Source organism: Aegilops tauschii, chromosome 5, assembly GCF_002575655.3.
Source record: "Aegilops tauschii subsp. strangulata cultivar AL8/78 chromosome 5, Aet v6.0, whole genome shotgun sequence".
Classification (NCBI taxonomy): domain Eukaryota; kingdom Viridiplantae; phylum Streptophyta; class Magnoliopsida; order Poales; family Poaceae; genus Aegilops; species Aegilops tauschii.
In genome coordinates, this window is record NC_053039.3 from 555816225 (window position 1) to 555888313 (window position 72089).

The following is a 72089-nucleotide window of genomic DNA, read 5'->3' on the forward strand; positions in this document are numbered from 1 at the left end:
AAGTTCGAATGAAAGAAACATGTTCTGTTTATTTTAGTTTTTGGTGAATGCCGAAGCACAAAATAATTAACTACGAAGCTTCACTAAATTATGAACGAAGCAAGAAAATGGGATGTAACTACATGCAAAAACAAGGAAGCATATACGACACTTATCGAAGCATGATTCTTGTATACAGAGAAAACAATATAGGAAGCAAAGAAGCATGCATTATTAGGAGTCAATTTTAAACATGGAAACTTAGGTGATTATAGGGAGTCAAATCTGAACCTTGAGTTATTATCGGAAGCATTGGTTGGAAGCATTCGTGATCACATGATAACATGAAGTAAAAAATATGCTTCCATGCATCAGTCAGAATGCTTCCGTGATATAAAAATTAAAGTTGCCATATGTAAAGAAATACAGTACGTCCTAAAAGATCAGGGCTAATTGCTAGATCCTAGAAGAATGTTTATTGTGCGATGGAACGAGGAAGCATCATGTCTATACGGAAACACACATGATAAGGGACCTCATATATGGAAACAACAATGTGAATAAAGGGGGGCGTTTGATTTGGAAACTGTCAAGGATGTGATCGCACATGATTAGGGAGGGAAGCAACGTGAATCAAGGAAATTCGCTTTAGGAACTACCCACTAGTAGAAATCAGGGCTTTGGTTCGGGCCTGGCCAGCACATTAGTCCCGGTTCAGTCACGAACCGGGACCCATGGGGGCATTCGTCCCGGTTCGTGAGCTCAGGGGGCTGGCCGGGGCCTCGTGGAAATTGGTCCCGGTTCGTATGGACCAATCTGTCCCGGTTCTAGGCACGAACCAGGACCAATGGGCCTCGCTCCTGGCCCACAACCATTGGTCCCGGTTCGTGGCTCGAACCAGGAGAGAAGGCTGGGCTTTAGTCCCGGTTTCAGCCACGAACCGGGACAAACGAGTTGCCCATATATACCCCATCGCCACAGCAGAGCACTCCACTGTGCTCTGTTTTTTCTGGCCGGCGAGGGGAGGGCATTTGGGTGCTCTATCCCACCTCCTATGCACATGAGGTGTTCGATGAAATGTCTGAGCCACACTAGTTAATCTTTCTCCTCTCGAAACTCGACCTCCGAGCTCCATTTTCCCTGAGATTTGTCTAGGTTTAGCGGTCCGTCACGTCCCATCCCCGTCTTCACCGCCGTTGATCTCCCGCGCCGATCTCGTCGCCGGCATCACCATGGTGAGCCTCTTGTTCTTATCTTCTTTCTGAAAGAAAACAATTCTTACTTCAGATACCTACTTGTCTAATTTTCTTACTTTTATTATTCCTTGTTATTATATAGTGCGATGGTTTTGGTATCCGACCCCGTCGGCCCTCGTCCTGTCTATGATTCGGATATGGTATATATTATCTTTTTATAACTATTTGGTTCATTTATTGTTTATGACAATTATGCCGACCAACGTGACATAGATTTTATTTATCTAGGAGGTGGTTGAACCGGAAATTCCAACTGACCCTATTGTCGAGAGGTTAAATTTAGTTGAAGAAGAAAACAATTACTTGAAGGAAAAAATAAAAAAATTAAGGAGGAGAAGATGATATTGGAGTTGCATGTTGCGGATGTCGTCGATGATCACAACATCAAGATGGATGCAATGCGGTTGAAGATTAGAAAGATTAGAAAATATGTCATTCATACCGAGGCTTGGTATCATTATGTCGTTGGATCAATTGTTAAAAAGAATGCCAAAGACACCGAGGTCAACTTGCTCAAATCGTTGGTAATAAATCAAAACAAAGATAAAATGCTCTTTCCTTACAACTTCAAGTGAGTGTTACTGTCTTGTGCATATTCGGTTTCCCTAATTACTCGAGGTTATTGTAATATAATTAATTGATGAGTTATGCATGCGTGCGCAGCTTCCACTATATTCTCCTGGAGATTAAACTTGAGCAGGGAGTAGTAATCGTCTTAGACTCGAGACGAAAAGATCCCGAGACATATGCGGACATGACTAAAATTCTCAACAAGTAAGTTCAATCGATCATTATCGCACCATATCTGCAACTTTTTGTTCATTTCGTGATATCTCAAGTAATAATTATTTTCTTTGTCTTGCAAGGTTTGGCAAAAATTCACCGCAGAAGCTCCGGGACTGCCGAGGGAGCTGCGATATACATACCCGAAAGTAAGTACTACTAGCTAGCTACTCCCGCGCATCTCCCGTTGATTCTAGCTACTTTCATCAATGCCATTTATAATGCTTTATTATCAGTTTGATTGACCTCTATTTCTCGTAAAGTGCTTGTGGCAGGAACAAGGGAATGATTACTGTGGATACTACGTGTGCGAGTTCATCTACAATGCGACTTGCAAAGAAAAGCGGGGCTACTCTAAAAGACAATATGAAGTGTGTAAGCAATAATATTCACAATTTCATTTTATTACACCATCATTTCTGTTGAGTTTCATTCATATATATGTATTAACCCCCTTCTTCAAATTAGACGCGGCAGATGCGGAATGAACTCCTACCAGAAGATCGCATGAAAGCAATTCAAGAGGAATTGGCGGGATTCTTTCTTGACCACGTCATTAATAAAGCCGGAGAATACCATGTTGAAGCTGAGTTCTTATATAATTAGGGGAGATTATATTGTAAGAGATCTTAATATTGTATATATGTAGCCAGTAGCGTCAGATAGATAATACGAAAACTTGTTGTTCGACCAATCTCTCGGAGAAGGAGAGGTCGATCACTTCTCTGGGTATGCATGACGAACTTCTGTACTTAATGGTTTCCTTCATTTTCTTATTAGCTAGCGTGTCGAGGGTCTCTCTATACGTACAGTACGTAGCGTCGACCAAGCACGGAGATAAGAGAGGACACTTCTTTCTATTAATTAATTAGCTACCTAACACAATATATGAAACACCTTAATTAACCATACAAAACCCCCAAATACTCCCCCCCCCCTTCAGAAAATAAACAAAAACCCTAGCCCCTCATCAGCTGACGCGTGGATGCCTTTTGGTCCCGGTTGGTGCCACCAACCGGGACCAAAGGCCCTCCTGCTTGGGCTCGCAGCACCAGCCATGTGGAGGCCCATCTGTTCCGGTTCGTGTAAGAACCGGGACTAAAGGCATTGGGCTTTAGTAACGACCCTTTAGTCCCGGTTCGAGAACCGGGACAAATGGGCCTTACGAACTGGGACAATAGGCCCTTTTTCTACTAGTGACCAATGGAATGTTGCTGTTGGAGGGATGCATCTAACGCTCAAGAAGGTTTCATCCAACGGCCACGCGCTGGTCTGATGGGAAGCTAGGGACTGATCCCTAGTGGTTCCCTTATTATAAAAGGAGTGGTCATTCTCTATGAAAGTATTTATGAAATGCATACAAAATAATTGGTGATATTTATGATTACCTTTGAGAAGCCATATTACAAACTCAATTGGGATTTTTTCAAACAAACTATGTGTATCAAAGGTCTTTCATGGATTTGCTGTAGGTGGATTAATGATTCTATCAAAGGGGGTAGCATTAGCATGAGAGCGACTGCTAACATCTGGAACTATTTTCAGATGCATAAGATTTTTAACTAATGCAACGTTTTGGTTTTTGTTATAAAAAATATTTTATCTGCCCCCAAAAAGTATTCAACAATATGTGTCCATTAAATTTCTGTTTCTCTTTTCTAACAAAAGAGTGAGTTGGAATTCGGACTTCCACCACGTAATACACAATTTTTTTCGGGTGGACAACTTTTTTTCTGACCTTCCTGTGATACACAAACTTTCTTTAAAAACGTCTTAAAGTACACAAGTCTATCAGAATATGAATTATATTGCCTCCTTCCGAAAATACTTGTCGGAGGAATGGATGCATCTAGCCGTATTCTACTTCTAGATACATCCATATTTATCCATTTCTCTGATCCGAAAGGAGGGAGTAGTTTAGAGAAAGACTGAGCGCCCCTCCGAAGTCAGACACCCAAATTATAGAAACCCGACGTGTCTGCTATAAATTTCAAGCTACAAGGCAAAACAAAGTGACGGCAAAAAACAGAAAATTGATTGTTACACACATTGTATCATCGCGCAATTGAAAATGATTTTTTCCTCTCAATTGTTGCATACCTTGAGTACCAAAAATTGGTTGGGTGATTAGAAGTGTGGTTGTACCTCGGCCTTTTAGGGAGGAAATCCGGATCTGGATTATTAAAAAGAATATTCTATTAGTGGAAGGCGGTGCGTCCCATTGATGATTTCATCAGTCCTGAATGAAGCTCTTTAAATCTAGTCTTTAGTAGACAATGTGTTGTGTTCTGAGGTGATATAGTGCTCTCGCATGTGTGTTTATGTCCTTACCTTACACTTGGTGTTTCTAAAAAATAAGATATATTTTCATAGCCTAAATTTGTACTTCGATTATAATATCAATCATTCTTATTCCCTAAGGTTTTAAAACATTCTACATTTCGTACCTTGCTCCACAGCACACACGGGGAAAGATAATATCAGACACCAGTTTCACAAATACGGCTGCCCAATTAACAACTAAATAGTAAATGTTAAATTAGTGAAAATATAATTATTCCAATAAAATAGTAAAGAGTCTAGAAAATTTTAAAACCAGTAAAAACAAAAATATTCTGGAAGTTACTAAAGGGCTTTTATGTAAATTTTATCTTAAGCAATGTGTCTTTCTTGTCGGACTTTTGTCGATTCTTGTTGCAGTTTGTGCTGCGTCCTAGCTTGATGATAAAGCGGCATCCCCACGAGCTAAGCAGCAAGAAGTCACACTTACTGGTTTGTTAAATGTGAATTTTGATGCATATTGGTGTTTCATTTTCAACGTTGTCACTAAGAGCGAGAAATATCTCTTTGTCTCTCGGGTAGAAAGCATACCAGGGCTCGTGTGATGGACAATCCGGCGTTTGAAATGTCGGGTAAGGGGCTTATGTCGTCGGACTAGAAATATATATTTTCCTTTCTTTGTAGTCCATGCACTAGACCACTCTCAATCTATACACACTCCTGCTTTAATCAACCTTTGTTTCTATTTGAGCGCGGTTATTTGATGGGTTTGTTCACATGGTACAAAAATATGGTGGGTTGAGCAACAAGGATCCACCCCTATGTAAATTTGGCTAAATAAAGTTTGCAGAACTCGTCAATTGTTTAGAGGATGGACGCAAAAAAAACTAGCGGGTAAATAAGGAGAGGAAGTGTATTTTGCATATTATCGCAGAACTGGATAACCAATTTAATATAGTCCATTTAAATTATGGTGAAGTTACACTAAGGCGAGATTCAAGCGGATTGTTGGCCAAGCTTGTTCATGAGGAGGAGACTTATTCTAAACTTAGACATTTACATGAAGGGAAATATTTGGCATTATCATATTATTGGTAAGGTCATATGTTCAAAATAAAAAAAATGTATGAAGTACTATAAAAACTTTTGTGGGCACAATTGCAACTAGATGATATCCCTCGAGTGTAATCCGAGAAAGACGAGCTGATCTCCACATTATCTATTGAAAAGGAAGATAAAGAATGGTCTTCCAATGGAGCAAAACAAAGCGACTAGCTCAGATGGCTTCCATAGTGAGTTCTAACGCGTGTTTTGGGAAGTTATTAAGGATGATGTGATGGTTCTGTTAACTAATTTTCATCGAGTGTTGTTGCCTCTTTTCTTCCATAATTGTGGAGTTATCACATTTCTACCAGAGAGGTCTAACACAACGTACATTAAACAATAGTGCCACATATCCTTTTTCAGTGTCAGATTAAAAATATCTATGAAGGTAGCTACGAATAGGGTTGTTATGGTCACTGAGAGGATCATCCAACCTACTCAACTGATATTTATGCCGGTAGGAAAATTATAAAAGGGGTGGTCATTCTCTATGAAAGTATTCATGAAATGCATACAAAATAATTGGTGATATTTATGATTGCCTTTGAGAAGCCATATTACAAACTCAACTGGGATTCTGTCAAACAAACTATGTGTACCAAAGGTCTTTCATGGATTTGCTGCAGGTGGATTAATGATTCTATCAAAAGGGGTAGCATTAGCATGAGAGTGACTGCCAATATCTGGAAATATTTTCAGATGCATAAGGGTTTGCATCAATATGATCCTATATCCCTACTCATGTTTAATATTGTGGTGGATATGTTGGCCATATCCTTGGAGTGAGCTAAGGAAGACGGTCAGATCTTAGGGGTTACCCAATATTTAATGGATGGTGGCCTCTCAATTTTAGTATGTTGATGACACTATACACCTTCTGTAGAACGACATAGAGAATGCGAGAAACCTAGACCTGGCACTGTGTGCATTCAAATAATTATCATGTTTACACTTTGTTTCCAAAAAAACACATTATTATTATTTTGAGGGAGGGGTAAGGTGATGGAGGACCCTAGACACTCAACTTTTTTTGCTTGCGATGTTGGAATCTTCCCTTTTCTCTGTCTGGGCACTCTTACGGAACAATGATGGAAAAATGGATGGAAGAGAGAACATAAATGAAACTAATTGTCAGCATATCAGGAATCTACACTATTGCAATTTTTGAGTTCCCGAGTGCCCGGAAAACTTGTCGAAAGTCGATTCTGACTCGAAAATGAGTTTGTCGAGTGTAGTTCTCGACTAAGAGTACAAGGCCCGAACCCTCCAGGAAAAGCCTACTTTACTGAGAGCCGTCCATTGGGGACACCACAAACCGTTTGCTAAGACCTAGGTGGGGTACTCGGCACAAAAAAAGGCACTTGACGAGCCGGACGGAGACGACGGCTGCCACCTGCCAATACCCTTTACCGAGAGCCTGGCATAGGGAATCAGTGAACTTGGACGTCCAGGAGCGAGGCACATGATGTCCATTGTTTTCCTAGACATTGTCTTCGCCGAGACCTGACACAAAGATTCTTGGAAAAAAACATGCACGAGGGACCGATGCGTGCAATGTGATATTTTCCGGGATAGTCGGCCTTGTACTCGGCAAAATGTCTCGTATGGGTGGCCAACACGTGTTGTGCTAGCTTCGCTGAGATTCATATTCTGGCACACGGCAAAGGGTCAAAGTATTTGTCGAATACGTTCCACTTACCTCGGAAAACTTTTTGTCGTGTTCTTCACCTTCTCCGAGTGCCGTGCTCGGCAAAGGTATGTCCAAAATAATCCCAGGTTCTCTTCTTTGCTAAGATCCCTGGTACACATCTCGGAAAGAGTCCACCGGGACACTAGGTTGCACCACATGGCTCTTTTACCGAGTTCGGCACTCGGAAAAATATATATGTGGGATATTATCTGTGTATGTGATTTGTTATAGGGCTAACCAAAAAAAATATGAAAAGAACTTATGCTTTCCCAAAATGCACACATAAGAAACTATGTGTAACGTCCAACATGTAGTCCTAGCCCGAACGAAGACTTAGTGGCCTCGCTAAGGATAGGAGCGCATATTAGAGACACTCCAACATGTGACTAATATCATGCACGCAAGTGTCACATGTCGGTAACATGGTGGACATCACAACAAATACAACATAACCTGAAGAGATGAGAATACAAGGGGTAAGTTGACTTACACTCCACAACAAAGGAAGGTAACAACATAAGTATCATGATCCATCAATATATATCAATCATCATACAATAAGACAGGATCCGGGTAACACATATCCAAGGAGAAGTAGAAAAGAAACGTAAGGATAACATATATTGTTGCATCTCCCTCACAGAAAACAATTTCGTTGTATCAAGGAGCATGCCAACCAGATACACGCGTAAATAACTCACCAGAGCTGAAATGTCCATTGCAATTCACGGAAGGATACGCCGAGAAAATGTTGGACAATTTCGTGGATCAACCTCGAATTGTGTGTGCCAGTGTAATAGTCATTTTTTTAAGCATCGGCGAGCATTTGAACATCATTGTTAGGAAATCATGCTCATGATCCTCTCCAGTGAAGCCAATGATTTCCACTTCTTCAAGACATGTATAGAAGACACTTTGGCTTCTCCAATTCCTGGGCTTATGACAAGGAGAATTTCCATGGCATCCTTTTCTTGCCTAAAGCAAATGATGAGCATGGCAATGCATTAATTAATTATACCGTGCTAGCTTCTTGGTTGAGACCTTATCTAACAACCGTCTTGAGAAATTGTATGTATGAAAAATCTATAAGCATGGTTATGAATTACCTTCTGTGTCGTGCCAAGGATGACCATAAGCTTTTTTTCATAGCGGCGCAAACCCGATGCATTCAAAGGAGTCGTAACACAAGTGCTCCATAAACGTGGCACGCCCATTCAAATTTAAGCTGCAACACAGATAATTTGGTAACAGGAAGTTTCTCCATCTCTTGTGCAAAGTTCAACTGGCCATCGAAATGATTCTGCCATAAAATTGGGCAGGATATCATGCATAGAACTAACTAAAATCTGAAGAATAAATCTGACAGTAGTTTCAGCAGGACATAAGACACGGTACGTACTCCGGCATACAGGTGCAAGTGAAGAACATGTTCCCCGTTGTCTATGCCGCTCTTCTTTATTGTCTCCACGTTCATGTTCCGTAGACGCCATGAACCAAATGCAAGAAGAAACTTTGTATACCAGCGCTGTCACTTGACCTTCTGTAGCACTGGCGCCGAGATGGACACACGAGTGTCCATGCCGGCACCAACGACCATCTGCAGTTGCTTAAGCATGGGAGTTACAATGTCAATGTCATGGCATTCCATATGGTTATCCATATACACCTTAAGTCTCTGCAGCGATGCCGAGTGAACCGTGATGTTGACCCTAGCTAAGTCGATCTCTAGCACACGTAGGCGCGGGCAGCGGGTGACGAAGGTGCCAACGTCGATGGTGCTCCAGCGCCCTAGTAGGGTCAACCTCTCGAGCGCCAGGAACCCGCCTGTCGTCGACAGTGATGTGAAGCATACGATTTGCAAATCCATCTCAATCGACATGGCATGGGGGAAGCAGGGAAGGGCTGCATTGATGACACTGTCTGCACTGTACATTGTATTGAAATAGTATCCCTCAAAGTCGTCGGTCACAACGAGGTCCTGCGGCGATAGCCTCGTCGCGGTGCGGTGAGGAGAAGTGAAGCAAGCAGCGTCAATGCGGTCTCTCCAAGGAATATTGATGCCAAGGAGGGACAACGTGAGGCCAACCGGTGCCGCCCCTTCGAGCGAAGCAAGCGCCATCCTGCTGAAGGTGACAGTAAGCACGCGCAGGCATGGGCATCGGTTAAGCAAGGTGCCAGGGTTGGCGGTGTTACCTGAAAGGGACAACCTCTCGAGTGCGAGGTACTTTCCTGTTGGAGGCAGCGTGAGTTGCTGCGACTCGAGGTAAGTCATGCTGAGCACGCGCATGCGCTAGCAGAGGTTGAGCAAAGAACTAAGGCCATCGATTTCTCCGACGAGGGATAGACGATCAAGCGTGAGGAACACGCTGTTCGGTAGCAGAATGATGGAGATGGCGTGCTTGCCCAGGGAGTTGAGACTGAGCACGTGCAGGTGGGGGCAGCGGCTGAGCACTACGCCAAGATTTATGATGTGGCCAGCAAGGGATAACCTGTGGAGAGAGGTGAACTCACCACCAGCAAACGGCGGTGCGACGTCCACATTGAAGACACGTGATTCCAGCTCGATGGAGGTGGTGCAGTCGAAACAGAGCAGCTTGATGCAGTCTCCCTACTCAAACTCATACATGTTACCGAAGAGGAGGTGAAGACTAGCTCCCTCGGCGAGACCCGCGCAGCAACGAGCTGGCAAGGTCAGCACTGTAGCTCGTTTGAAGACGAATGTCTAGCGTGGACATGGTTGTAGTCGTGGAAGCAGCGAAGTGGACGAGTATAGCTTGGATCATGTCGGGCTCGAGATTGTCGAAGGTGAGATCTGTGAGACCGGTCTAGGGCCGCGCCACCGACGAGAGAGGAGGCCGGTCTGCATGGCGGCGCGGACACAGCGTAGGCATGTGAGGATCAAGAGAAGCATCTCGTCCGGGAGGGCGCTAATGAGATCCATGGCCCGGGAGCGAGGTTCATGTGGCCGCGGCGACGAGCGCCAGCGGCGATGTCCAGATCACAACTTCATCGAATATACGTGAAGGCGAAACCCTGCAACTTCATTTGGGAGAAGGAACAAAATAAACCCTGCCTCAACTCACCCGCGTCACCCAGGCCAGCCCATGTGGTATAGCTCACACGGACCATGTCTTGGTGGACATAAAGCCCGTGATAACTATGATTGTGGTTACTAAAAAAAAACTATGATCTACTCCTTGCGTCTCAAAATAAGTGTCTCAATTTTAGTACAAATTTTGTGACGAAGGGAGTATGTAACAGCCTAAGATCTTCTTCTTCAACAGTTCGTGGTGGAATCGGATGCTAAGCAGATTATCAGCGACATTACACAGGGTAACTAAGGGAAACACGCGGCGATCATTAGAGAGATAAAAGCCCGTAGTATTTCCTTCTCTTGTAACTTTACTTTTGAAGGTTGAGATAGCAATGTAGAAGCTCCTAGTTTAGCCAGATTTTCTTTGAATTTACCTCCTGTGCGTCATGTGTGGTTTGGACAACCACATGACGAAAACATTATCCCACATTCTGTGGTCTATGATCGATAAAGATACTGTCAAGGAGAATTTCTTTCCCCTTTCCCAAGGCGACTAGCAAAAAGCCTTCTTCCCCTTCATCTTTGCCGGCGAGCCTGTGGATTCACCTCCCCTCCCACTGCCGCTCCGGCGACCAGTGGCGGGGAGGAGATTCCTGGTGCCTCGGCTCCGGCTTGTAGAAAGGTAGAGTTTTAGTCCTTGTAGGCACGACATTTGGACGGATGGCAGCACTCCTTCTTCGAGTAAGTCTTCCGGGCTCCGATCCTCCTCAAGTTTGTCCGTTCGGATGTATTGGATGGAGCTCCGGCGTAGATTCCTGACGGCTCCTTGGGGCGGCGAGATTAAGGTTTCTCATCATGCGTACACGATGGCGATATTTGGTGTTAGGTTCTTCAGATCGATTCAAGGATTCAACGACGACGACCGCGGCTCTGGAGCGCTGCTCCTTAGTGGCACGCGCAAGAAGACTTCCCTGCTATCATCGACAAGGTCAGGCTGGCTCCGGTATGGGAGTGGCAACAGTGGCGCGATACTGACTCGTTCTGGTGGCGGCAATCGTCTTTCGGTGGTCCATGGACCTCGATGTAATGTTATTATGGTTGAGGCGCTTTGTATTTCCAACAAATTTTTATAATAGATTTGATCTTTTTCGCAAAAAAAATCAATAAAGATTAGGCCTTACCCCTAAAAAACAGCGTGTCTACCCCTAAAAAAGAGGGGCATGTCCACCCTCCGCAAAATATTGAACAATATGTGATATTATATTTATGTTTTCTTTTCTAAACAAAATAGTGAGTTAGATTTTGGATCTCACCATATAATACACAAATATCTTATCATTTTTAATATTTAAAAATGTTTTAATATACATAGGGGCACCTCTAACCCTTCCCTAATTCTACAACTCGCTAATTTTCTCCCAAAACTTAGTTAATTTTTTTGGGGCTAACCCGCCTCAAAATTGAACGCCCCAAAATAAGAAGTGTGCACAAACATGGCATTTCAAACTTCAATTGAAACTAGATTAGACCACATAGTGCTTAATAGTTCGGATTTGTTTTGGGAGTATCATAGTACTGAAATTAAGCAAGCTACAACTTAACTAGAGCTAAAAATAGGCTAATTGGAGTTTACAAAAGGTATGACTGGTCTAATTTTTGTCGAAGGAGAGGTAGATTACTAGTGCCTTGCCTGAGCCAGAAATATGGGTGTCGTGGGTGCCCCTCAGCATCTTAATCATTGTCGTCATCGTCGCTATAGGGCTCAACGAATATCGCATCACAGTAAAGCTCGGTAATGACTAAGGTATGGCAGAGTGAGCACGATCTCGCGCTCATCTACCATAGACTCCTTGATGGGGGTGGTTCTCCGCCACCGCTTGTGGGTTGGCTAGGAGGACGGTGCTCGGCGGCGAGCTGACTTTGACAGCGCAGTACTCCTCTTCCTCCCATTGTTGGAGGGGCACCATGACGTAGCCCTCCACCTCCTTGTTGGCCTAATGCATCTCCGGCTCTCCCTCCTCCTCATACTCCTCTGATGAGGAGCTCCAATAGGTGCGCACGGCACCGATTGTGTTGACCTCCGCTACGATTTCTGCTTGGCACACAACAAAGAGGATCACTAGTACCATCGAATGCGTGCAGACCATGGACAGAGCAACGGGTCGGGGAGTTCACGTGGCTGACAGGGTGCTTGGTGGTGGCAATGGACGGGGTGGCATGCGCACAGCCGGTCCTGAGGGGCAAGGGGATGACCGCCCCAGGCTCCCCAAATCTAGCCCCCTCCCAAGTACATAATTAGCCTAAGGATTCTCCTAGAAAAAAAGCAACCTACATTGGCCAAGTTGCAGAAAGCTACCTCTGTATATCAGTCATGTTGGCGAATAGATCAGCCCAACAGGGGCGACAATGGATCGGGTAGAGCGCTAACTGTTGCGCCATTATTTTAGGTGCAAGGAAGGAGAGATAAGGTTTACGTAGAGTTTGGCAGGCTGCTCAAATGTGGTCCGGAGAGGGAAGTTTTGAGGAGGAAGGGCATCCCCAATGCAAACCCTCAAAATGTCGGCAAATGCCCAGGCCGAGGTGTCTGAAGTTCAGACGTAGTTTTCCATCCAACGTGAACCCACATTTGTCTGCGGATGCATCCGCTTGTCCGTTTTCCTGCAAACCGGACGGAAACAAGGGGATTTGTGGGCGTCCGGACCGTTGCCATGTATGCAACCGACACCCCAGTCCCACCCGAAAACATCTCTCACACCCGCGCCATCTCCCACGCAACTGCACCTTTGCTCCCCACACCGCATTCATGCACTTTCTCTTAACTTGGGTGTGTTTTCTCCAAAACAAAACGTTGGGAGAATATCATGCACTTTCTCTTGAGGTTGGCCACCATGTTTGCTTAGGCCAGCCCTATAATCCTTTACATATCCTTTTAAGGATTGTGTGACAAGTTGAATAAAGCTTCACGAGCTGCCTTAGAAAAACAAGGTGCTCTATTCTCCCCCACAAACGTCAACCTAATTACTCGTATCTGAAAAGCATACTTTACCACGGAAACTCCTGCATAGAGCTAACAAATAGTAGCAATGTATTCTCGTCTCACTGAGACCTTTATAAGCTGATACTCCTAAAAAACGCTGCCTCTCCTCTAAATGAAAAAGGTACCAGAGTATACCAAGAAGTAAAAGACTAAACATATATTTTTGTATGAGCAATATACTTGAATGTCAATAAACACTTTTTTTCCAAGACCTACACCAGCAAAAAGGCTCACTATTGTGCACTTGTTGAGTACACTCCCTATGTACTTGCATGCATGTAATGCTACCTTGAAACAAATTTATCAAGGATAACAAAGTAAGAGAAGAAATTTATAATTGGAATGTCAAAACTTTGACAATATATGGAAATCATCTTACAGGCCTGCAAAATTAACAAGACACCAAGGAAACTATATATTGTTTCAAGCCAAATAGCATGAGACGTGACCAAGTATAGAACTAACAAATAGTATCTAAGAGCATGGTAATTTATGGACGTACGCCAAACTGGCCGTTCACCATAATAGCTGGGATAAATAAAGCAATCAACAGAAGGATACACCAAACATATATTGCTGATATTCCTGACATAACCTTCAGTGACACTTTGTGAATAATTAATAAAGTGGCTGCATGCATCGCCAAGATGCAGAGGCCGGTGGTCTTCCACCTTTTTTAATAAAAAAATACGCCAGCCTGATGGTCACTGTTTTAAGCACTGGCGCCCATCTGAATATCATTATGATGAAATCGCTCTGACTGTCCCCTCCGCTGAAGTCGTTGATTTCTACTTCTTCAAGATGAGTCAAGGAGATACTTTGGCTCCTCCAGTTCTTGGGCTCATTAGAAAGACAATTTTCAAGACATTTTGATGTTTGTGAAACCTAGAACATAGAAAATGTTATAATGTATTTTCAACAAGTAGTACATATGTAAGATATATATAAGCAACATGGAGAATTACCCGGTACCACCCTGGTAGGATAATCTTAAGCCTGTGTATAGCGGTTTGAATGGGATGCATCCCAAGGAGACGCGACAGCAGTGCTCCAAGAACATGTCCCTTTGTACTGAGATATAGCTCCGACGCAGAATAGTTGGTAATCAGAAGTTTCTTCATCTCATGCGCAAAGTTCAGCGGCATTGCACCAGAATGAAAATTATTCTGCAAAAGAAAATAGGTATCACGCCAAGAATTAAAACACACCTTCAAGTATATATGCAAGTATAGCCGACAAATCTAGTGGACTGAGTAAGAGGACAAACAAGAGGCATACAGAGGCAAATACATGAATGAGAGGATACGCGCCTTCCTTGTCGTTGATGTTGCTGATTCCCCCATCTTTGTAGTTTTTGTAGCTCTATGTGGTCGCTAATCTCTTGCTCTTGAGCAACCAAAAACCAAATAAAAGAGGCGACTATGTATACGAGCACGTCAACGAGACTCTCTTCATCATTGGCGTCAAGATAGACACGCTGAGGTCCATGTCGGCCTTGACCTCTAGGTTCAGCCATTTAATAAACGGAGTCACAATGTTAATGCACCGGCATTCTGTGTCTTTAGCGGCATCGATGTAAAGCTCATGTAGTGACGTCGAATGGGTAACCAGTGTGGCAAGGTTGGGGATGGTGCAACAACCCTCGAGGGATAGCTTCTCGAGCACAGGGAATTGATCCTTCGGTAGCTGTGTGAAGCAGACGGTGTACAAACTCATCTAGATTGTCGTTATGAGCCGGAAGCAAGGCAGGTCAATATTATAACATGTGTGGTAGCTGTCAGTGAGGATGAACTCCTGGGGGGAGACCCTTGCCATGGAACCGAAAAGGGAGGAGAAGCGAGCAGCCCCAATATTGTACCTCCACCAATCAATAGTAATAATACTGGTACAAAAGATCATGGAATTTTTCTGATGGGATAATACTGGTACAAAAGATCATGGACTTTTTTATGGGCATGCCTCTAATAGTGGATATACGCAGTTCCAAGGAGTGTGGTATGTTGCTATAGGTTGTGTATTAGCTTCCGGTGTTTTTTCTCTTATTGGTATCTCAACAAAAAGCTTGAAAGTACTCCCTCCCGCGACAAGTAATTGGGGACGGAGGGAGTATGATGGTGGCCCCTCTGCCAGGAAGCGCGTCTTATGGCAGCGCCAGGGAACAAGGGTAACCAGGGTTGGCGAGAAATCCGAGATTGCCAGCCTATCCACCCAGTGATCCCCCCCCCCCCCCCCCCCCCCCCCCCCGCTGCACTTCATACGCCGTAGGAGTGTATTCTCATACCACTATGGCCTTCATACGCTTATACTCCTAAAAACACTGCCTCTCCTTATTCTTGTACCATAGAGTAGCACAGTGGCAGAGCTTCATGGAGCGCAACCTGGGCCACCCCCCCCCCCCCCCCCCTAGCCCATGAAGAAACCCCTCACTACCCCTAGGTATTTGGGCCATAAGTACAGGAAAATAAGGCCAGACCTCATAATTTAGCCCCCCCCCCCCCCCCCCTCTCAGCCCATTGCCCCTCCAGAATTTTAGCCCAAACTCCGCCACTGGAGTATAATACTGTAGTAAACATATATTTTCATATGGGCAATATACTTGAATGTCAATAAATACTTTTAGTTTGCGAAACGTACACCAACAAAAGGCCCACTGTTGTGCACTTGTTGAGTACACTCTTGTCTACTTGCAGGTATGTAATGCTACTCTGAAACAAATTTCTGAAGGGTAACAAAAGCAAGAGAAGAAATTTATAATTGGAATGTCAACACTTCGACAATATATGGAAACCATCCTACAGGTTTGCAAAAAGACATGAAGGAAACTATATATAGTTTTAAAACAAATAGCATGAAACGTCACCAAGTATAGAACTAACAAATAGTTGCACCTCCCATGCGGAAAACATTAAGTGGGATATTATAGGGATAGGGTCCACATGAGGCATGAGATGATCTAGACCGAGTATACACCTGGATCCTCCTCATGGAACGTATTCTTGCTGCACCAAGGAGCATTTCTTGTATATGAAGCAAACAAAGTCCTCATTGTTTTTAATCATGCCTGATAAAGATTCTAATCATGCCCGATAACCACTCCAGCAATGACCACCTTGAATATAGCTAGAAGCATGGTGATTTTATGGGCGTACGCCAAACCAATTCACCATAGCTGGGATAAACAAAGCAATCAACAGAAGGCCGTACCAAGCATATATTGCTAATATTCGTGATGCAACCTTCAGTGTCACTTTGTTTAATGTCATACACGAGCTTGATGGTCATTCTTTTAAGCACAGGCGCCCATCTTAATATCATTGCGATGAAATCGATCTCACTGTCCCCGCCGATGAAGTTGTTGATTTCTACTTCTTCAAGATGAGTCAATGAGATGCTTTGGCTCCTCCAGTTCTTGGGCTCGTTACAACGACAATTTTCAAGACATTTTGATGTTGGTGAAATCTAGAACATTAAAAATGTTATAATGTGTTTTCAACAAGTAGTACATGTATAAGATATACTCCCTCCGTTCCAAAATATAGTGCTTCCTCTATTCCCGTTGGTTAAATTTATGGTCAAAGTTGGACCTCAGGAAGTGCGGGCGCACTATATTTTGGAATGGAGGGAGTATAAGCAGCATGGAGAATATATTACCTGGCCCCACCTTGGTAGGATAACTTTAAGCCTCTGTATAGCGGTTCGAATGTGTTGCATCCCAAGGAGACGCAACATCAATGCTCCAAGAACATGCCCCTTTATGTTGAGGTATAGCTCCAACGCAGAAAAGTCAGTAATCAGAAGTTTCATCATCTCATGCTGAAAGTTCAGCGGCACCGCACCCAACTGAAAATTATTCTGGAAAACAAAATAGTTATTAAACTTATTAGTCATGATGATATCATGCCAAGAATTATCACACACCTTCAAGTATATATGAAAGTATAGCCAACAAATCTAGTGGACTGAGTAAGAGGAGAGACAAGAGGCGTACATCGGTAAATATGCTCAAGACCAGGGCATTAAAGCAAGGGGGCTGCGAGTCGTTGATGTTGCTGAGCCCCCAATCAATGTAGTATCTGTAGCTCTCTGTGGTCTCTAACCTCATGCTATCGAGCGACCAAAACCCAAATAAAAGAGGCGACTGTGTATACGAGCGTCTCAACGAGACCTCCTCCACCATTGGCATCGAGATATACACGCTGAGGTTCATGTCAGCCTTGACCTCCAGGTTCAGCCGTTTAAGCAACGGAGTCACAATGTCAATGCCCCGGCATTCTTTGTCTTTGGCGGCGTTGATGTAAAGCTCCTATAGCGACGTCGAGTGGACTGTGACGTTGTCTGTATGATCATCTATGGTGGCCTTGAGAACGCACAGGCGGGGGCAGCGGGCGACCAATGTGGCAAGGTCGGGGACGGTGCAACCCTCGAGGGATACTCTCTCGAGCGCAGGGAATTGCTCCGCCGGTAGCTCTGTGAAGCGGACGGTGTACAAGCTCATCTCGATTGCCGTAGTGCGCCGGAAGCAAGGCAGGTCAATGTCGTAACATTTGTGGTAACCGTCGGTGAGGACGAGCTCCTGGGGGGACACCCTGGCCATGGCACCGAGAAGGGAGGCGAAGCGAGCAGCCCCAACACTGTACCTGAAATCAGTAGTAATGTAGCGGATGTGGAGCAGGGACACCGTAAGGCCGAGCCCCGTAGCGGCTTCAAGAGACGTGAGCGCCGCTTCGAGCGAGTCAGGATCTGTGCCACGGAAGGTGACGCTGAGCATACGTAGCCGTGGGCAGCGGCTGAGCATGGTGCCAAGGTCGACAATGTGGCCAGAGAGAGACAACCTCTCGAGCATGGGAAGCTGGCCGGCCGGCGGCGGTTTCAGGCGGAGGAAATTCGTGTCCAGTTCAATCGATTTGGTCCGCCTGAAGCACGGCATGGCGATTTCAACGGGACGACCTGGTTTTACCGCACTAGACCACGCGAGGGTGAAGACAACCTCCTCCGGCGAGAGCCGCGTGGCGGCGCGCAGCAGCGACTTGGCGCGGACGTCGTCGGCCTTGCCCCACTCCGTTGACGGAAAATCCGGGAAACGGATGTCGAGAAGAGACACGGCGGGGAGAGCGACACGGGAGAGCGCCGTTTCGATCCCTCCGGGCGGGACGTAGCGGAAGGTGAGATCGGGGAGGCGGGCCCAGAGGCCACGCCACCGGCGCGAGAGGACGTCGGTTCGCGCGGCCGTGCGGGTGCAGCGCAGGCGCATGAGTACCAGAAGGAGCAGGTCGTCGTGGAGGGCGCTGATGCGGTCATCGACGTCAATATCAAACACCGGGAGTGCTCCATGCGGCGGCGGCGGCGGCGAGCGCCTGGGGCGACGTCTCGGTCGCACTTCCATCAGGAGGAAAACGTGAACATCTCCTCCACGCCGTGGACAAAAGAAACCTAACTATCACTCGGGTCGGCCCAATTCCGGATACCACGGCCTACGAAGCAACGATATCTGTGTCTCAAAAAAAAAAAACGAAGCAACGATATCTCAATCTATCTTCTCTCCGGCGCTGACAAGGCATCCAACCTCTTCTCGAAAAACAAAAAGCACCCAACCCGGTTCATGATGTCAAACTGTCAATTGGGGTTGATTTGTCGTGTGTCTGATGTCTTCTAACTATTGATGACTAGTTTTTTTAGGGAACTTATATGATGACTAGTTAGTGATGAATGTGGTGAATATTTTTTTTACTATTCATCATGCCATGACACTGCAAAGAACCAAAAAAAATAGAAATTACATCCACGTCTTTAGACCACTTAGCGACGAGTACAATCAGTGGGGGGAGCCGAAGGCGCGCCGTCATCATCATCCCTCCCTTAACAGAGCTGGGCCAAAATTATTGTAGAGACAATCGGGAAGTTAACGTGCTAAAACACCACAGGATGAGTGCAACGGAACAGCAACCTTCGTCGACGAAGAAAAGTATAGATTGAAAGGATCCAACATGTACACACACAAACAAAGACTAGATCTAACCAGGTCCACTGAAGAACAACACCAACCGAATCCCGCGAGATCCGTTGGGGACACACCTCCACACGCCCTCCAACGACACTAGAGCATCACCGGAACGGGGCCAGATGGGGAGAACCTTATTCCATCTTTAGAAAGATGCCACTGCATCGTCTTCCTGAGCAGGTCACAAACCCTAAACGAACTTATAGAAACACCTAAAAACGAAGGAAGAGTCTTCCCGCAAGCAAGGGCCAGGGTCCACCACACCTCCATGGCTCTAGGGCCCCCGGAGACGAGACGGACCAACGACGACGCCGACGGGAGGTAGAGTAGCCATAGGTTCTTTCTTGGGAGCATACGGAGGAGGCGACTCTAGATGCTTATGATGCCAAGCAACATGAGCACTCAAAGACCATAGTTCTAGCCATTGTGGTGAATATAATTTCTAGTACAACGTGGTCAATTGTTTACCACCTCCTGTTTAGAGTGGGTACTCCGAGTGGTCTTTGAATTTAAAATATGCCAAGAACTTGTAATTCAAGAATAGCCAACTCAGTTCATCTGCATCTGCTATCGCATTTTGGACTTGAAAAATAAAGCTTAACAGTTAGAGGCATGGCTTAAATGCTACACAAAGTAACATGACAATATTAATGCCGACAAAATGTATCTTTCTGTGAATCGAACTTATTTCACGATGCGGTCTCCTTATCAACGATCCTATTTGGTCAAACTTTTGTGCACTGGCCTAGCTTACCCAGCACAACTGAAGGTCGGGTGCCTTCGGCTTCCACCACGCCGCTATTGCCAGCAAAGGGGAACCCAATCCGCTTTTGCCCAGATTAAGAGCGCCGTACCACCGGATTTGAGAAACGCGAGCCGTCACCAGAGAGCACCATCCATAAACATGTGATTACGCCACTCAGCTATTTCCCACCAACTCGAAGCCAAACCACCGCCCCCCTTCGCCTGCGACTCCTCTAATTCCAACACCCAAACACCCCAGGCGGCGCCTCCTAGAAAGGCACACCGCACATGGCGCCACTGCCGCCCAAACAGAGAGGAGTTTGGGGTTTCACCCGGGAATATATAGTCGTGGTGGAGGGGTGACCTCGACGGCTCACCCGGGAATATGGTTGTGGTGGAGGGGAGTGACCTCGACGGCGACTCCACGGAGAAAAACAACAACCATGGTTGTCGTCACCCTCGGGGCAGACGAGCCGTCCAGAATCCCCCCCTCCCCCCCCCCGGTCCCGACAATCGAATCCGAGACCTCAGGCTGCCAAGTGCGGCGGGAGAGGGGCTGCAAAGGGGAGGAGCACGTACTTGCACATATGAGCAACCTATTGTTTTTTTTTTTTGCGGATAAGAGCAACCTCTTGTTTTTTCTAAAAAAAAATATCTGCCCTTAAAAAGGTATCCAACAATTTTTGTCCAATGAATTTTCTGTTAGTTTTTTCCTAAAAAAGTGAGTTGGATTTGGGATTTCGACGATGTAATACAGATTTTTTTTTCATGGACAATTTTTTTGACCTCATGTAATACAAAAACTTGCTTTAAAAACGTCTTCAAGTACACAAGTCAATAAAAATATGAATTTGTAGTTTAGAGAAAAAGGGACACTCCTCCAAATTCAGTTATCAGACAACCAAAAAGTTCTAAATGGCCAAACAAATAATTTGGATAAAACACACATGATTGACTATCCCATTACAAATAATTATAGAATTTGAATCCACAAATTGATAGATAATACTCCCCCATCCAAAAATAAGTGTCGCTTTGGGACGGAGAGAGTAACATATTGATAAGATCATATGGAACAAAGAGTGCTCAGATATAGGAGACATTACTTAATACAGAACTAGAAATCAAATCTTTCCCCTCTTGTGCCAAGTGAAGATTCAAATTGGACTGCGGTCTTTGTGACCCTGAAGATAGAGAACTAGAGATCAAAAATTTCTAAATGACCAAACAAATAATTCGGAAAAACACACAAGCATGATTGACGAGCCCATTACAAACAATTCTAGAATTTGAATCTACAAACTGATAGATAATAACATATTGATAATATCTTCTCGTTACACTTCTGAGAAGACACATATATGGAACAAATAGTGCTTAGATAAATATAGGGGACAATACTTAATACATAACTAGAGATGAAATCTTTCTCCTCTTGTGCCAAGTGAAGATTCAAATTGGACTGCGGTCTTTGTGACCCTGAAGATACAGAACTACAGATCAATCTTTCTCCTCTCCAAAATAAACTTACTAGAGACAGCGTGTCACTCCATGATAACTCCAGAATGGTTGCTGGGCGATAAAATCAAATTCATCATCTCTTCGAAGTCCGTCCGCACGCGGCTATCCAACAGGCAGCCGGGTGGCAACCTATCTAGGTGTGGAGGTACATAGAGCCATGGAAGCGGCGGCGAGGCGACATGGGAGGAGGGCGGCGGCAGGGACAAGGGAGGGGAGGGTGCGGCGCGGGCAGCTGAGGCTAGCTGGCAAGAGAGGCCGGTCGAGGAGCGAGAGGCGGTGCGTGGGCCAACGTGTGGACGCGACGAGCGTGCGTGGCGACAGATTATGAATCTTTTCCAAATATAATGCGAGTACGTTAGGAGTTGGACACCGAGTATGATTGATCTTGTACGACGACCTTCCTCCATGACTTCGACCACGTCATCGATGTTGTTTATGACGCCGTCGATGGGTCACTCCACATGATCCCCGCTCCGGGAAACTCTTGTTGGATTCTCACAGGGCTTGGTGGTTGCATGCTCATCGCACGACCATCCTACTGTGACAACTATACTCTGGTCTAGTTAGGTAAGCTCGACGGTAAGAGGGGGGTGCTTTGTTGGTGTGGCGGCCCACCTCCTCGTCACCACCGTGGTCCGAGATCAAGAAGGTCTCCTTCTCGGGCAACATGAGGGCCGACTATGGTGACATCGCCTTTTTGGTGAAAGGCTTGGGTTGTTGGGTGGACCTCGATTGGTTTTCAGGCTGCGAGAGAAGTGAAGACGCTTGCAAGTTAGGCTTTTTGGTGAAAGGCTTGGGTTGTTGGGTGGACCTCGATTGGTTTTCAGGCTGCGAGAGAAGTGAAGACGCTTGCAAGTTAGGCTTTTTGGTGAAAGGCTTGGGTTGTTGGGTGGACCTCGATTGGTTTTCAGGCTGCGAGAGAAGTGAAGACGCTTGCAAGTTAGGCTTTTTGGTGAAAGGCTTGGGTTGTTGGGTGGAGCTCTAGTGACTAAGTCCTGCTGCACTGGCTCCATCACCGCACTACTAGGAAAAGGCTAATTAGTGGCGCACCTGTTTTGGCCATTAATGGCGCACTATAGGTGCGCCACTATTATCCATTACTAAGAATTTTTTTTCAAATTTTTTTCAGAATTTTTTTTCAAATTTTTTTCGTTTTTTTCTTAATCTCAGGTCACTATGGCTTAATCTCAAGTCAAATCGCACTCTGTGGTCAGACTTCCCGGAAGGTCACCCATCCTCACACTACTCCAGCCCGAGCACGCTTAACTTCGCAGTTCTATCCAACCCCAGCACCAGCTCACTTCACAGGCACTTGTTGATATATCTATCATATCAATCCTATTAAACCTTGTTGATGTCTAGGACCTTGTTCATGTTCATGAGTGTGATGAAATTTTGAAAAAATATTTGAAACTTCCCGGTCATATTACGTATCATATTTTGAAAAAAATTCCAATTTTTTTTCTTTTGAAAACAATTTTTTTTTCTGTTACTAGTGGCGCACCTAGCAAATGGTGCGCCACTAGTAAGTTTGATTTTTTTTCATTTTCCCCCTCTAGATCTTAAAAGCCCCGTATCTTTCATTCTGTTAGGTTTTTTGGGATTTTGAAGATGTTCAACGGGGTTCCCCCAGTTGAATTCGGATGTAACTTTTCGAGTAGATGATTTTTCATATAAAAAACTTTTTAATCCGAGTTCGTATGCAAAAGTTGTGCTCATTTTACTAAATTCCAGAGAGATTTTGCAAATAAAGTCGAAATTCGTATTTGTAAATTTTCCCAACAATTAGACCACATATCACATGAGAAACTTATATTTTTTTTTATTTTTTTGACATTTCCATCATTTTCTTTTATTTTATTTTAAAAACAGAAAAGGCGGTCCAGGGGGTGCATTTAGCACCAGGGTTACTAATGGCGCACCTGGTGTGTGGTGCGCCATTAGTAGTTTTAAAAAAAAAAAATTGTTAGTAGTGGCGCACTAGTGGACAGTGCGCCATTACTTGGCGCACTGTCCACTGGTGCGCCACTACTAACAATTTTTTTTTCAAAACTACTAATGGCGCACGGTGTGTGTGGTGCGCCATTACTATGTCAACTAGTAATGGGGCACTATCCCCTGGTGCGCCACTGCTAATAATTTTTTTTTCAAAACTACTAATGACGCACCACACACCAGGTGCGCCATTAGTAATATGTCAATAATGACGCGCTTGTATCTGGTGCGCAGTGGCGCACCACATACATGGTACGCCTTTAATGTCCATATTAGCTATAGCCCTTTTCCTAGTAGTGCCGGCATCATTTTGGTGAAAGGCTTGGGTTGTTGGGTGGATCAGAAGATAGCTCAGTTTTGAGACCAACTAAAGAGTCCAAATAACTCACAAGGAACGTTCTAGACGCTTCCATAGGGGGAGGGGGTTTATGGTGTACCACTTCATTGCGAATATGCCAAGCACGCCAGAGAGTCATCAGTAACATAGAGCGCTCAATATCAGGTAGCGGATATAGCACATGAAATAACCACTCTTTACCAGTATTTTGGACGGAAGAGAGAGCCGGTAGCATCCACACCTTCGCCATGACCCTCCATAACTTGCTTCCATGAGTGCAGCGACAAAACGGGTGAAAATTATCCTCAGTCTCAACTGAACACACATGACATAAATCATCTGTTTCCAGCCCTCTAGTGTGTTTGTTCTGCCACGTGGGCAACGAGTTCGTTGCTAATCTCCATGCAAAATTGTGAACTGTAGGAGGAACCTCACAAGCCCAGATCAACTTCCAGCAATCACGGCGTCCATCCGGCCTAGAACTAGACCATGTAGCAGTATCTCTGTACGCCTCTTCAAAGGCTAATTGATAAGCACTTTTTACTGTAAAAACTCCATACTTGCCTGGTCCCCAAGCCATTGTATCGGCATCCTGCCTAGGTGAAGCTCGAATCTTAATAATCTCAACTACATCGGCTAGCATGAAATAATTTTGCAACAGACCATAATTCTAAGAGAGCATCCATGCATAGAAACATGGTTGTGTGATTGTAAATTGTAATGATACATAGGCTGGGGTTATCCTCTTTTTCTAAAAAAGACCAACTGATTAAAAAACATTTTTCAGTTGATTCCCTCGGCTCTACGATGGTTTGATATTAAATGGAAGGCTTCATGTTGCCTCAAAACAAAAAAAATCAATTGAGGAATGTCAATCTTAAATCTAATAACGAGTTAAAAAAAGACCATCTCCTGTTGGATGTGTTATATGATGAATGTTGATGCGGAAGTATTTGTGGACCATAATATTTGGGTGGCTGCAGCAATTTGACATGACAGAGATGACACATACTTAGGGTTATCCACTCATGGATTGGTGGATCCTACTTCATTAGAGGCGATTGCATGCAGAGAAGCTCTATGGTTGGCTGAAGAGTTAGGGCTGCGACATCTTCCTGTTGCATCGGGATTGCAAGGAAGTGGTGCAATTGTGTGGCTGGAGGATCTTATTGGTGTCATCGTCAAGGAGATCAAGGAGATGGAGAGATCTTTATTTCATGCCCTTTTGTTCATAAATTCTGAGCTTCTAATTTTGAAGCTCATAAGTTGGGTAGGCTAGGTGTTTCGCTACCACATGGTAAACATTTGTGGTTAGGTGCTCCTTAGGGCATGTCCAATGCGTGGGTGCTTGCACAGACGCTTAAGAAAAAAAATCATATAGCAGCGGCGTAAGCGCCTTGGCCTCCAACGCTAATGACAAGATATAGACGCTTGTACAGCACCCTTTGAGTCCTGACGCGGAAGGAAAAAATGTATAGCGCCCGGCGCGAGAAGTTGCGTCGACGCAAGGACGAATCCTGGGCTAGGCTGGGAAAAGGAGAAAACGGCTGGGAGATTGAGGATAACGGCCGGGGATTTGACCCTAGCGCCTGGGCTAAGCTCCCCCATTGTAGATGCCCTTATGATCCAAATGTAATACTTGTAAACATTACCTCGGTTTAATAAAGCCGAGCTGATTTTGCTAAAAAAAATTAAAAGACCACCTCGAATAATAATGTTAGAAAAATTAATGTACATCCCTTGCAATGAGCTAGCACGTCCTGGATGCATGACTCCTGGCCATCGTCAAAGTTCAACCATCACGGTCACACGCGGAAGGGCACCAGAGGAGGCTAACCACCGGCAGCGTGACACACATGCCGAGCGCGTACCCTAGCACTTTCATCGCCGTGCCCTTCATCCCCATAGCGATAATATAGCCGAAGAACCATCCGAAGGCAATGCCTGAGCCGTAGAGAAGCACGAACCAGACCTGCACGCAGAACAAAACGTCGGAAATTATAGATGAAAGTAAGAGCTCCTTTATGCTGATTGGGGCGGTACTGGGAGTACTTTCGAGTACTTACCTCTCGGATTTTTATTAGCCGTCCGATCTGGTGGGGGGCTGGTGGGGGGTTAAGAATGAATTAATTTAATTAGTTTAATCAGAGAAGGGCATAATGGTTCAGGGTAAAAAAAATTCAACCGATCACGTCCACGACCAGAACCACGTATAGATCTAGTAGCTCGGTCAAGTCCTCCTTCTCGTCCTCTTCCTTCTGTCCGACGAGCCCGGCGAGAGGAACCAATTCACCGTCATCGGCGTCGTTCTCGTCCTCTTCCTTCTGTCCGACGAGCCCGGCGAGAGGAACCAATTCACCGTCGTCGGCATCGTTCTCGTCCTTCTCCTGGTCCCCTTCACTATAAAAGACGTGGTCGGCGGCAGGAAGAAGAATAAGGCGTGACATCTGCGGCGGCAGTGTCGGCAGCGACGGCGGCGGCGGTATAGGAGAAAGCCCCCCGCTGATCCCATCGCTTCCGGACTTGCATCTTACGGTATGAGTCGCCCGAATCTCAACTTACTTTGATTCGTAGCCTACACTTCCTACTTAGATTTGTTTAGTCATCATCGATTTAGGTTTCCCTAGTGCATGCAATTCAATTTAGAATTTTTCATCATCCATGGTCACTTCACTAGTTTACGGGGGACCCAGTTTATGGACGTTTATGATCGCTTGCCATAACATGTACAAGGAGCAAAGTTTAAAATTCCATGCAAGATTTCGTACTGGGTTTTGCATGCATTTATGTCTGTCCTTTCAGGTTTTTATTCGTCTGAATTGTGATGCAGGAAGACATGGCGGACGTAAGTCACGAGTCAATGATGGAGTACTATCATATTGCCAACAAGATGTTTAATAGTGAGGATGAATGTTATACATTCTATAACAAATATGGTCTTGAGAAAGGTTTTAGTGTCCGGAGAAGCTATGTCGAGTGGGATGGATCCAACTGCCATGTAATTTTAAGGAAATTTGTGTGTAGTCGTGAAGGGGTTCGTGAAGAGAAGCACATGAAGAGGAAGATGGAAGATAGAAAGAGGAGGCCACGGAGTATAACTCGTGTAGGGTGTAAAGCTAAATTGGTGATTGCAAGACAGGAGGAAACATGTCAGTGGTTTGTCAAGGATTTCATCGATGAACACAACCATCCTCTAGCCCCATGGGATCTGTCGTGTCTTTTGCGTTCACACAGAAGAATTAGCGATGAGCAGAAAGCGGACATTGCAGACATGGAAAAATCTGGGATCAGAAAACACCATATTATGGATATTATGAACATGCAATACGGTGGATATGATGAGGTTGGATGCATTATGAGGGACATTTACAATTTCTGCCATGCTAACAAGCAGGAAACAATTTCTTCCGGGGATGCTCAAATGATGATCAATCACATGGTGGCGAGGGAAGAGCAAGATTTAGATTTTTTCTTCAGGTACTTGGTTGATGAAGCTGGCCATCTGAAGGGACTGTTCTGGTGTGATAGTCAATCCCGACTTGACTACGAGGCTTTGGGAGACGTTATTGTTTTTGATAGCACATACAGAACCAATAAGTACAATCTGCCATTTGTGCCGTTTGTCGGGTTGAATCACCACCGCAGCACCGTTATTTTTGCATGTGGTATCATTTCACATGAAACAAGCCAGGCATACGAGTGGATGTTACGGACCTTTTCTGATGCTATGGGACAGAAGCATCCTATATCTGTGATCACGGATGGGGACCTTGCAATGCAGAGAGCAATCAGGGTGGTGTGGCCTGACTCAAACCATAGGCTCTGTATATGGCACATTCAGCAGAACATTGTACGCCATCTGCATGATGACGCGGTAAAGTAGAAATTCTGATCTTCCATATATGATACATCTTCCATTGAAGAGCATGAGAGAAAATGGTTACACTTCTTACAACAGAATAAAGTAACAAGTGAGGACTCCTGGCTGCATCAGATGTATAAGATGAGAAAACTTTGGTGTGCTCCATATCTTGAGGGCCGTTGTTTTCTAGGATTGAGCAGCAATCAGCGGAGTGAGAGTTTAAACTCGGTGCTACATACGCATCTTGAGGCTAAGATGACGTTGTTTCAAATGCTAGAGCACTATGAGCGTTGCCTTGCGTCGCGACGCTTGAACGAGGCTCTCCAAGACGTCGAGGCCTTACAGTCCGTTCCGTTCACAGAGGAAAATGCTTCAGTTCTTGAGAAACACGCCGCGAAAGTTTTCACTCCTGCTGTGTTTAAGTTGGTCTTATGGAGCATAGATGCTGTCAAAAAATGTGAGATCAGAGAGGTACTTGATGCAGCAGACGTTACCACATACGTTGTGTCTAAGAAGGAAAGAATGGATAAAAAGATCGAAGTGCGCACGGAGTCAAAGGAAGGTATGCTTCGCAGTATCAGTTGTTCTTGCCGCAAATTGGAATGCGCAGGCACACCATGTTCCCACATATTTTACATATTGGGAATTTTACAAGAAGAAACACTGCCCAGGTGTTGTGTTCCCACTAGGTGGACAATGAGTGCAAAATGTGCATTCGCACAGACCAGAAAGAGCGAGATGTATGCATACTCTGCAGCCCTACAAAGGTACCGTAAGCTAAGGAATTTTAGTCACGCAGCATGTTTCAAGGCATGCCACTCTGATGAGGCGTTTCAGCATCTAAAAGGGGTTTTGGAAGGACAAGATGTTTGCAAGGGATCAACAAGTGAACAAGCTGATAGCAAGGGATCAACTAATGCTCAGGGTAACAGCATTAGGTTTGGCCCGTTGATGCCACAATCGGCTAACCTTGATGGTGAAGGTTTCGAAAAGGTTTTGGATCCTGTGCATGTGCCAGGCCGAGGTGCTCCGAAGAAAAGGCTACAGGCAAAGATGAAGAAAACCAGAACAAAGGATAGATGTAGCTATTGTCATGAGGCAGATGGTCACAATCGACGTACGTGCGCCAAATTGATAGAGGTACCTAATATGTCGTAATTTAATGTTTTAATGTGTCCAAATATATTCCATGGCATTAATAATATCCTTATGTGCAGGATCTCATAGCAGAACTATGATAGCTACAACATTGTGCGCACGGTCGGACATCAAGTACGTCGACGATCAACCTGATGTTGGCGTGTGCATTGTCGTCTATGTCTAGTATCGTGTGACCTTTTCTCTAAAATACTTCATTCTGTCAGTTAGTGACTAACTCATATTGTATGACTCAGCTATTTGGTTGTCCACTCCCTTGTAACAGTATTAGTTTGGGATATTTTTTGAGTTTTTCAAGTGCAACCTCATGAATCTTGTTTTCTTCGTGGCCAGCGTGTAACTTGTTTAGGTTGCACGACAAAATTTGGAAATAGATGTAATGGAGGAATTATATTTCGCTCCTGAAAACAAAATAAAAGCCTGATAAATCCGAAAAATACATTAGTCATCCATGCTCTCCAATTGAAGAATATACAGGATGAATACAGATGATGAATCATATTCATCCTACATATCGTCCACGTAGAGTGCAAGGAAAACTGCTTGCGACTTCTTATCACAGTGTGTTTGTATCTACATGTACAACTCACCATGCTACAGGGGAGCCAGGCGAACAAAACAGTGAAACGGCGAAGAAACTGGTGAAGAAATCGTTCCGGGCGAGGTTTATCGCGTGTGCCGCGGCGTGGGGAACATATCCTCCTCGGGATTTCGGTCGCAGAGGCCCAGGCAATCGTCTCCGGGATCAGCGCCAGGTGACAGCTGCGGTCGGCTGCACGCGTGCCTCCGACCCGCCGCTGGACACGCGGCCACCTCGGACCGGGCGAGGCGCGCCCTCCGGCCTGCACCAATAACCGGTGGCCACGCGGCAACCAGATAATGGTCAGGGACGCACGCGCTTTGCGGCCCAGCCCGTGTGCTACAAGCGGCGCCCCGCCGTTCGCCTGGCGGACGTGGAGACAGCCCCTGACTCCAGTGGGCCTGCAACATCATGGGCTCATGATGAGTCTGTGAGCCGCCCTGGATCTTCTGCGGCTCCAGTCTCACCAGCGCCTCGGCCCGCTGCCACCGAAGATCAGGACCGCCCGAAACCGGTTGCTGCAGGCTAATCTGCCTCGGATTCCGTCGCTGTCTTGTCTCCAGAAAGGGCTACGGGATATTCTGCGGCCACGAACTCTCCTGCACCTCAATGGTCCCTCCGGAATGCGGTGATTTTTTCGACCACCTCCAAATCACCTCAATTTTGGCACATATGATCTCTTGCACAAACAAAGCTAGGTTTCCGAGGTTTTATATTTTTTTGAATTTATACTGCCCTTTAGACTGACTGATCATAACATCGGTCTATACCTCAAGGGGGCATTGTAAAATATATTTTTTCCAAATTTTCTTTCATGGACATGTTTGGCACATGTGGGTCACTGTGTAAAAGAAAATTTGGGTGATTTGGAGGTGGTGGAAAAAATCACCTTTATTCAAAAAATGGCTTAAGTTAAACGGTCCCTCCGGAATGCGGTGATTTTTTCGACCACCTTCAAATCACCTCAATTTTGGCACACATGATCTCTTGCACAAACAATGCTAGGTTTCCAAGGTTCTATATTTTTTTTGATTTTTTTTGAATTTATACTGCCCTCTAGACTGACTGATCAAAACATCGGTCTATACCTCAAGGAGGCATTGTAAAATATATTTTTTCCAAATTTTCTTTCATGGACATGTTTGGCACATGTGGGTCACCGTGTCATAGAGAAATTGGGTGATTTAGAGGTGGTGGAAAAAACCACCTTTGTTCAAAAATGGCTTAAGTTAGACCAAATGGTCCCTCCGAAATGCGGTGATTTTTTCGACCACCTCCAAATCACCTCAATTTTGGCACACATGATCTCTTGCACAAACAAAGCTAGGTTTCCATGGTTTTATATTTTTTTATTTTTTTTTGAATTTATACTGCCCTCTAGACTGACTGATCAAAACATCGGTTTATACGTCAAGGGGGCATTGTAAAATATATTTTTTCCAAATTTCTTTCATGGACATGTTTGGCATATGTGGGTCACCGTGTCATAGAGAAATTGGGTGATTTGGAGGTGGTGGAAAAAATCACCTTTGTTCAAAAAATGGCTTAAGTTGACCAAACGGTCCCTCCGGAATGCGGTGATTTTTTCGACCACCTCCAAATCACCTCAATTTTGGCACACATGATATCTTGCACAAACAAAGCTAGGTTTCCAAGGTTTTATTTTTTTTTTGAATTTTTTTGAATTTATACTGCCCTCTAGATTGATTGATCAAAACATCGCTCTATACCTCAAGGGGGCATTGTAAAATATTTTTTTTCCAAATTTTCTTTCATGGACATGTTTGGCACATGTGGGTCATCGTGTCATAGAGAAATTGGGTGATTTGGAGGTGGTGGAAAAAAGCACCTTTGTTCAAAAAATGGCTTATGTTAGACCAACTGGTCCCTCCGGAATGCGGTGATTTTTTTGACCACCTCCAAATCACCCAAAATTTGGCACACATGATCTCTTGCACAAACAAAGCTAGGTTTCCAAGGTTTTATATTTTTCTAATTTGAACTGCTTAAAATATTTGCCGGACATGATGTAAATGGACCCAAAAAATTTGCACTTCTTTGTATCAACATGAGAAGGAAACATGACTAGTTTGGTAAGGTTGTCGGCATTAGTATGGATTTTCTAATACGATTAAATGCTTAGAATACTTCTCGGAGGTGACGCGAGAAGCGCACGTTGTCGATCCTTCACGGCGGCCGTTCCGGTAGGAGGTAAGGGTCCGTGTGGAAGGACGGGTTTTTCTCGACTTGCTTCAAATGGACCTGTATTCTTTCTTCACCCTTGTACCAACATGAGAAGCATCCATGACTAGTTCCATTGATTTTCGACGTTTTTATTATTTTTCTAGGGTTATCACGACGATAAAACCCTAAAATATTTTCCACCAGTGCCATCCTTCCCTCCGATCACTCTGACCAGCATGTACTTAACTTAGCATCAAGGCCATGAAAACAGGAATCAGAACCGTATTAGATTTTGATCCCACACATACAAAACACATAACACACAGACTGCAGGTACTACGATTATCAGATTGAACTTGTAATACATAACAACTTCTGGTATTCCAATACATCACATGAAATAGTGAGACAACTAGAAATGCAAAAAAGCTTGTGATGTTGAGGTTGAGCAAGGGAATTTTATTGTGAGGCGCAGCATCTTCAGCAACCTATCCATGATTCCACCTATAGCATATAAGTAACTGAAAGTTTCAGATTGAATACAGTTGGTATTGGAAAAATGATAGTACGGTAATTTGAAGATACCAAGGAAATCTGTCACAACAACTGTAGGAGTATACGAATTTGAATACAAAGTTCATGGAAGTCAATGTTGAATTAATAAGACCTTTGCAAGATGCAAAATCACTGCTGTGATGAGAGTAAACAGCATGTAGGCCATAGCACATGCAAGAAGCACTTACAGGAAGTGAAGCAAAAGGTTGTACAGCACGGCAACATGAGTAAGCCAACATCCCTACAAAAATTATTTCACTACTTATGTCTATTTTTTGCTGAATCATTAGGAAGCCCTAAATATTTGGATGCAAGATCACCGACATGGCACTACTGAAATATTTCAGTGTCTACATCTCTGTACTGAAAGTGCATTACCGAAATATTTCAGTGGCTATGTGTGTGTGTACTGAAACAGCACCACTGAAATATTTCAGTTGCTACATGCGTGTACTGAAACAGCTCCACTGAAGGATTTCATTTCGTACGTGCGTGTACTGAAAGTGAACAACTGGAATATTTCAGTGGGTACGTGCGTGTACTGAAAGTGCACCACCCAAATATTTCAGAGGCTACGTGCTTGTACTGATACAACACCACCGAAATATTTTAGTGGCTACGCGCGTGTACTGAAACTGCTACACCGAAATAATTCTGGGGTTGCGTGCGTGTACTGAAACTGCAATACGGAAATATTCAATGTCTACCCGTGTGTACTGAAATTGCATTGCACTATTGAAAGTTTTCAGTGTGTACCCGTGTGTACTGCAATTGCACTACTCAAATATTTCAGTGTGAACCTGTCACTACTGAAATATTTCAATGCCTACAACTATCTACTAAACTTGCAGTATTGAAATATTTCAGTGTCAACCCAGAGTCTATCGCTCTAAACTGTGTACTGAACTTTTCTGGAGGCACTTCTTGCAGCCAAAATATTGCAAGTTCAATTTACACAGATTGCATCACGTAATTTGAACACAACTCTTGAGGTGACAGACAAAATTTCCTATCATGGATAGCACTCATTCACATCAAAACGTAGCAAGTAAACATAGCAATGCTATATGCCTAGACTCATTACAGCCTCGTCGATCAAACTAAGCTGCCATCTAGAGGCTAGGGATTCAAGTGCACAGGTGGCAAGAACATATTGCAGAGAATCAAATTAAGCAAGTGGCAAGTAATGATGAATGAAATTCAGCAATCTTACCCTAAACATAGCTACAGCCGCCGTTCAGACGAGGAGAGCGGCGAGGGAAGCGTGGAGAACGGCGGGGAAGCGATGTCGCGACCACTGTCCTCCTCCTCTTGCGCTTCGGAGTCATCTTCGACTCGGTTGGGGGCTCCACAATCTGCAACGGCACCTCGTGCACTATGGGTTCCTGATCCAGTGGATGCTCTACCCTGGATCTGAACGCCCACCACCTACGCCTGGTCCAGGGGCTGGACGAATCGGCCTGCTCCATCGCCCAGAGGAGGATCTCGACCTTGTGAATCGGTTGTGCGGGTGGGGGGGAAAGCTTTGCCCTCTCCCTCCTCGTCATTTGCTTCAAAGTGGCCATTGCCGTCCAGTTCATCTTGTGAAACCAAGAACGGATCTCCGTCAACCTGGCCATCTTGACATGGTCGCCGCCGGCGATCTCCATGAAGTCGGCGTTCTCGCCGCCGGCGATCTCCACGAAGTCGGCGTTCTCGCCGCCGCCGATGTGCTCGATTTGCTGCTCCATCGAGGATCTTGCTTGGATGGAAGAGGGGGGTGGATGTGGAAGATGAGAAGAGCAAAGTTGCGGCCGCGAGAAGGAGGAGAAGGCTAGGAGATGGCCGCGGTTGCAATGGTGATGGAAGAGGGGAAGGAGCACGGCGGCGGCTTTGCATTGGACGAGAGGGGCGGCGGTTTTGCATTGGAGAAGAGTGGCGGCAGTTTTGCATTGTACGAGAGGGCCCCATCTTGTCATATATTTCACTGGTAGAAAAAAGCCCTTTAGTCCCGGTTCGCAACAGCCTTTAGTCCCGGCTGTGCAACCGGGACTAAATATGCGCGACTAAAGACCCCCCCCTTTAGTCGCGCCTCTTACGAACCGCGACTAAAGGCTTTAGTCCCGGTTCTCGTGGCTGACCGGGACTAAAGGCCCGTCCACGTGGCCGCCAGGGGTCCGTCGGGGCGGAGGACCTTTAGTCCCGGTTCTCGTGGCTAACCGGGACTAAAGGCCTCCTCCGCAGGTTTAGGGTTTTAGCCCCCCTAAACCTGGTTTCTTTTTAATTTGTAGTGTTTTATTTCTTTTATATTTTATTTTGTGTTTTATTTTAATTTTGATGAAGTTTCAGTACACATATTCTACCCTACTATATACATGCATATGAAATTTCAAACAAGAAGAATTCAAGAGGAATATATAATATATATTTAATCTCGGGTGACCATATGCAACTTCGAACAAGTTTCCATACACAATTAGGATGGATGACCATATACAACTTCGAACAAGTTTCAATCTCGGGTATGCATATAAATTTCTTCGTCCTCGGTATAGTGTTCTCCTTTAGGATTGATGACTTCCCTCATGAAAAATCCTGCTAATTCTTCTTGAATTGGTCGGAAGCGAGCTTCTGGACTAAGCCTCCTCCGCAAGTTATCCGTCGCGTTCCGCACGCTATCCGATGCCTTCCGCTCAGAGGTGTGTCTCCGGATGTTCTCACAAACATAGTATCCACATAGATTGGTCCCCGGTGGCTGCTTATCCACATTAACTAACCTTCTGAAATCTAGCTCATGTTTGAATTCACCGACAATTTCTTCTGAGAACCGTCTCCAAACCCTACAGGGCAAATGAACAAGGGAGTTATTAGTTACTTGATATTAGGAAATGAACGAAAGAGACCGATCGATATAGAGCTCAAATGATTGAAAATAATTACTTTTGCAGCATTTTTCTCATGTCGGCCCAACGCTTTGGATCCGAATCCATAGAGTCCATGATTAGAACTCTGGAGGTGTGAAGTTCAATATTTAGCAGAATCCAGTGGAACCTGCGGACACGTTACATGCACAGTCATGCATAACTAATCGATTAGACATACCATGCATGGAGTAAACAAAAGAGAATGGGCACAAGAGAGAAACACTCACCCAAAATGGTAAGGAAATAGAATATGACTTTTGATTTGATGCTTTCTAAGAAACTTGTACAAGTCTTTCTCCACGTCTTCGGGGTGATTTTGTAACACATGTCCATTAACGATATGTGGGTCAATGAACCCAACATCATGGATGTTTCTTATTTTGCATTCCCAAATCTTCAATCTGCATAATAGCGTACGCAACAATATAGTTAGGACAATATATATATATATATATATATATATATATATATATATATATATATATATATATATATACTGCAGGCAATGAAGAACGAGATGAGGTAGAAATAAATCACTTACAGAACGTAGCAACTCAGCATAGATTTGTCGAGGTCGCGCAGATTGAACAGCTGGAACAATTCACTCATATGAACTTGTACAGAGTACCGTTTGGTGTGATGCTCATCTGTAACATCCGCATAAACATATTCTTTGTCGGCCCATGTTATGAATTGCTTGTACCAACGTAGCAGATTTCGCATTTGTGGTGGTAGACTCTTTTCCCGCGCAGCCTCGACGAGAGGCCCATTCCGCACATATTGTAATGCTATCTCACATACTGGCGCATCCTCAAGGCCTAAGAAGGCACAAAGAGTCAAACCCATCTCGGACTCTTGTTTCATGGCACTCGCTACAGTCAATCCAAGTGCTGCCGCAGCTGCTATGATCTCGGGGTCCTCTTCCGGACCGGCTTTCACTATGAGCGGGGGGATCGATTGTTTCTTCTGCATCCCGAGCTGGTCAAGTTGTTTCCCGCTTTTTTTACTTTCTTCTTTCTCCTCCTTCAATATTTTTGCTTGCCTACGAAGTTCATGTCCATAGTCGTCAGGCATATTCAGCTCGGCTTGGGACGGTGTCGTCAAAAAATCCATAGCCCACTTCTTTTGCTTCTCAGTGAATACTTGCTTGGGCTCAGGCTCTTTTATCGCCTTCATATCCGCCTTCCATTTCTCATAATCAGCAGACGCGGCCAATTTGGTTTCAGCTTCACTAAGTTCCCAAGGCCTTGGGAGGAGAGGCTTCAGTGATGGCTCCGGTACCCTTGTGGTCTTAGGTACATAAGGGTCCGGGTTAATAGTCCAGGAGCGGGTTTCCTTGCTGTCCGCCTGCTTCTGCTTCTTCGCCGGAGGTGGATTGGGGGGCGTCGTACCCGCCGGAGGAGGATTGGGGGGCGTCGTACCCGCCGGAGGTTGTGGATCGGGGGACGGCGTCGAATGGCGTGAAGGAGGTGTAGGTGAACCACCACGACCACGACCACCGCCACCACCACCACCACGACCACCACCACCATCGGAGGGGGTGGACTTGCTAGCCTTAGCGCCTCGCCTGGAAACACTATGTACTTCTTTTTCCATAGAATGATCTGGCGCTTGACATCTCCAAGTCTTCTCTCCCCTTCGGGTGTAGGTTTGTCAATCTCCAGGTCCTCAAACCCTTGGACAATGTCTTCCACTGTGACACGAGCATAGCCATATGCAATGGGGTTGTTGTGGTGGAGTGCTCCAGGTGTACAGGGTAAAGCACTGCCGCTAGCTACCTTCGTGGAAACGTTCCCCACGGGATAATGCAGATCACATTCTTTCATCTCCTTTACATCATCCACGGGGTAGTGAGGCTCCGGTGCACGAATCTCGATCATCGGTGCACTAGCACCAGGCGGGGCATCCGTGGAAGCCACGCTGCTTCTCCGCTGCTGGCTTCCGCGATCCGCTTCATGATCTTCATGCGGCCCTGCAGCCGATTTTTCTTTTACTAGTTCATGCACGGTCTGCTTCAACTCATGGAGTTCCGATGCAAACTTCGCCATAAGATCTGCATGCCGGTCCGTCTTTCTCTTACGGCTTCTGTAACAGTACGGGTCATTGTCTTGGGAAAACCCTACTTTCCACGGAACTTTGCCTTTGCCTCGTACATGTCCTCCGTGTTCATCATTCCCGAGGGCTGTTGTCAGTGCGTCTTTCTCTCTGTTGAACTTGATCAAGCCCTCTTGAGCTTGGGTCATTGCGTCAATAAGGGCTTGGGTGGGAGCAAACTTTTTCTGACGGTGAACACACACCCCTGTCTCCGGGTCTAGCGATCCCCCATGCCCGTACCACCAGCTTTTGGCCCTTGGGTCCCATCCCTCTGTACCTAGAGGGATTCCTCGCACCCTCAGGTCCTCCTCCATCTTTTGCCACCTAGGCTCCGAAAGGCGGTATCCTCCTGGCCCCATAATATGATGGAACTTTTTCTTACTCGCATTATCCTTATTTTTTTCGATATTTCCTTGAAATGCTCCGATTGCTTTTGCCTCACAAATTCTGGCCAATCATCTTTCAGTTTCTCATGTTGTCCATTGAAATCCGGAGTCTTGCCCTTGTTGACATAGTCACGGGTTAAATTTTTCTTGAAGTTCCGGAATGCTTCGCCCATCTTCTGAAGAGCGAACTCTTTAACTAGCCTCCTCCTCTCACGTCCACCCGGAACCTCATTACCGAATTCATCGACTTTGTTGTATGCCGGAGGTAGAATGAAATGTTCCATAAGCTTTCTCTAGCAATCCTTTTTCGTTCTCTTGTCGACAAAACTGAAACCAAGACGTGCCTTCTTTGGCTCCTTCCATTCCTGGACGGTGATCGGGACGTTGTCTCTAACAACGACTCCGCATTGTCTGATAAACTTTGAGGTGTGCTGTAGGGGCTTGCCGGTTTCACTGACAAACTCAATGGCATATGTTTCTCCTGTTTTCATCGCCTTGGATTTGCCACGCTTTGTCGTACTCGATCCGGCCGAGGGCTAAAAAAAGAAAGAGAGTCGCGCGCGTTAATACATATGTATTCACATTTCAGTAAGTTTGTATCACGAGAGGCTCAATGTATATATATACCTCGCCGGAGGTGGTTGCTACTTGCAATTCGAGATCGTCGTTTGTTGACGGTTGACCTCCGTCGACAATGTCCATTCCTTCACCTTCTTGATCATCGACAATCTCTGTTCCACCGTCAAGGTTCAGAAAAGAAGAGACTACATCCTCTTCTTGCTCATATTCTGAGCCCGGCACATAAGGAATCTCGTTGTTGATGATGCCCATTAAATAACGTTCAGCCTCCGGAGCCCTAAGCGGCTCGGCTCTATCGTCCGCCATATGTCACTCCTGCATGTAGTAAAAATTCTTTAAGTATAAAGGAATTAAAAAATAAGATTAAGGGGACATAGAGGAGGAGGAATTAAAAAATAAGATTATTGAGCACTCCTTTTCTTCTTCCTTTTCTTTTTCCTTTTCTTATTTTGTTTTTTCCTTTTCTTCTTCCTTTTCTTTTTCCTTTTCTTCTTCCTTTTCTTTTTTCCTTTTCTTCTTCCTTTTCTTCTTCCTTTTCTTTTTCCTTTTCTTCTTCCTTTTCTTCTTCCTTTTCTTTTTCCTTTTCTTATTTTGTTTTTCCTTTTCTTCTGTTTTGGTTTCTTTTGCATTGGTTTCTTTTGTTTTGTTTTCTTTGTTTTTCTTTTTGGTTTTCATTTGGTTTCTTTCTTCTTCCTTTTTTTCTTCTTCTTCCTTTTTCTGGTTTTCTTTGTTTTCTTTGTTTTTCTTTGTTTTTCTTTTTGGTTTCTTCTTCCTTTTTTCTTCCTTTTTTCTTTCTTCTTCCTTTTTCTTCCTTTTTTCTTTCTTCTTCCTTTTTTGTTTCTTCTTCCTTTTTTCTTCCTTTTTTCTTCTTCTTCTTCTTCCTTTTTCTTTTTGGTTTCTTTCTTCATTTAACATTTAACATTAACATTTTCCTTCTTCTTCCTTTTTCTTTCATTTGGTTTGTTTTCTTTTTCCTTTTGGTTTTGTTTTGTTTTGTTTTCTTTGTTTTTCTTTTTCGTTTTATTTTGGTTTTGTTTTGTTTTGTTTTCTTTGTTTTTCTTTTTGGTTTTCATTTGGTTTTCATTTTGTTTTCTTCTATTTTCTTTTTCTTTCTTCTTCTTCCTTTTTCTTTTTCTTTCTTCTTCTTCCTTTTTCTTTCTTCTTCTTCCTTTTTCTTTTTGGTTTCTTCTTCTTCTTCTTCTTCCTTTTTCTTTCTTCTTCTTCCTTTTTCTTTCTTCTTCTTCCTTTTTCTTTTTCTTTCTTCTTCTTCCTTTTTCTTTCTTCTTCTTCCATTACTGGACGGCAGGCGGCGGCGGGAGGCGGAAGGACGGCAGGCAGGGGCAGCGGGCGGCGGGCGGCGGGCAGGGGCAGGGGCAGGGCTAGGGGCCAGGGGCGGCGGGCGGCGGGCAGGGCAGGGCAGGGGCGGCGGCGGCGGCGCGCTAGGGCAGGGCAGGGGCGGGCGGCGGCGGCGCTCACTGGGGGCGGGGGCGGCGGTGCACAGGGCAGGGGAAGTGGGGGGCGGCGGAGCTCACTGGGGCGTCGGCGTCGGCGTCGATCGGCGTCGGGGCAGCAGCCTGGCAGCGTCGGCGTCGATCGGCGTCGGGGCAGGGCTTCGGCGTCGAGAGGAGAATGGGAGGTGGCGGAAACTGCTAAGTGCTCTATATATAGACAGAGCTTTAGTCCCGGTTGGGGAGGCGGACCGCGACTAAAGGTACCCTTTAGTCGCGGTTGGCCACACCAACCGCGACTAAACGGTACCTTTAGTCGCGGTCCGCCTCCCCAACCGGGACTAAAGGGTTTTGGCGCCGCTTTCGTTCCCGCGCAGAAAGAGCCTTTAGTCGCGGTTGGGGACACCAACCGCGACTAAAGGGCACCTTTAGTCGCGGTCCGCCTCCCCAACCGCGACTAAAGGTCCTTTTTCATATAAAATAAAACTAATTCATTTTAAAATCTTAAAAATACAATTATATATCAAAAAAATCAGAAAAATAAAACTAATTCATTTTAAAATATTGAAAATACAAATAATATATCAAAAAAAATCAGAAAAATAAAACTAATTTATTTTAAAATCTTAAAAATACAAATAATATATCAAAAAATCCAGAAAAATAAAACTAATTCATTTTAAAAATTCAGACTGATTGTTTTGTTCTACATCCTCGATCCCTTGAAGGTTTGACAAAAGGTTTGATACATCATCCAGTTCATCGACCAAATACAAATCATCCGGATTCGCCATCATACGTCCCGCCGTGCATTTGGTATGGATATATGCACTCAGTAGCCACGGCATGGCTGTATGATGGCGATACCGATTGTTTTGTTCTACATCCTCGATCCCTTGAAGGTTTGACAAAAGGTTTGATACATCATTCAGTTCATCGACCAAATACAAATCATCCGGATTCGCCATCGTATGTTTTAATTCACATGATCCATTCAACAAAGTTTGGTACAATAAATTATTACACATCAATTCTTCCCTTGTGTCCCTGCTTGCTTACGATTGTGCCATATCCATGGAGCATCCTCATCATTTAACTTAATGCTTGGGTCAGTGTTTACTTTGAAGGGCGGAATTTCACCAAACATATTATAATCTTCTGACATGTCTGTCTTGTCCTTCACTCCCACGATGTTTCTTTTCCCTGAAAGAACAATGTGGCGCTTTGGATCATCGCATGATGTACTGATCGTTTTCTTATCTTTCCGTTTCCTCGGTTTGCTACTCATGTCCTTCAAATAAAAAACCTGAGCGACATCTTTGGCAAGGACGAATGGTTCGTCAAGGTAACCAAGATTGTTGAAATCCACCATTGTCATTCCGTATTGCTCGTCAACCTTTACCCCACCTCCTGTTAGCTTGAACCATTTGCACCGGAACAAAGGGACCTTAAAGGAGGGTCCATAGTCAAGTTCCCATATCTCCTCTATGTAACCATAATATGTGACCTTTTGCCCATTCTCGGTTGCTGCATCAAAGCGGACACCACTGTTTTGGTTGGTGCTCTTTTTATCTTGGGCGATGGTGTAAAATGTATTCCCATTTATCTCGTACCCTTGGAAAGTCGTTATAGTCGAAGATGGTGTCTTGGCCAACATGTACAGCTGATCTCCAACATCATTGTCATTCATTAAATGTTTTCGCAACCAACTGCCGAAAGTCTCCATGTGGGCCTTTCTAATCCAGGATTCAGGCTTCCCCGGGTTGTCCGAGCGTAAAATATTCTTGTGTTGCTCGAAGTACGGAGCCACCAAGCTGAAATTTTGCAGAACTATGTGGTGTGCTTCAGTCATAGAATGACCGTCCGTACATATCGTTGATTTCCTTCCGATCGTGCCTTTTCCACTTAGTCTCCCCTCGTACCGCGATTGAGGAATACCAATCGGCTTAAGGTCAGGAACATAGTCAATACAAAACTCAATTACCTCCTCATTTCCATAGCCCTTGACAATGCTTCCTTCTGGCCTAGCACGGTTACGAACATATTTCTTTAATACTCCCATGAACCTCTCAAAGGGGAACATATTGTGTAGAAATACAGGACCGAGAATGGAAATCTCTTCGACTAGGTGGAGCAGGAGGTGCGTCATAATATCGAAGAAGGATGGTGGGAACACCAACTCGAAACTGATAAGGCATTGGACCACATCGTTCTGTAACCGTGTGGTAGATCTTCTGGATTGATTACCTTCTGAGAGATTGCATTGAGGAATGCACATAGTTTCACAATGGCTACTCGAATATTTTCCGGTAGGAGCCCCCTCAAAGCAATCGGAAGCAATTGCGTCATAATCACGTGGTAGTCGTGAGACTTCAGGTTTTGGAACTTTTTCTCCGCCATGTTTATTATTCCCTTTATATTCGACGAGAAGCCAGACGGGACCTTTATACTGCTCAGGCATTCAAAAAAATGACCTTCTCTTCTTTGGTAAGAGCGTAGCTGGTACGACCTTGAAACCATTCCGGATGCCGGTCATCTGGGTCTTTCAAAAGTTGTTGGTCCTGCCGTGCTTCCTTTGTATCATTTGTCTTCCCATACACGCCCAAGAAGCTTAGCAGGTTCACGCAAATATTCTTCGTAACATGCATCATGTCGATTGCAGAGCGGACATCTAGGACTTTCCAATATTCTAGCTCCCAAAATATAGATTTCTTCTTCCACATGGGTGCGTGCCCGTCAACTCCCCACGGAACTGATTGTCCGCCAGGACCCTTTCCAAAGATGACTTTCAAATCCTTGACCATATCAAATATCTCAGCACCAGTACGTTCCGCAGGCTTCGGCCGGTGATCTGCCTTGCCGTTGAAATGCTTGCCTTTCTTTCTTACGTTATGATTTCAGGGAAGAAATCGACGATGACCCAGGTACACATTCTTCTTACAATTAACCAAACGTACACTTTCAGTCTCATGTAAGCAGTGCGTGCATGCATTGTATCCCTTATTTGTCTGTTCCGAAAGGTTACTGAGAGCAGGCCAATCGTTGATGGTTACAAAAAGCAACGCTCGTAGGTCAAATTCCTCTCCTTTGTGCTCATCCCAGACACGTACACCAGGTCTGGCCCACAACTGTAAAAGTTCATCAACTAATGGCCTTAGGTACACATCGATGTTGTTCCCGGGTTGCTTTGGACCTTGGATGAGCACTGGCATCATAATGAACTTCCGCTTCATGCACAACCAAGGAGGAAGGTTGTAGATGCATAGAGTCACGGGCCAGGTGCTATGGCTGGAGCTCTGCTCGCCAAAAGGATTCATGCCATCAGTACTTAGACCAAATCTTATGTTCCTTGCGTCAGCTGCAAAATCTTTGAACACTCTGTCGATCTTTCTCCATTGCGTTCCATCAGCGGTGTGTCTCAACTCCCCGTCGGACTTACGGTCCTCTTTGTGCCATCGCAACGACTTGGCATGCTTTTTGTTCATGAACAGACGTTTCAACCGTGGTATTATAGGAGCATACCACATCACCTTGGCGGGAACCCTCTTCCTGGGTTTCTCGCCCTCAACATCGTCACCAGGGTCATCGCCTCTGATCTTATAACGCAATGCAGTGCATACAGGGCATTCATTCAAATTCTCGAATTCACCGCGGTAGAGGATGCAGTCGTTAATGCATGCATGTATCTTCAGAACCTCTAAACCTAGAGGGCAGACAACCTTCTTTGCTTCGTACGTACTGGCGGGCAACTCGTTATTCTTCGGAAACATATTCTTCAACATTTTCAGCAAATTTTCAAATGATGAGTCACCTACACCTTCCTGTGCCTTCCATTTTAGCAAATCCAGTGTGCAGCCCAGCTTTTTCAGACTATTATCGCATCCTGGATACAACGACTTTTTGTGATCCTCTAACATGCAATCCAAATTCTCCCTCTCCTTGTCAGTTTCGCAGCGTCTCCGTGCATCAGCAATGGTCCGACCAAGATCATCAGCGGGCTCATCATGTGCCTCTTCTTCACTTTCACCTAACCCTTCCCCACCTTCGGCATCATCCTCCATGAAAGTATCACCGAAATGATCATGATAGTTGTCATCGATATCATCCCCTTCTTCATCTTCTTCCATTCTAACCCCTCTTTCTCCATGCTTGGTCCAACAATTATAGCTTCGCATGAAACCGTGCCGAAGCAGGTGCATGTGAACGTCTCTTGAGGAGGAGTAACTCTTCTGATTCTTACAGACAGCACATGGACAGATAATAAAACCTTGCTGCTTGTTCGCATTTGCCACTACGAGGAAATCTTTCAAACCCGTAGTGAACTCGCCGGAGACTCAGGGACCGTACATCCATTGCCGATTCATCTGCATTATTATTATATAAAGTATATAATTAACCATCATGCATTTGTTAAACTAACTAGCTAGAAATAATACAAATTAAACAATGAACTACACACATGCATATTTTATCGATGACACATGAAAGGTTCAAGTTGCTAACCACGATCGCGGAGGAAAAATAAATGAGAAAGCTCAAGTGTGGCTCGGACCCTTCATATCATGTTTGTTTCAGGCTCTCGGGCATTTCATCGAACACCTTGTGTGCATAGGAGGAACCAAAAGCAAACCCACCACCCCCTTCTGAAAATTGTGAAGTGAGCTGAGTGAAGTGAAGTGAGCTGAGTCCTATATATAGGGATGGGCCTTTAGTCCCGGTTGGCCAGGCCAACCGGGACTAAAGCCCCTCCCGTCCGCCAGCTGGATGGGTCTTTAGTCCCGGTTGGCCTGGCCAACCGCGACTAAAGGCCTTCGGGGACCTTTAGTCCCGGTTGGCCAGGCCAACCGGGACTAAAGCCTCTCCCGTCCGCCAGCTGTCGACCGAGCGCGCTGGGCCCAGATAGTTGGTCGCGGGTCTCCTCCCGAACCGCGACTAAAGACCCCTTTTGTCGCGGTTCGATTGTTTTGGGGACTAATGGGGGCGTATGGAAGCCTCTTTTTCTACTAGTGTTTCCTAGGACTAAAATGCCCCTAGACTAGTAGTACTTTCGAGTACTTTCATCCGCGTACTTTCGAGTACTACGCATGTATACGCCGTTAGATCGAGACAAATGAACGGCTCCAAAAAATGCCAACTACTGTAAAAGTTGTATGAAAGTAATACTCGTAGCAAACACGGAAGCAGATAATGTTAATAAGATTAGCGACCGGTGCGTGCATGCGCTCGCTCACCCATAGGAGGTAACGCGGCCCTGCTCTCCGCTCCTCGTCGTGGGTGTAGGGCGCCACGTCCCCGTGGTACCAGTGCTCGCCCGCGCCGCCCTCCTCCAAGGCGGCGGGCAGCGCCGAGGCGGGGACGACTAACGGATCACCGTCGGCAGACTCGGCAACGATGGCGGACGGGCGATCTGCTCCGCTGGGGTCGCCGGTGCATCCAAGCTGGAGGCTCACGACGCGGCGATCGTCGTGTTGGTCCATGCTTGGAACGCAACGAGCTCCGTGGGTTTGGCCTGTGTTGTGCGAGTCGATTATATCGACAGTCCGTCTCCCTGAGGAAAGGAGTTGTGGAATCGTGAGACTCCTTCCTCAAAACCCTGGAGATCGTAGCAGCTAGGCTATTTGCAGCCAATCGTGGCTTCACAAATGGAGCAGAACCAACTCATCAAACCGCAGCCTCGCCCTTTTTTTCTTAGAAAACCGCTTCAAAATAAAGTAATTTTAACATGCTCCCTCCTACCTCTTGTTTCACATGAGACTTAAAAACGTAAGAGTTAATCAGACCACTATTTAATCTTTTTTTTAACACAGTACAGACGCAAGCGCTCACATACACGCGCATACACTCATCCCTATGAACGCGCACACGCACACCCTACCCCTATGAGCACCTCCGAAAGACTGAGCCGGCATATCATCTTAAATTTACGAAGTCACCGTAGACACCTCGTCGTCGACGGGAACGTCTCCTCCCACTGAATGCACATCGCCGGAAATCCTGAAATAAATCCAGGAATAAATGCGAGCATCAGGATTTGAACCCTGGTGGGCTGGGGATACCATAGTCCCTCGAACCATCCAACCACAGGTTGGTTCGCAAACCACTACTTAATCGAATCAATGGCTTGGATCTATTTCGTACTCTTACCTCTCATATGAAATGAGGAGGTAGGAGGGACCAAGCTAACATTTGCCCCCAAAATAACCGACTGAACTTTTGGATGCATCGGCCGCCGACCGTCAGATCGAGACCCGATCATGCAGCATGCAGCACCCCTTCCCCACCCAATTCACGTCGGGGCAATGCACGAGAACGCCCATCCCTTTGTTATTCTTCCACGCCAAATTAATCTCTCTCTCTCTCTCTCTCTCATCCCCGATGTCTTCTGAATTGATGCTGCTGGTTGGCGATGGTGATAGGTCTAGCCACTGTTATGAGGGGCGCAATGGTGCTCCTATGATGGCGGGGCTGCAAGGCCCAGGTGCTGCAGACTCTGGCGCAAATGACTGTAACGCCCCGAGACCGATGCTCTAGTTGCCTTCCTTGTTTTGCGAGTCAGATGTGTTATTTATTTGTTTGTTGCATCTCATCTCATAGCATCATGCGCTTTGCATTTACATGTTTTCATAAAACTTGCATCCGCTCGTAGTTGCCGTGTCCCCCCTTGCTTTCGTTGACCGTTCCGAGACCAACCTTGTGCTTCGTTGTCCCTCTCGCCTAAACCGGAGTCTCTTTGCACAGTGCATCACCCCATCTCTAGCTCCGTCCTTTCAATTCTCACCCATTTATTCAAGTGGCATTATTTCTGTTCCGTTTAATGTTCATTCTTTTCCTATAAATTCTCATCATGTCTTTGACCACTCTGCCAAATTTCATCCATTTTGGGGTTGTTTTGGTTGGGTTAAAAAATGGCTCAAGTTTGAATTCAATTCAAACTTGAATTATTTTTCTTCCTCTAAAAATTGCCAAACCAATTTATTCAAATTGTGCATATTATCAAGACTTCAGAGATATTTTCTTTTCTGAAATATTCCACCTCTAGCACCTCCTTCTTTTCTCTAAAGTTCTGGTTGAGGAAATAAGGAAAAGAAGGGGCTTTCAGTTAAGAGGAGCGAGCCCACTTAACTCTGTTCTCCCAGCTGATCCAGCCCAACTCTTCTCTTCCCTGGTAATTTTTTCCCACATGCACCGGGTTGGACCCACCTGTCATCCTCTCCCCCTCACCTTTTTCTTCCACCTCACGCACCCTCTCTCTCACAGTAACTCTCAGTGAAGAGCGCACATGGCCACCGTGGTTTCACCATGACTCCTGGACGCCTCCTGACCCTCCTATAAATTCGCCCCTGCCCCCCTAGGGTTCCCCCGATCCCCCTCTTTCCCCCATCTCAGCCGCCACCCGGTAAGCCACGCCAATCCATCCGATCCATCGCCCCCAACGCATCCCGAGCGCACCGGAGGACCAGCCATATCGCCGCCGTGAACTCCTTCATCTTCTTCCTCGCCGTTCGTGTCCAGCAAGTCCGTCGACGTCCTCTTCGCCTGCTGCTACATCTGCGTCACATAAGGAGTCGCCAAGTCCCGCGCCTGGCGTCTTCCTCTGCTTTCTTCTTCCTCGGACAGGAACCACGTCGGGTTTAGAGCTCGTCCGCGTCGCCGATGGCTCTTCTACGTCGATGCATCCGTGTCCTAGGGTGAGCTAGGTATACCTGCTCCCCCTCTCTCTTCTCCTGCCGCATATCGATCGCCGTAGACGTGCCTAGGATCGGTTTCGCGTCGCGCTCTCGCCGCTCCGGTGTTTTCTGAATTTTTCTCAGGATCCAGCAACACGCTCTCTGCATCCCGCGCATCCCGAGGCCCAGTTGGCTCCGTAGACGTCCCACTGGCCTCGCGCCTTCTTCCGCAGCTTTGCCGCCGGCTCACCGTGCCCTGTTGTCGTCGCCGCTGCTTGCCGTGCCCCAAGTCCAGCGCCCGCGCCCTTTTCCTAGCCTGCCTAGCGCGCACACACACAGTTGCACATGGCTGCCCCGTCCTTTCACCTGTGCGTGCAACTCCAGAACACGCCAAACATCACATGCATATCCTCATGCATCATCACCACCAGGCCGCCGTTCATGGTTGGCGCCTGTAGTTCTCTGTTGCTCGCGTAGATGCAGTAGCGTCTCCGTGCTCCGGTTCTCGCCTAGCGCGCCCCTCCGCTGGCCTCACCCCGCACACGCACACGCCCCTGCACCTAGAAGCCCCAAGCACACGTGCTCCTTAGCCTAACCCGCACACCCGCCGTGGCCTCCCAAGCCCCGTCATCACCATGGCTAACCTCGCCGACTCCGTCCTCGCAGCCGTCGTCTTCTCTGCCTATACAGAGAGGCTCGGCCCTGGGCAATCTCTTAAGGGGCCCCGCCCTTTCCTATCAACTGCAGCCGCAGCAGCGTAGTGGTTCGCACCACGCTCCTGCATCCAGGAGGTCTGGGTTTTGAATCCTAGGAGCCCCTATTTTCTGCACTGCTTCCTTTTTTTTTGCTCACACACACTCAGCCGCTTCGGGCCAGATCTGCTGCTGGGCTTCCACAGTGCGCAGCATTCGGCCCGCATCCTTTTTTTTATGTTCTCTGCGATTTGTCTAATTCCTGTGCATGCATATTTACAGAAAAATGTCATCATATTAAAGTGTTAATAAGTAATTATCCATGCATCCAAATTAAACATGTCATATATGTAAAATGTCTAGAATTGCATCTAGTTTCATAATATGCTGCTTGCATCCATGTTTAAAATGTTGTTTGTTTAAATTTGCTCAAATGCCATGTTAAAATGATTTATTCCATAACTAAATAACCATAGCTTGGATTTAATTAAACTTTATATGTAAATGGGGTAGAAAAATGCCTACTTTAACATGGTGCGCTTCATTTTGCTGTTTAACAACATTAAAATTGTGTTTATGGCAGAACAGTACCAAATCTAAAATATGGACATGAGGATTTTCCGGAATTGTTGTTTGTTGTTCCGGCCTCATTTAAACTTGCCTAAATAGTTAGTTTACTTATGCTTCATCTTTTGCCATGTTTATCAACATTTAATATTGTTGGGTACATAACCGAGAGAGAACTAAATAATTGATGTGGTGTTTCGTCAATATGCAACTCGTTGCATATTGAGCTCCACTTAATTTGTAGTGTTGTTTGTTGCACTTTGCCATGCCATGCTCATTAAATCGGACATGCATCATACTTGATTGTGCATCATGCCATGTTTAGGTGATGGTTGTTTACTATGTTGTTTGTTTCTTTCCGGTTTGCTTCTCTCGTTAGCTTCGGTTTAGTTCTGGAGTTGTGAGGATTCGTTCGACTACGTCCGATTGTTTTCTTCATGGACTCGTTCTTCTTCCTTGCGGGATCTCAGGCAAGATGACCATACCTTCGAAATCACTTCTATCTTTGCTTGCTAGTTGTTTGCTCTATTGCTATGCCGCGCTACCTACCACTTGCTTTTCAAGCCTCCCAAATTGCCATGAACCTCTAACCTTTGTCACCCTTCCTAGCAAACCGTTGTTTGGCTATGTTACCGCTTTTGCTCAGCCCCTCTTATAGCGTTGCTAGATGCAGGTGAAGATGAAGTTTATTCCATGTTGGAACATGGATATGTTGGGATATCACAATATCTCTTATTTTAATTAATGCATATATATACTTGGTAAAGGGTGGGAGGCTCGGACTTATGCCTGGTGTTTTGTTCCACTCTTGCCTCCCTAGTTTTCCGTCATACCGGTGTTATGTTCCTTGATTTTTGCGTTCCTTACGCGGTTGGGTGATTTATGGGACCCCCTTGACAGTTCGCTTTGAATAAAACTCCTCCAGCAAGGCCCAACCTTGGTTTTACCATTTGCTACCACCTATCCCCTTTTCCCTTGGGTTCTGCAGACTCAAGGGTCATCTTTATTTTAGACACCCCCGGGCCAGTGCTCCTTCGAGTGTTGGTCCGAACCGAGCAGCCTGCGGGGTCACCTCGGGGAAACTCGAGGTCTGGTTTTACTCGTAGCTTGACTTATCCGGTGTGCCCTGAGAACGAGATATGTGCAGCTCCTATCGGGATTTGTCGGCACATCGGGCGGCTTTGCTGGTCTTGTTTTACCATTGTCGAAATGTCTTGTAAACCGGGATTCCGAGACTGATCGGGTCTTCCTGGGAGAAGGTTTATCCTTCGTTGACCGTGAGAGCTTATAATGGGCTAAGTTGGGACACCCCTGCAGGGTATTATCTTTCGAAAGCCGTGCCCGCGGTTATGTGGCAGATGGGAATTTGTTAATGTCCGGTTGTAGAGAACTTGACACTCGACTTAATTAAAACGCATCAACCGCGTGTGTAGCCGTGATGGTCTCTTTTCGGCGGAGTCCGGGAAGTGAACACGGCTTTTGGGTTATGGTTGATGTAAGTAGGAGTTTAGGATCACTTCTTGATCATTACTAGTTGACGACCTGTCCGTTGCTCCTCTTCTCGCTCTTATTTGCGTAAGTTAGCCACCATATATGCTTAGTGCTTGCTGCAGCTCCACCTCACTACCCTTTCCTTCCTATAAGCTTAAATAGTCTTGATCTCGCGGGTGTGAGATTGCTGAGTCCTCGTGACTCACGAGATACTTCCAAAACAGTTGCAGGTGCCGAGGATACCAGTGCAGGTGATGCAACTGAGCTCAAGTGGGAGCTCGATGAAGATCTTGTTCGTTGTGTTGTTTCTTTTCATGTTGATCAGTAGTGGTGCCCAGTTGGGACGATCAGGGATCTAGCAGTTGGGTTGTCTTCTTTTATTTTGGTTCCGTAGTCGGACCTATGTGTGTACTCTGATTGATGTATGATTTATGTATGTATTGTGTGAAGTGGTGATTGTAAGCCAACTCTTTATCCCATTCTTGTTCATTACATGGGATTGTGTGAAGATGACCCTTCTTGCGACAAAACCACAATGCGGTTATGCCTCTAAGTCGTGCCTCGACACGTGGGAGATATAGCCGCATCGTGGGCGTTACAATGACGCAGGTGTTGAAAGACGGCCATCGCTCGAGCACCATGTTGCAATCCAATGCCGGAGATTGCAACATGGACAACGTTGCAATGGCAATGAATACAAGTCTAAAACATGGGTGATGTTGCTGTGAGGGGCCTCGATGATGGTACGGAGGGTTCGCAACACCGTCCGTGTTGCAATGGGTAACCACAATCCCGCCAATTGTAAAAAAGAACTTCTCTTCTTTTCGTGCCATTGATGGGTTTAGTACAGTCTTCATCTTTAGGGTAACCTTTGCAATGAGAGTGCCCTAATCAATGATTACCACTACATAAACTGATTACAATTTATAGGCATAGAAATTGTTATGAAGGCTGAGAGAAAAAGTTGTCCTTCGAAGCTATGCAAGAATAAGCCCAAGAAAATTTAAAATTATGTAAAGGTCTCTACAGATTCCTATACACACATACAAACCAATAGTTGCCGCCAAACTTTCAGTGTTGTCGAGGCATTGGGGCGGAGTTAGGGAGACAAGCAGAGGGATGATGCTCCTTAACATATGCATTTTTACTTAAGCACATAGTGCTACTTATATCTACCTTAACCACATGTAAGAAAATTTTGCCACTCCTAATAACTCTTTTCACCTCCTCCATACGTAAACCTTTGCTCCACCCCTCCCAAGCAACTCGCTGGGATGGAAGTGGATCCTCCAACATCACAAGATCCAGTACAACAAAATAGCTACCAAAGTGGCTTTCTGTGCCCATGAAAAGGCTTGCTAAAGGACATGAGGCATTTGTCAACAAACGCATGGTGTATTGGACCTCGGTTTATTACTATCCCACTGAGGAAATCAAGAAAGAACACTGAATCCACAACCGTCTGACCACAAGTCGGGTGGCAAACATGCATGGATGAACAAAGAAGTACAACAAGGTGGACATTGGCTTGTGAGATTACATTACTTATCTAGGTGGCATACTGAAGAGGATAAAGAGTAGACCTTAGTCGGCTAGATTTTGTTCTTCATGCCTTGTCATCTCTTTCTCCGTCAGAAGATAGTATGAGTATTTTCTCGGGGGTGGTTGCCTGGTGTGTAATATTCTCGAGTTCTTTATTTACTTGGTGTACTGTTCGTTGGTATTCTTTGTAATCAGATTGAGTGATAACAAGTTGACATTTTTTTGGTTCTTCAGATGAAGTTGTAGTTTTGGGAAGAAGATCCCATATATAGGAGACCAGGGAGGACATGTTGCGGCTAACAACTTACCTACATGGCTGCCCCATCCAAATTGTAACCAAACCCAAAAGATGCACAACTATATCTTTGATGGCAATTCAGGAATAAAGCATCACAAAAGGAAAAAGGACCCGACGAAATAAGGTTTCTGCAGTTATTTTCACATAATTGCCGCGCTTCCAGAGCAGATATTATACTCCTATTAACCATAGAAAGACATTGTCATTGGCATGTTAAATTACCTAACTGATCTTGTTCTACTCCTATATTGTTTATTGATTACTTTTCATGTAAGGAATACTAATGTTTTATTCAAATAAAAACTATATCGATGAATATTTGATCATACATTCTTAAATATACATCTTTGTTTACTCAATTACATAAACTACATTACATATTATCAATATAAACTGACAGTTTACTCTCAACTCATAAGTCTTTAATTTCAAATGCAACAATGCCAAGGTAGAACTTTTTTTATCATGGAAGTTATGTTGGTTTAAATAAAATTTATAGTTTGCTTCATTTTTTATCCATTTTATTTTGTGTAAATCTAAGCAAAACATAAGGTGACAAAGTAACATTCATGTACGTTTTTTTTAATGTCACATCCATGTACGTGTTAACTATATGTGTTGCAATGTGTTATTATTGACTAATATTAAATTTATTACAAGCAGCTCTACTAACTTGTCTATTCTACAATTTCGGTACGTATGGTGCAAGTCGATTCCACATATTTATCATGTGCATATGTTAACATATTTATAAATATCTTTACCAAGGGTTCTAATACACGATTAGAACAAATATCCCAATAATGGCTCACAGAATAGATTCTCCAGCTTGGTTTCAACTAGTTGAAAATTTTAGGTCGTCACACCCATGATGTCACGAGCCACAAATGTGTTGTTCATAGAAATTATAAGTTTGCAAACATTTGTTTGACGAAAAGTCTTTGAAAGTACTACAAGTACGACAAGGAAAGAAGAAATTAATAAAGCAAACAAAGAAATGTTAACGCGGTTGCAAAAAATAAAAGGTAGTGACACTATAAATAAGTTCATAGTATTAGGTAGGTGTGGGCGTACTCAGTGCTGAAAGCTCTCAAAAAAGTGAGAACTGGGGAAGAGAATTTTTACCGAGCCTCACTCTTGCATAGTAGCACGTACATGCACTTACTTATTGAGGTAGTGTGGAAATATATTTTCTTCTCCAAGGATCTCATACGCGAGTGTGAGATGGTCATTCGCAAAGATATGGTTACTTCCACAATTATACGAGATCTTTGACTATGCTACACGTTGTATCTATTGATTCTAAGCACCGCATTAACATGAGCATTAGAAGTTGGAGAATGCCCAAACAAATTTATCGGTTTCCTTGGATAATGTTGAAAACACACACACACACATACACAAACACAACCAAGGTACCTCAATGCTTCCTCTTTAAAAAAATGATTTATCATTTTTTTTGCTTCATAAAAGATAGTCCATCCGTTCCACAAACATAGGGCATGATAGGTTTTGCAAAAGTCAAGCAGGTCTATTTTGACCAAGTTTATGGAATAAAATATCAAATAAAAATTGAATATAAGATACACTTCACGATGAATCTAATGATACTAATTTTGTATTGTGGGTATAGATATATATATATTAAAAAAACGCATTTTTGACGATTTGTTGGAAACAGAATGATTTACAAAAAATAAAAACAAGGAAAAAAGGTTTAATAGGAACATTGATGAAAAAAGTTCTTTGTAAGTTATTCTTGAGGTTTCACTACTTCCTTGGTTTTTCTGTATCCCAAGTATGATGATTTTTTAAAATTTTCTTCTCCATATTGCTTCTGTTTTTCTACAATTGTTTCCTTTTTTTTTTGGTATTCACCGACCGAGAAACGAGGGTGGCTGAACTGTGAGAAACTTGGGTGCCTGAATTGTGGGCATTGACCTTTATGCAAGTGTTCCCCAAAACAGTGACTTACTTGCTCTTCCAATGGCGCGACTCTCTTAGGATTTGGAACACGTTAGCTTGAGATTCCTGAGCTGGACCCAAACACCTGGCAACCATTCCACATCGCTAAACTCAAGCTCTAGTGGAGTTATTTGGTACAAAATGGCAATGGAAGGCATAAGGCATTGGCTTCCCTCCAAATGCTTGTGGCTTGGGAATTTTGGAGGGGGTGCAATGCGAGAGTCTTCAACAATAAATTAAGGTCCCTCATCTCATCTCCGCACGCATATGCAGTGAGGCCACAAATCGGGTAACAACGGGAGCAAAGCACTTGTGTAATATCCTGTCGGGAGAGTATAATTCCTTTACCTTGTGTTGCATTAGGGTATGTTCGCATGTTAACACTAGTAGAGAATAGGCCTTTAGTCCCGGTTCGCAAAGGCCATTAATCCCGGTTGTGCAACCGGGACTAAATATGCGCGACTAAAGCCCCCCCTTTAGTCGCGCCTCTTACGAACCACGACTAAAGGCCCGTCCACGTGGGCGCCAGGAGTCCGTCGGGGCGGAGGACCTTTAGTCCCGGTTCTCGTGGCTAACCAGGACTAAAGGCCTCCTCCGCAGGTTTAGGGTTTTAGCCCCCCTAAACCTGGTTTCTTTTTAATTTGTAGTGTTTTATTTCTTTTATATTTTATTTTGTGTTTTATTTTAATTTTGATGAAGTTTCAGTACACATATTCTACGCTACTATATACATGCATATGAAATTTCAAACAATAAGAATTCAAGAAGAATATATAATATATATTCAATCTCGGGTGACCATATACAACTTCGAACAAGTTTTCATACACAATTAGGATGGATGACCATATACAACTTCGAACAAGTTTCAATCTCGGGTATGCATATAAATTTCTTCGTCCTCGGTATAGTGTTCTCCTTTAGGATTGATGACTTCCCTCATGAAAAATCCTGCTAATTCATCTTGAATTGGTCGGAAGCGAGCTTCTGGACTAAGCCTCCTCCGCAAGTTATCCGTCGCCTTCCGCACGCTATCCGATGCCTTCTGCTCAGAGGTGTGTCTCCGGATGTTCTCACAAACATAGTATCCACATAGATTGGTCCCCGGTGGCTGCTTATCCACATTAACTAACCTTCTAAAATCTAGCTCATGTTTGAATTCACCGACAATTTCTTCTGAGAACCGTCTCCAAACCCTACAGGGCAAAGAAAATTAAATGAACAAGGGAGTTATTAGTTACTTGATATTAGGAAATGAACGAAAGAGACCGATCGATATAGAGCTCAAATGATTGAAAATAATTACTTTTGCAGCATTTTTCTCATGTCGGCCCAACGCTTTAAATCCGAATCCATAGAGTCCATGATTAGAACTCTGGAGGTGTGAAGTTCAATATTTAGCAGAATCCAGTAGAACCTGCGGACACGTTACATGCACAGTCATGCATAACTCATCGATTAGACATACCATGCATGGAGTAAACAAAAGAGAATGGGCACAAGAGAGAAACACTCACCCAAAATGGTAAGGAAATAGAATATGACTTTTGAGTTGATGCTTTCTAAGAAACTTGTACAAGTCTTTCTCCACGTCTTCGGGGTGATTTTGTAACACATGTCCATTAACGATATGTGGGTCAATGAACCCAACATCATGGATGTTTCTTATTTTGCATTCCCAAATCTTCAATCTGCATAATAGCGTACGCAACAATATAGTTAGGACAATATATATATATATATATATATATATATATATATATATATATATATATATATATATATAGTGCAGGCAATGAAGAACGAGATGAGGTAGAAATAAATCACTTACAGAACGTAGCAACTCAGCATAGATTTGTCGAGGTCGCGCAGATTGAACAGCTGGAACAATTCACTCATATGAACTTGTATAGAGTACCGTTTGGTGTGATGCTCCTCTATAACATCCGCATAAACATATTCTTTGTCGGCCCATGTTATGAAATGCTTGTACCAACGTAGCAGATTTCGCATTTGTGGTGGTAGACTCTTTTCCCGCGCAGGCTCGACGAGAGGCCCATTCCACACATATTGTAATGCTATCTCACATACTGGCGCATCCTCAAGGCCTAACAAGGCACGAAGAGTCAAACCCATCTCGGACGCTTGTTTCATGGCACTCGCTACAGTCAATCCAAGTGCTGCCGCAGCTGCTATGATCTCGGGTTTCTCTTCCGGACCGGCTTTCACTATGAGCGGGGGGATCGATTGTTTATTCTGCATCCCGAGCTGGTCAACTTGTTTCCCGCTTTTTTTACTTTCTTCTTTCTCCTCCTTCGATATTTTTGCTTGCCTACGAAGTTCATGTCCATAGTCGTCAGGCATATTCAGCTCGGCTTGGGACGGTGTCGTCAAAAAATCCTTAGCCCACTTCTTTTGCTTCTCAGTGAATACTTGCTTGGGCTCAGGCTCTTTTATCGCCTTCGTATCCGCCTTCCATTTCTCATAATGAGCAGACGCGGCCAATTTGGTTTCAGCTTCACTAAGTTCCCAAGGCCTTGGGAGGGGAGGCTTAGTTGATGGCTCCAGTACCCTTGTGGTCTTAGGTACATAAGGGTCCGGGTTAATAGTCCAGGAGCGGGTTTCCTTGCTGTCCGCCTGCTTCTGCTTCTTCGCCGGAGGTGGATTGGGGGGCGTCATACCCGCCGGAGGAGGATTGGGGGGCGTCGTACCCGCCGGAGGAGGATTGAGGGGCGGCGGCTGCTTACCCGCCGGAGGTTGTGGATCAGGGGACGGCGTCGAATGGCATGAAGGAAGTGTAGGTGAACCACCACGACCACCACCACCGCCACCACCACCACCACCATCGGAGGGGGGTGGACTTGTTAGCCTTGGCGCCTCGCCTGGAAACACTATGTACTTCTTTTTCCATAGAATGATCTGGCGCTTGACATTTCCAAGTCTTCTCTCCCCTTCGGGTGTAGCTTGTCAATCTCCAAGTCCTCAAACTCTTGGATTAACCGTGACACGAGCATAGCCATATGCAATGGGGTTGTTGTGGTGGAGTGCTCCAGGTGTACAGGGTAAAGCACTGCCGGTAGCTACCTTCGTGGAAACGTTCCCCACGGGATAATGCAGATCACATTCTTTCATCTCCTTTACATCATCCACGGGGTAGTGAGGCTCCGGTGCACGAATCTCGATCGTCGGTGCATTAGCACCAGGCGGGGCATCCGTGGAAGCCACGCTGCTTCTCCGCTGCTGGCTTCCGCGATCCGCTTCATGATCTTCATGCGGCCCTGCAGCCGATTTTTCTTTTACTAGTTCATGCACGGTCTGCTTCAACTCATGGAGTTCCGATGCAAACTTCGCCAAAAGATCTGCATCCCGGTCCATCTTTCTCTTACGGCTTCTGTAACAGTACGGGTCATTGTCCTGGGAAAACCCTACTTTCCACGGAATTCTGCCTTTGCCTCGTACACGTCCTCCGTGTTCATCATTCCCGAGGGCTGTTGTCAGTGAGTCTTTCTCTCTGTTGAACTTGATCAAGCCCTCTTGAGCTTGGGTCATTGCGTCAATAAGGGCTTGGGTGGGAGCAAACTTTTTCTTCCGGTGAACACACACCCCTGTCTCCGGGTCTAGCGATCCCCCATGCCCGTACCACCAGCTTTTGGCCCTTGGGTTCCATCCCTCTGTACCTAGAGGGATTCCTCGCACCCTCAGGTCCTCCTCCATCTTCTGCCACTTAGGCTCTGAAAGGCGGTATCCTCCTGGCCCCATAATATGATGGAACTTTTTCTTACTCGCATTATCCTTATTTTTTTCGATATTTCCTTGAAATGCTCCGATTTCTTTTGCCTCACAAATTCTGGCCAATCATCTTTCAGTTTCTCATGTTGTCCATTGAAATCCGGAGTCTTGCCCTTGTTGACATAGTCACGGGTTAAATTTTTCTTGAAGTTCCGGAATGCTTCGGCCATCTTCTGAAGAGCGAACTCTTTAACTAGCCTCCTCCTCTCACGTCCACCCGGAACCTCGTTACCGAATTCATCGACTTTGTTGTATTCCGGAGGTAGAATGAAATGTTCCATAAGCTTTCTCCAGCAATCCTTTTTCGTTCTCTTGTCGACAAAACTGAAACCAAGACGTGCCTTCTTTGGCTCCTTCCATTCCTGGACGGTGATCGGGACGTTGTCTCTAACAACGACTCCGCATTGGTTGATAAACTTTGAGGTGTGCTGTAGGGGCTTGCCGGTTTCACTGACAAAATTAATGGCATATGTTTCTCCTGTTTTCATCGCCTTGGATTTGCCACGCTTTGTCGTACTCGATCCGGCCGAGGGCTAAAAAAAGAAAGAGAGTCACGCGCGTTAATACATATGTATTCACATTTCAGTAAGTTTGTATCACGAGAGGCTCAATGTATATATATACCTCGCCGGAGGTGGTTGCTACTTGCAATTCGAGATCGTCGTTTGTTGACGGTTGGCCTCCGTCGACAATGTCCGTTCCTTCACCTTCTTGATCATCGACAATGTCTGTTCCACCATCAAGGTTCAGAAAAGAAGAGACTACATCCTCTTCTTGCTCATATTCTGAGCCCGGCACATAAGGAATCTCGTTGTTTATGATGCCCATTAAATAACGTTCAGCCTCCGGATCCATAAGCGGCTCGGCTCTATCGTCCGCCATATGTCACTCCTGCATGTAGTAAAAATTAATTAAGTATAAAGGAATTAAAAAATAAGATTAAGGGGACATAGAGGAGGAGCAGCGGCAGTTGAATGATTAAGAGCTATTAATTTTTGCTTTCATTTCAGCCATTTTTGGAAAACAACAAAAACAGAAATACTTTAGATGTCAAACTGCATGTATAAGGTTGAAAACATGTGCCAAATGTTTCACTGAACATTTTGAGGTATTAAACATAATTTTTGGATAATTATTTAATTAGTTATGCCATTTTCTTTTTACTTTTCTTTTATGACCAGAACAGAAAATTGATGTTTTTCCTTTTCTTTTAATTAGTTATGCCATTTTCTTTTTCCTTTTCTTTTAATTAGGGGCGGTGGCGGCGGCAACTCGCAGGGCAGTTGCGGCGGCGGTGGCAGCGCAGGGAAGGGGCGGCAGCACGCGGCGGCGCAGGGGGAAGGGGAGCGGAGCTCACTGGGGGGCGGCGGCGGCAGCGCGCAGGGGCAGGGGCAGCGGTGGCGGCGGCGCGCAGGGCAGGGCAGGGGCGGCGGCGGCAGTGCAGGGCAAGGGCGGCAGCGTAGGGCAGGGGAAGTGGGGGCAGAGCTCACTCGGGGCGGTGGAGCTCACTGGGGGAGCGTGCAGGCTCGGGGAAGGGCGGCGCAGCAGTAGCCTGGCGGCGTCGGCGTCGATCGGCGTCGGGGCAGGGCGTCGGCGTCGAGAGGAGAATGGGAGGTGGGGGAAAATTTACTAAGTGCTGTATATATAGACAGAGCATTGGTCCCGGTTCGTGGCACCAACCGGGACCAATGCCCCCCTTTAGTCCCGGTTGGGGACACCAACCGCGACTAAAGGTACCCTTTAGTCGCGGTTGGTGTCCCCAACCGCGACTAAAGGTTCTTTCGCGCCGTTTTCGTTCCCGCGCGGAAAGAGCCTTTAGTCGCGGTTCGTGTCACGAACCGCGACTAAAGGTCCTTTTTCACATACTTTTCATTTTAAAATCTTAAAAATACAAATAATATATCAAAAAATTCAGAAAAATAAAACTAATTCATTTTAAAATCTTAAAAATACAAATAATATATCAAAAAATTCAGAAAAATAAAACTAATTCATTTTAAAATCTTAAAAATTGAAATAATATATCAAAAATTCAGAAAAATAAAACTAATTCATTTTAAAATCTTAAAAATATAAATAATATATCAAAAAATTCAGAAAAATAAAACTAATTCATTTTAAAATCTTAAAAATAGAAATAATATTTCAAAAAATTCAAAAAAGTAAAACTAATTCATTTGAAAATCTGAAAAATACAAATAATATATCAAAAAATTCAAAAAAAAACTAATTCATTTGAAAATCTTAAAAATACAAATAATATATAAAAAAATTCAAAAAAATAAAACTAATTCATTTGAAAATCTTAAAAATACAAATAATATATCAAAAAATCCAGAAAAATAAAACTAATTCATTTTAAAATCTTAAAAATACAAATAATATATAAAAAATCCAGAAAAATAAAACTAATTCATTTTAAAAATTCAGACCGATTGTTTTGTTCTACATCCTCGATCCCTTGAAGGTTTGACAAAAGGTTTGATACATCATTCAGTTCATCGACCAAATACAAATCATCCGGATTCGCCATCATACGTCCTGCCGTGCATTTGGTATGCATATATGCACTCAGTAGCCACGGCAGGGCTGTATGATGGCGATACCGATTGTTTTGTTCTACATCCTTGATCCCTTGAAGGTTTGACAAAAGGTTTGATACATCATTCAGTTCATCGACCAAATACAAATCATCCGGATTCGCCATCGTATGTTTTAATTCACATGATCCATTCAACAAAGTTTGGTACAATAAATTATTACACATCAATTCTTCCCTTGTGTCCCTGCTTGCTTACGATTGTGCCGTATCCATGGAGCATCCTCATCATTTAACTTAATGCTTGGGTCAGTGTTCACTTTGAAGGGCGGAATTTCACCAAACATATTATAATCTTCTGGCATGTCTGTCTTGTCCTCCACTCCCACGATGTTTCTTTTCCCTGAAAGAACAATGTGGCGCTTTGGATCATCGCATGATGTACTGATCGTTTTCTTATCTTTCCGTTTCCTCGGTTTGCTACTCATGTCCTTCAAATAAAAAACCTGAGCGACATCTTTGGCAAGGATGAATGGTTCGTCAAGGTAACCAAGATTGTTGAAATCCACCATTGTCATTCCGTATTGCTCGTCCACCTTTACCCCACCTCCTGTTAGCTTGAACCATTTGCACCGGAACAAAGGGACCTTAAAGGAGGGTCCATAGTCAAGTTCCCATATCTCCTCTATGTAACCATAATATGTGACCTTTTGCCCATTCTCGGTTGCTGCATCAAAGCGGACACCACTGTTTTGGTTGGTGCTCTTTTTATCTTGGGCGATGGTGTAAAATGTATTCCCATTTATCTCGTACCCTTGGAAAGTCGTTATAGTCGAAGATGGTGTCTTGGCCAACATGTACAGCTGATCTCCAACATCATTGTCATTCATTAAATGTTTTCGCAACCAACTGCCGAAAGTCTCCATGTGGGCCTTTCTAATCCAGGATTCAGGCTTCCCCGGGTTGTCCGAGCGTAAAATATTCTTGTGTTGCTCGAAGTACGGAGCCACCAAGCTGGAATTTTGCAGAACTGTGTGGTGTGCTTCAGTCATAGAATGACCGTCCATACATATCGTTGATTTCCTTCCGATCGTGCCTTTTCCACTTAGTCTCCCCTCATGCCGTGATTGAGGAATACCAATCGGTTTAAGGTCAGGAACATAGTCAATACAGAACTCAATTACCTCCTCATTTCCATAGCCCTTGACGATGCTTCCTTCTGGCCTAGCACGGTTACGAACATATTTCTTTAATACTCCCATGAACCTCTCAAAGGGGAACATATTGTGTAGAAATACAGGACCGAGAATGGAAATCTCTTCGACTAGGTGGAGCAGGAGGTGCGTCATAATATCGAAGAAGGATGGTGGGAACACCAACTCGAAACTGACAAGGCATTGGACCACATCGTTCTGTAACCGTGGTAGATCTTCTGGATTGATTACCTTCTGAGAGATTGCATTGAGGAATGCACATAGCTTCACAATGGCTACTCGAACATTTTCCGGTAGGAGCCCCCTCAAAGCAATCGGAAGCAATTGCGTCATAATCACGTGGCAGTCGTGAGACTTCAGGTTTAGGAACTTTTTGTCCGCCATGTTTATTATTCCCTTTATATATGACGAGAAGCCAGACGGGACCTTCATACTGCTCAGGCATTCAAAAAAAATGACCTTCTCTTCTTTGGTAAGAGCGTAGCTGGCACGACCTTGAAACCATTCCGGATGCCGGTCATCTGGGTCTTTCAAAAGTTGCTGGTCCTGCCATGCTTCTTTTGTATCATTTGTCTTCCCATACACGCCCAAGAAGCTTAGCAGGTTCATGCAAATATTCTTCGTAACATGCATCACGTCGATTGCAGAGCGGACATCTAGGACTTTCCAATATTCTAACTCCCAAAATATAGATTTCTTCTTCCACATGGGTGCATGTCCGTCAACTCCCCGCGGAACAGATTGTCCGCCAGGACCCTTTCCAAAGATGACATTCAAATCCTTGACCATATCAAATATCTCAGCACCAGTACGTTCCGCAGGCTTCGGCCGGTGATCTGCCTTGCCGTTGAAATGCTTGCCTTTCTTTCTTACGTTATGATTTCGGGGAAGAAATCTACGATGACCCAGGTACACGTTCTTCTTACAATTACCCAAACGTACACTTTCAGTCTCATGTAAGCAGTGCGTGCATGCATTGTATCCCTTATTTGTCTGTCCCGAAAGGTTACTGAGAGCAGGCCAATGGTTGATGGTTACAAAAAGCAACGCTCGTAGGTCAAATTCCTCTTCTTTGTGCTCATCCCAGACACGTACACCAGGTCTGCCCCACAACTGTAAAAGTTCATCAACTAATGACCTTAGGTACACATCGATGTCGTTCCCGGGTTGCTTTGGACCTTGGATGAGCACTGGCATCATAATGAACTTCCGCTTCATGCACAACCAAGGATGAAGGTTGTAGATGCATAGAGTCACGGGACAGGTGCTATGGCTGGAGCTCTGCTCGCCAAAAGGATTCATGCCATCAGTACTTAGACCAAATCTTATGTTCCTTGCGTCAGGGTCATCGCCTTGACGGGAACCCACTTCCTGGGTTTCTCGCCCTCAACATCATCACCAGGGTCATCGCCTCTGATCTTATAACGCAATGCAGTGCATACAGGGCATTCATTCAAATTCTCGTATTCATCGCGGTAGAGGATGCAGTCGTTAATGCATGCATGTATCTTCAGAACCTCTAAACCTAGAGGGCAGACAACCTTCTTTGCTTCGTACATACTGGCGGGCAACTTGTTATTCTTCGGAAACATATTCTTCAACATTTTCAGCAAATTTTCAAATGATGAGTCAGCTACACCTTCCCGTGCCTTCCATTTTAGCAAATCCAGTGTGCAGCCCAGCTTTTTCAGACTATTATCGCATCCTGGGTACAACGACTTTTTGTGATCCTCTAACATGCGATCCAAATTCTCCCTCTCCTTGTCAGTTTCGCAGCGTCTCCGTGCATCAGCAATGGTCCGACCAAGATCATCAGCGGGCTCATCATGTGCCTCTTCTTCACCTTCACCTAACCCTTCCCCACCTTCAGCATCATCCTCCATGAAAGTATCACCGGAATGATCATGATAGTTGTCATCGATATCATCCCCTTCTTCATCTTCTTCCATTCTAACCCCTCTTTCTCCATGCTTGGTCCAACAATTATAGCTTCGCATGAAACCGTGCCGAAGCAGGTGCATGTGAACGTCTCTTGAGGAGGAGTAACCCTTCTGATTCTTACAGACAGCACATGGACAGATAATAAAACCTCGCTGCTTGTTCGCATTTGCCACTACGAGGAAATCTTTCAAACCCGTAGTGAACTCGCCGGAGAGTCGGGGACCGTACATCCATTGTCGATTCATCTGCATTATTATTGTATAAAGTATATTATTAACCATCATGCATTTGTTAAACTAACTAGCTAGAAATAATACAAATTAAACAATGAACTACACACATGCATATTTTATCAATGACACATGAAAGGTTCAAGTTGCTAACCGCGATCGCGGAGGAAAAATAAATGAGAAAGCTCAAGTGTGGCTCGGACACTTCATATCATGTTTGTTTCATGCTCTCGGGCATTTCATCGAACACCTTGTGTGCATAGGAGGAACCAAAAGCAAACCCACCACACCCCTTCTGAATTGTGGCTAAGTGAAGTGAGTTGAGTCCTATATATAGGGATGGGCCTTTAGTCCCGGTTGGCCTGGCCAACCGCGACTAAAGGCCTTCGGGCCAGCCTGAGGACCTTTAGTCCCGGTTGGCCAGGCCAACCGGGACTAAAGCCCCTCCCGTCCGCCAGCTGTCGACCGAGCGCGCTGGGCCCAGATAGTTGGTCGCGGGTCTCCTCCCGAACCGCGACTAAAGACCCCTTTGGTCGCGGTTCGATTATTTTGGGGACTAATGGGGGCGTATGGAAGCCTCTTTTTCTACTAGTGTAAACTCCTTATATAATGAATGCGGGGAAGCTTTTGTCCTTAAAAAAACTAATTGGTAGAAAAATGAGGTGCCAAATTTGTGCATGCTAATGTAATGGAGGGAAAACACTAGAATTCACTTGCAACGGATTTAGAAAAGACCACCGTCAGATGTTAGAAATACGATGTACATCCTTGCAACTAGCTAAGCTAGCGCGTCCCAGGTGACTTCACATTCCAAACTATCATGAAATTCAATACACCCTTGTTATCCACAAAGAGGCACGCCGCAATAGACTTCATCCTCCGACAATCCCCCAGTGTAGAGGTGCAACGTAATTACATAAACGGATAAACCAGTTACCATGGTTTGAAGGAGAAGAATCTTGGGAAAAGTATTTTCTAGGATTTCTTTTGGTTTGGGTGGGTGTTGTTGTGCTTTTTTTTGCAAGATTTGTTGTGCTTAATATTGCATGTCGGCGCCATTCTAATTACCTGAAGAACGGACCATTGTTGTTGGGGGCTTTGTGTTTGTTGCACCAATGTTGCATGTTGCGTCATCCACTTGATCGATATTGCATCATAAACAAATTATAAGCCATTCAACAATGTCTTGGCAACTTTTGATAAGAAAGAGAAACAAAAGATGCTAACATCACCACCATCTTCAATCATCCCAGCGCCAAGTGAAAGGGCACCAAAGGAAGCTAACTATCGGCACCGTGATACACTGGCCAAGCGCATACCCTAGCACTTTCATCGCCTTGCCCTTCATCGCTTTGGCGAAAGAGTTGCCGAGGACTCCTCCGATCACAATGGCTCCACCGTAGAAAACTACAAAGTAGAACTGCGTGCAAAGCAAGAGGGGAGTTAACTAAGATCAAACAGCGGAATACGGACGGTAACGATCGAGCATGAAAGCGACATATGAGGAACTCGATCGCTAGCTCTCACCCATAGAGTATAGCGCCGCCGTGTTTTCTCCTTGGGTGAGTACGGCGCCGTGTCCCCGTGGTACCACTGCTCGCCCGTGTCGTTGCGCGGCCGCGAATCGCCACCGTCATGAGTTTCCTTGGCCTCCTTGGCGGCGACGGCCGATGGGTGATCTGTTCCGCTGGGCTCGCTGGCGCCGGAGCCGATGCATCCGAGCTGGATGTCCACGACGTGGCGATCGTCGCCTTGGTTCATGCTCGGAATGCAGCGGAATACCGAGTACGTACGTGCGCGCTCCGTGGGTTTGGACTTAATTTGAATCACACGTACGATCGTGGGCGACTTATATATCTACGTCTCCGTCAGGTATGGAGTTGTGGAATCGTATGACGTGCGACTCCTTTCTGTAATCGAGAGCGAAAGCGGGTTGGACATTTGCAGCCAATCGTGGCTCTTGAGCAATGGTCCAGAACGAACTCATCTCTATCTCTATCTCTATCTCTACTCTCTCTCTATCTCTACTCTCCTAACTAGTAGAATGCCCGTGTGTTGCCACAGGCTCTTGAAATATTTTGCAAGACTTATATAAAGATAATGCATGTTAAATTTCACACGTACAGACAATATAACACGAACGCATTTAATTAATAATTGAAGTCCACTTCACTTGTAATGTAAATTGATAACAAAAAGAAAAATTAACGACCTGTCCGTGTAATAAATTGAGTTCGTACTATCAAAAGCTGATAAAACTATCAAAAAAGTATAGTAATCCAGAACTTATGTTGTCAATCTGCAATTATTTTTGGATACCTCGGCAGACAGTGGCGGTGCCAGAAGTTCAATGTTGTGTAGTCAATTTGAAATTGTGTAGTCAGATATATGAATTCTTATTTATTTTTTGCAAGATGTATACATGTATACATTGATTTTATCAAAAAGCTGGGTAGTCAATTGACTACCCAGCTTACATGTGGCTTCGCCACCGTCGGCAGAGCGGGTTGTGACTGTGTACTATGTCAAATTGCTCTCTAAACAAGTTTTCAGGCTAATTCTAATGTAAACAAATAGTGTGGTCCCTATGTTGACCTGTAAAGGAACAACTCGATCGTAATTATGTTAAGAAAATTGTAATGGAGGATTTATAGTGAGGTTCCTCTTATGTTGTCATTTTTTTAGTGGTGTCAATGTTGAAAGTAGTAGCTTCAGCTAATTTTCCTTTTAACTGAAAGAAGAAGGAATGTATAAGAAGGTGAAGGGATTGTTGCAGCCTATCTAGGAAAATTGACTAATCCTTTGAGTCTCTAATATTGTACATAAGGATATTGTTGATCTCATATTTATCCTGGAGAGACAACTGAAGATTATGGTTAGCGTATATGTAAAGTCATATCCTGACTCTTATTGTCAAGATTATGATAAAAATTCTTGTTTTCTGTTAGCCAGTGGTTTTGCAAGCAATAGATTAGCAAAAGAATATCAGTATAAAGTTTGGTCACATAATTTTAAAAAATATTATCATTATCCACGTGTAATGTTGCACAAAATAGATCGTTTCCTCAGTTCACTTTTCTCGCCTTCTGCCCATAACAACACATGGATATTTGTTTGCCATTGTAGACCCATGGCGAAGGTGAGGTGGAAGTCATTTGGTTTTAAAGGAGATGGCGAGAAATGTCCCTCTACGGCGGGAAACCGAGCAAAAATGGTAGGGTCCGGCAGGAAAAGGTAACGGTGCGTCACGGGTTGGGGTTTTTATGTTGGGCCCGCGTGTTGGAGATAACATGGCGGGTAATCTGGACAACCACATTTCTCCCCTACGTATGGTCTGGATTTGGGGGAGCCCGGACTGTCTAGACGGTTGAATTTCGGGGAGCCCGCTGAGCACCCGTACACGCTTGGACGTATGAGGGAGAAATGAGATTTGACGTGAAGACGACCTTAATCATTTATTTGATTCATTTATATGCACTGTAGCCCGAAGCAACGCACGGGTAATTGAGCGACGTCAAGGATGCCGGCGAGAGGGAGCTCGCATCACCATAGTTTTTCTTCCGGAAGTTTCCCCTCCCATTCCCTAGCAACCCCCTGGGCTGCCTACTCCCAGCCGTCGTTATTTTCAATGCCACACATGTACTCCGCCATGTAGATTCTCCTAGCGGCGCGAGCAAAGAAATGAAGCACCTGACGTCGCCGTTGCGGTTTTTTCCTTCCTTTCCACTTCAGCATGTGTTCTTTCATTCATTACATGTGGACAATATGATTATGCAGTGCACAAACAAGACACAAAGACAAATATTAAGTGCCACACACACCGTCCCTACAAAAACCTTGAAAAATTAAATTTAAACTAATCAACCCTAAACAAAACTGAATAAAAACATCAAAACCTATGCATTTTTTTAGAGGCAATTAATATTCATTGAGCTCATATTTGGATTTCAGATTTCAGTGAGTTGGCCTGCTTGGAATGATAACAAGTTCAAATCGTCGATCTTGACTCAAATAACCCTTAACACAAAGTTGCACGTAATTCAGGACCTATCAGAATCGAGTCTATGTGCATATATGTCTATGCATGAAACATAATGCAAAACCCTGTTGAATTGATGCCCATATGCTTTTCTGGTACCTCAAGCATAGTCAGAAACTGATTAGAAGACCCTATATCACAAAGAAGAATTTTATGCACAAAAATCAATTTGATCTCTACATAAAAAAGACCGAACTGGTTTGTTGCTTCATGCACAAAAAACATTTTCATCGTTACCTCTAAAAGGACAAATTACAAAAAATCAATCCAGATTATGCATCAGGGACAAACTATAGTACCTTGGCCTCTTACAAAACATGGCGTCAAGCATTGAGGCACCCACATCACCCAGACCATTTTTCGGGACTTCAAAGGTGTCAAGGGCGCTGGCCTGTCCACGCGAAGTGCGGAGTGAAGGCATTTTCAGCGAGATCTTTTATGATTCTTCTCCATGTTTTTAATCTCAGATGCATGGGTCACATCAATTGCAGTTTTTAATCTCACAAAGAACTCAAGAAAAATTACATTCAGACATGCATACATCTGAACTCAGTAACATATAGAATTTGAAAAGACGGTTGCATCTATCATACATAGATAGGAGGGGCGTGAGGGATCATATGATGCTTACCTTCAAGGTGTTCTTGAAGATTTCCATTGGAAACGTACTCCACATTGATCAACTAATCACCGCTATACTCAAGAAACCCACTAAACCTAATCAGATGATGATTCGATGTACTGGATGTAATGCTTTATTTCCCCCTGCAACTGTTTCGGATTATGTACCACATACGTATAGGTATCGTAAATGAATAACATGGTTAGATTTCACAAGAGTTGTATAGCAACTTCTACAGTCAATGTCTGGTAAGTTACACATAATACTGACTATACCTTATAGGATGCACCAATGATGGTCAATAGTAAATTTTAGAGACCAGACATGTCGAAGTAGATCTTGATGGTTAGCACATCAATTGATGTCTAAAATTAATGTTACCATCCATAAAAGATGCAGAGAATCCCCAACAAAAAGAAAATACATCACTCTTGTACTAGTTATTATTACTCTAGTATCCTTGCCAAAAAGTGTTGTGTTCTTCAATTGCAGGCCCTCAAAATGTGGCAACTCAGTAGCAAATTCAGCCAAATGAGCTCCAGCTGCAACAATTTGTGAGGATCAAAAGAATATATTATCTCTCTTATGATGATAACGTATGTACAACAACGGTTATTACAAAACTTCCAATGCCCATAAACAGTCTAGCTTATAGAGGTTATCACTAAATTGCAGCCACAAATTAGTTGTAGTTCCAGTTTTCATAAAACAAAACATAGTTTCAAAAGATCAGAATTTATTCCTTGGAACAGATCTTTCAATAAACTGCAAGCATCATACACATAACGAAAGCACTGCCCTATAACAGAATGAACGAGGTAAAGTGAATGAAAGCATGCTTTTAGTGCTTAGTCTATAACAGGCAGGTAAAGTTCCTCCTTGTTCCCATGTTGTTCATCATCCCCTGTTGAAGAAGAAACACCATCTCGATGTAAAATCATGGTGATTGACTCAATTGAATAGAGAGCAAACACACCTCCTGCAAGTGAATTCAACAATTGATGTGCCGCAGGGAGCGATGGTTTATGATCTCCCTCGCCAAATTCTCATTAATCCAACATATTATACCTTTATAAGAATCCAATACTTGTGGCCAGTTACACTGAGTTAATCCAACATAGTATACCTTCAAGCGAATCCGACATGAAAAGGAAAGGGTGCCTCATGGGGTGGTTTTGTTGTTGTGGGCCCGCGTATTGGAGATAACATGGCGGATAGTACGGATAACCACATTTCTCCTCCACAATGGTCTGGATTTGGGAGTCTAGACTGTCCAGACGGTTGAATATTAGGGAGCATACCGAGCGCCCGTTTGATATCCAAACACGTCCGAACGTACGAGAGAGAAATAAGTTTTGACCTTAGAGACAACCTTAATTTTTTTTGATTCATTATATGCATTATAGCTCGTAGGAACGCATGTGCGTCCTGCTAGTACGGCATAGTTGATTTCGTCAACCATCAGCTCATATCCGAGGACATGTCGCCACGCCGGAGCATCATGGTGAATGGTGAATGAACATAGTACCATGTTATTAATGGTGAATGAACACAATTTACATGTCATATAATATTAATTTACATGTCATATAATATTAATGATGTGTTTGTGGACTATGTTCATTAATATTATATGACATGTTATTAATAACGTGTTGGCACGCCCGAGTTATTAATATTATATGACATGTTATTAATATTATTATTATATGACATGTTATTAATGGTGAATGAACATAGTCCACTATGCAATTAATATTATATGACATGTAAATTATGGTAATTACTATGCAATTAAATGTTAGATCACCGTATTACTAGTGTGCGCTAGCTCCACACATGTTACATGTTCTACTCGGCCACGTAGCTAGCTTGTTATACAGGGTAAACGTGTTGGTTCGGCATGACTACCATAACCAGATGATTCCATGACAAGAACACTGTGCCTTTATAATTCTTTTACATTTTGTTGGTGGTGAGAGCAAATTATTTATATGATGTGGCTGTGGACTATGTTCATTCACCATTCACCATGATGCTCGGGCGTGGTGACGCGCGCCTTCATGTTCTAGTGTTTAAAGAAAGGAATCCAGTTGCACGGTTGTACCATAGAGTAATGGAGGGAGTAGACCGTGAATAATACAAATTATATAAAGGAACCGGGGGAGGGGGGAGGGGGGTTAGAGCATAAAGAAACTTGGACAAACAGGGCACTTTTTGGGTTGATAAGATGTATCAACGACCATAATAATATTTTTAACCTTAACTAACTAATTCTACATTCTTCTTCTTGACCAAACAGCCAAGACAAAAATACTAATAGGTAGATTAAATAAAATTTAATTTATTTGTAATGTGTGTAACTCTGTTTTTCACAGCCAATACGTGTCTTATGTGTTCATCATCGCCTTTATTCCTCAATCGCAATTTTTTTGAGGTGCAACCTCTTTTCCCCAATGCTCATTCTCCATCTAAAATTAAAAAAATGATTAAAATTTTGCAGTGGCTGCACTTTTGCAAGCCTCATTATTACGTTTGCTGTCGGAGACACACCATGATCGCTAAGACACCATTGGACTTCCGACGACCTCCCACGCCGCTAGCGCAAGTGGTCCAACTCCTCAACTAACTAGATGATGCCCTGCGCGTAGCTGCAGAATTGTTTCATGAATTTTGTGTGAGTGGTCATGAGCCAAATTTAAGTAACGAAACTGCACAACTAACTTCACATTCTGCAAAGATGGCAATCTGCATTAAGGTAAGATAAAGAGGTGAACACATGAATCAAAGACTTGGTAAACTATGCATGTAAATAAAATAAAACCAAAACTATATTAACTTCGAACACGAAGAATAGTGCAGACAAATCATCAAAGGGACAATCACAGCCGAACCACATAGAACTGGACAAATTGTTTAATCCCGAAACAAAACTGCCATACAGCTGTCAACTGGGTCGAGGACTTGAGGCAGCTCTGCTCAAAGAACCCAATCTTTGTTTGCGGCATGGATATATACCGGTTGCTACTGAAAACAAATCTAGAGAGAGCAAGGAGAAGAGATGCTTAGGCATTTCTTCGGGCTGGGCTCGCGGACCTTGATGTCGACAGCTCCTCCAGCTGGAACCCGAACTACTCGTCCAGATCGGGGCCGCAACGGGGATGCCCCTTCTGACGTGTCCGAGGCCGCCAGCGCCAGGAGCACCCGGAGAAGAGCGACGGCGTGCGCATAGATTGATTTGGCTGCGCTGGTCAACGTTCTGGATGGACGGCAATGTGTTGACATCAGATTTTAGCATTGACAAAAACATAATTAAGAAGGCCTCAAACGGAAAAGTTCTCAAAGTTAGAAAGTTTCGTATCATCGAAAGAAGAAAATTTGATATTTGGGTCATAGCCATCCGATCACATCTCTAAAGTCGAAGTTGTGTTCGAAGTACTGAGATTTTGTATCCAGAACACTTTTCGGCTGATTACACCCCCAAGACGGCCCCATATGGAAAACTGATCTACATGAATTGTCTTCGTCTCGTCGAAGTGATTGATTTTGATATAACGATTGTCACAATCCGAGGTCGTATGCAAAAGTTAGAGCCCGCGCGGCACGACCCTCCAGTGGGCAAAATATGACGCCCGAAACCAGACGCACGTGTGGGTATGTCTGATGAGCTGCGTGAATATTTAGCTGTTTTACGCGAGCGATTTGACCCTGAAGATGGCCTCAAATTGAAAAAGGTTCAACATGAAAGTTTTTTGTCTCGTCGAAACTAGTAAATATGATTTTGGGAGCATTTTCATCAGAGGTCTTTTACCGCCACAAAAAAGACCCGCAAGGTGCAGCCAGTTTTAGACCGAACAGTTTTGAAAAGTTCGGATAAAACGAATCCGAATTTGACTAGGGTTTTGGACATGAATCCAAACCTTTTACTTGCATGGGAAGTCCAGCCGCCTCTTATATACCTAAGGGGTGACGGCCGATTGAACAAC

General features: G+C 44.5%; 2 protein-coding genes across 2 annotated transcripts; one reads left to right on the forward strand and one right to left on the reverse strand.

Annotated features, from left to right (window-relative positions):
• Window positions 1-17466: 17466 nt before the first annotated feature.
• Window positions 17467-18546, reverse strand: LOC141023153 (uncharacterized). The gene has a single exon (XM_073499487.1). It carries the CDS (start codon window positions 18544-18546, stop codon window positions 17467-17469), a length of 1080 nt encoding a protein of 359 aa, XP_073355588.1.
• Window positions 18547-26594: 8048 nt separating this feature from the next.
• On the forward strand, window positions 26595-27641 carry LOC123494123 (protein FAR1-RELATED SEQUENCE 5-like). Its single transcript, XM_045228809.1, has one exon. The coding sequence runs from the start codon at window positions 26595-26597 to the stop codon at window positions 27639-27641; it is 1047 nt and encodes a 348-aa protein (XP_045084744.1).
• The last annotated feature ends 44448 nt before the right edge of the window (window positions 27642-72089 follow it).

Excerpts from the sequence above, each read along its gene's own strand:
- LOC123494123 (XM_045228809.1), top strand. The coding sequence starts at position 26,595 with ATGGCGGACGTAAGTCACGAGTCAATGATGGAGTACTATCATATTGCC.
- LOC141023153 (XM_073499487.1), bottom strand. The coding sequence starts at position 18,546 with ATGGAAGTGCGACCGAGACGTCGCCCCAGGCGCTCGCCGCCGCCGCCG.